A 60948-nucleotide genomic window follows, 5' to 3' on the forward strand; every position below is an offset into this window, starting at 1 on the left:
ATTTTTAATGTAACCCTCCTTCTATCCATTGTTACTGGCAGGGGAGTTTCTTGCTTTCTAATTGTCTGTGTGTGTGTATGTGTGTATATATATAAAATAATAGTTTAGTTCTCTGTCATTTTCTGTGAGTTTTTTAGCATTTGTGCAGAAGAGCTATGAGTATTTTCACATACCAATCTATGGAGATTTAAACTTGGCATAGTAATTGCAGTTATTTATCAATATAAATTATTTCCATGTTTTCATTGTTAGTGGAAAAAAAAGTCATCACTGCTTTTGTTTGTTATTGTCTTATAGGCTATATAAATAGCAACTAAATAAAAAAGAGAAATTTAAGTTTTGTGGGATTTTCATTCTCCTGAACGGTAAGGTAGAAGGTAAAACCAAATAGTCTAGGTTAACTGATACACACTATCAGATGAGTTCTTTGCTAGTTTAAGGGTGAGTTCTTTGACAGTATACTTAAATGGCTGTCAAAGAGAAATTCTGGGGAAAAAAAGTAAACATTTCAGCCACATCTAGACTTAGTAATAGCTTGAAAGGTAGCATTTAATTTCTGAATTACAAACTTCAGTATTTTCTGGTTTAGTTCCCTGATATTTCTGTATGAAACAGCTTTGAAATACATAATAACAGGAAGAAAAGCCTTTTCTCTTTTGGATTCCTAAGTATGACAGATCAGCTTTGTTTTGTGTGGTGCCTGTTGGTGCATTTTATCCTCAAACAATGGGTTATATGTGTTAGCCCATTTGCTGTGATGGGTTAAGTAACAGTTTGTAAAGTCAGATAATCCTGCCACACAGTCTTCTATTTCTTTGAGAAGGAAAGTTGGGAGCACAGTGCTTTCAGATAGTATTTGTTGCAGAGGAAGTTAAAATGGAAAGAAAAAGGTTTTGAGGACTGATTTTTCAAGAAGGCACAGCTGGAAGCACAAGTGACTCAAAGGGCAGTGATTTGTCCCATAGACAAATCAGATACACAGAGCATTGGATAGGAATGATCTCAAGTGACTGTATTTTACTGTATATGTTTATTAATACTTATTCAACTATATGGAGAAATACACTTGTTGGTACTCGAGATTGTCTATAATTAAGAGCTTGGGTATCTTGTTTTGCAGCAAAGGGAAGAGGCAAAAACAGCCAAAAAATGTTCATGATTTTTCTTCAAGTCTTAAAGTAAAAGTAGCTTGACATTTCCCAGTTTACCTTGAGTCATCTGGAGCTTCTCTTCTGAGTCTTGCTTACAAACTGTCCTTTCCCCCCTTCTTTAGGAGTACCAATAAGTATTTGACATCCATTACAAAACCATCTTTCATTAGACTAGACAAAATCAGTATGCTAAATAGAAGCTTCACAGAATAGGAAACATCCCTTCTATGTCCAGCTGCATCTATCACTACAGAGATGGCACTGGCATATTGTAACTTAATGTTTTGACTTTGAAATCATATAGCATAAAAAGGAATAAGGTAACTTCTGTCTAAGGTCAGTTTCTTTATTAGTGATCAAAAACGAAAATCTGAACACGAGAGCTGTAAAGACCGTGAGAGCAAACCAGACACCACAATTACCACATGGTCACTGCTTTCCCAGAACTGAGGAGAAATTTGTAGTAAATTTTCTCTATTAACTCCTGCAAAATGGAAGAGTCCTTTTGCAATAAGACAGATCACATTAGGAAAATCCATTTAGATAGTGTTTGCAAATGCTATTATAATGCAGGAGTGACATGGGGGTATCAGTGGGGAAGAAAACAGAATATAACACTAGTTTGTTGGAAGCCATAATTGTCAACTTGCAGGCAATGTAAATTTGTATAAGCCAAATATAGCTGCAGTTTCATGATGTTTGCTTCCATGACTTTAATTACAAACAAAACTATCCATTTGTGTAGTGGTAGTATTTAGAAACATAAGTGGTAATAGATGCATTAACTTTTTCATCTTCAATCTGACTGTACAGTCAAACTTCTACGCCTTATCATCATCTCTGGATCTCTGAAAGCACTCATCCATTTGTAAGACTGGATTTTGCAATATCAATCATTTAAATTAGCTAAACTGCTTGTGGAGTTTAGGTCATATAAAACCTTGTATTACTGGAGAAGTGTACAAAATAGTACTTTTGTGGCTTTTGCAGTTTGTTGCGAACCAAAGCTGCATTCCTGAGATTTGCTAGCACTTGGATAATTCCATAGCGAAGATAAAGATGTGATTCAGTAGCTCATTGTTTGTGGAGTTGTTAAAATCTGGGTCTGTATTACCATAGAGCTCTCCCTCAGATACTTAGCCACAGAGCTGTTTGGAATGGAAGAATTAATAAAGTACTTGTTGAATGCACACTAATACCACTGTATCTACATCACCATTTAGTAGCCTGTGTTTTTATAGAGATTTGACACTGCTTTTGCTTCAGTATTGAAAGATCTGCAGGGCTTGGGTTGAGTGCTGGTCTCCTGCATTTCAGCCAGTTGTCCCTGGCTTTGTTCCTCATAGGTAATACAGGACTCTTTAACTCACTTTTTTTTTTTGAGTTAGGAAATTGCATGTTTGGGTTTTCTTTATAAGTGTACAACTCATACAGAACTATTTGCCATATGGAGTTTCAGTTACAGTTTGTTTCTATTTTCTTTGTTGAAAAATATTTCTTAATTTTCTTAATTGGATAAAGAAGTTATTCTTAGACTTTCTCTTTTCAGAGCTGGAAAATGCCCAGAAAGGCTTTAGCTCACCCTTCCTGAATACAAATTTACTTCTAAGTTGACACCAAACATGGAAAAATTTAGAAAGTTAGGTGAATAATTTGTGTAGTTCTGTGCATATGGAAACAATGTAAAATGAAAAAGAAATAGTTTTGGCAATCGTAGCTGTTTTGTTCTTACAGTGTTTAACTTGATTTTAAATGGTCCATGAACTATGCAAATAAATTTGTGGGAAGTGACTGAGGAAAGCAAGCCTACGATCAGCTTTAAAATAGCTTGTTTTGTTGGTTTCTTCCACTGGAAAATTTTCAATTATTTTTCAAATCATAAAAAAGTTATTGATAGAAGCTTAATAACATCCTACTTCATTTTGTCATAGTTCTACCAGTTAACAAGTTGAGCTTTATTACATTTACTGTTTTAAAATCTGACAAAGATACATTACGTCAGCGTCTGTGATTCACAGTGATATCACTGGGGGCAGATGATCATTTTGTGTTTTCAGTGGAAGCAAATATATTGTGCTTGGAGCATAGATGTTATCCCAGTGATGACAAACTGTCCTGACAATGTTACATCTAGCTCTCATAATTGCATCTTTAGTAAAACTTTTTAAATGAAGCTATAGAGATGAGATCTGCATGACTTTAAAAAGCTGGAAACACTAAGATTAATGCTCCTCATTGTTCAAAAGTTTCTCTCTTAAAACACTGCTGGTGCAAGTAAACAGTGAATTCCACATCTATGTTGCTACACTCAAAATCTTTTTTTATATGCAAAGATGAAACACCTTATATCTAAAAGGCGAGAAGTTATTGTTATTATAATTGAAGTATTTATGATCTAATCCAGGAATCATTACTTGTTCAGATCTAATAATTACAGGAAAAGAAAGACTGCTTCTCTACAGGGGGAAGTGTCAGTAAATAACAGTACAGTTAAAATCACTAACACTCAAATCATCTATCTTTTTATCTTGCTGTAATGCTCACTTCCCTTACTCCTCTGGGTTCTAAGGTGGTTTCATTCTGGTTGTGGAAGTATTTTAGCATCTAAAGGACAGGTGAAGATGCTGACAGGAGGAATATGATGTTCTTGTTGATAAGTCATCTTCTTTCCTCTAAGGTCTACTTGGAGTAATTTTTATGTTTGCTAACAAGCTTTTAAACTTGGCTCTTTCTTTCTGGGTCTGCAGCTCCATATTATATCCAAATATGCTATGTGTGGTACCTTACACACGTATTCAATGTCCAGCCTCATGTCTGCAGTTCTTTAAGTGACCATGGGTGAGCTGTCTATAGCCACAATTTTTTTCAGATGTCAGGTCTATACCCCATCTCTTTTTATCCCATGCTTGTGCTCCTCTCCATCCTGTCTCCACTTCTCAAGACCTCTGCTGTAATACTGGGCCTGTATTTTTTTACACTATGTGGTGTTAGAGTTGTAAAATGATGATGCAGCCATGCAAGCATAAACAAAAGTAAAACAAATTAGCTACAGACATCTGAGCAGTTGGAAAAAAAATCATGGTGTTGCAGTTACTGGGCTGTTTTGGTCCCACCCTTTTGCCAGAAGGTACTGCCTCTCTAGAAGAGACAGCGGATATAAGACCATGTGCCCACACTGAGATGTGGTTCAGTATCTCAGTTGCTTAAAGTGGCTTTGATGAGATGGTGAACTATAAGCTTGAGTGGCTGAGATGTAGGTACATATTCTCATCTCCGCTAGAAAAGCACAACAGGTAGCTGTGGGAAGAAGCATCATCTCTGATGCCTTGCTTTGGAGTTTTGAGTCCTGAAGTAGGCATCATTGCTTATGAATTTCTGATAATGTGTGGTGGGAGGCACTAGGAATTAGCAGAAGCTGGCAGTACTGTTGCTTACCTTCAGCATTCAAAAACAGAGTCAAATGTATCAGTTGTGAGAGTGTGTTAGTCGTGAGGTTAAAGTCATCTGGGATGCATCGTTCACATTTTCAGGCTTTTCTGTATCCATGCAAAGTTTGCTTTTAAAAATGTAAGATTCATACACACTTGGCCTATAGTAACATCCCAGTTTTATAAGTCAACTGTCAAAAATCTGACACTTAAGTTCTTTTTGAGCACTGGGAGCTCAGCACTATTATATGCCCTTTGACCTTGCACAGCATTTGTATCTTTTTGTGATTGTTGCTACCCTCCCTGCTACAGGGGTTTTGTTTTGGTTTTGGTTTTTTAAATAAACTTTTGAAGTCCGCTAAGCTGTTTCAGAGAATGGCTCAAGTTGAAAGGGGCTTTGAAGATCATCTAGTTCCAACCAGCTGACATGGACAGGGACATCTCCCACTGGACAAGGTTTCTCAAAGCACTTGCTCAAACACTTCCAGGAATGAAGCATCCACAGCTTACCTGGGCAACCCCTTCCAATGTCTCACCACCCTCATAGTTAAGAACTTCTTCCTAATGTCTAATCTAAATCTAGTTTGAAACCTAGTTTAAAACTAATCTACTCTAGTTTAAAACCATTGCCCCTTCTTCTATCACCACAAGCCCTCATAGATGGTCCCTCTTCAGCTATCTTGTAGGCCTCGTTCAGGTACTGGAAGACTGCTATAAGGTCTCCCTGGAGCCTTCTCCAGGGTGAACAGACAGCTCTCTTAGCCTGTCCTTTGTAGGAGAGGTGCTTCAGTTCTAATGATTAGTAAGTAGTAGTTGCTGAAAAAAAATACGTGGATCATGGTTACAATATTTGAAAGTTTTTTTAAAAAGCCCTGGACTCCAGGAAACCATGGACATGATCTTAATTTTTCTCTGAATTTTGGACTGAAAGGTTTATTACATTTAGTCTCAGTAGATGAAAGTGAAACAGAAAGATGGCGTTTTAGCAGAATAAAGTGTTGCAGCTACACAAGTACTTTTTAAAGTTTTGTGGCTTTGTTGGGAGATGAAATACTGAGGGTTTTTTCTGAAAGAGAGGTGTCTGCAGCAGTCCCTTGCCTATAGTAATAAAAGTTGGACAAATTAGTGTATCTCAGATCAGTCACTTAATTTCCCACTTTCCCTTCTCATTTGCCTTGATCAGAATACAGCTGCTGTAACTGCGTTGTGAAGGGCAGGGAGTACCTGTGTGTGCATGTGAGGTATGGGGCATAGGGTAGAACACATGCATCCACCAACCCAGGGTGTGCTTGCTGCCTTGGGCAATGCAAACACAGGATAACACAGTCCCTTTAGTTATCCTTGAGTCTGCTCTTGCTTCTTCCCAGAGCTTCTATTCCTGAATAATTTCTGAATGTATAAATATTATTGAGCATATAAAGGCTGCATCTTGCTCAAGGCCCACTCAGAAATAGGTTTCTTTCTTCTTTCACTGTCTTGAGGTTTAACTAATGGCTGACAGGTGATGGGCAATATCTTTTGCTCTGTTTAGTCTTCAGTCCTAGCACTTCTTGAGAAGCAACTCAGCAATACGTTCTTCCTCAAACCTATCAACCCTACTCCCTTTTGGCTGTCACTGCAGCTCACATCTGCCTTTACATGGTTAGTGGAGAACTCTTGTGTGAAATTCCATAGTTTCTCCCCACAACTTGGGAGTGTGTGGAGTTGGATGCTTGTGTTTCCAAACTGCCAGCATCCCATCTCTTGACTACATAACTCCAGAAAAGAATCCAGAAAAGAGCCTTGCAGTCAGCATCTTGGCCCACAGCAACCACCTCTCCCATTGATTTAGAAATACCAGGGTAAACAAATAATTTTATTGTCCAGGAAGAAGAAATGAAAGCAGCACAAAACAATCAGGTATCTGGAAGCAAGAAAGAATTCTTTAATTTGAAAAGATATCCGGTATCATGGCCTTTAGACATAGTCAAGCCATGCATTTTGTAAGAAAAAGAAAAAAAAAATACATGGACCAGAAGTACATGCAGAAAACACAGTTCAGGAGTACAAAGCAAATGTCGATGGATAAATATGCATCGTCAGATTTGTATTAGTAGCATAAGACTGCAATTTTACTATGCTGCCTAAACCCTGGTGGTAACCTTTGAGAAATATTCCTCCCACACTAACATTTACTTTAAATTTTCTAAATATTTGACACAGTTTCATTTCCTGAGTCAATTTATTGTGTTTTAATGAAAACATGTATGTTAGAGAAAGAATTCTCATGTTTCTGATTTGTCCTCTGATGCTCCTATGTATTTTTAATTTGCATAAACGTTTTAAACAGTAAGTGTAGGAATAGCAGCAAGGCAGAGCAATGCCACGTAAAAATGAAGAGTGCTTGGGAGATTTTTCCTGTGTGCCTATGACATAACAGAGCATTCATTCCATGAGGGAAAACAAAGTGTCGGGAAAGTAAACTGATATTTAGACCACATCCCTGGAGCATGGTCCCATTTCATAGATGAAGCTCAGTGATTTCAGAGCAGAACATGAGATTCCATCAGTCACATAGAGGACAGTGCTAACAATAGCCTGTGATTCCTGGGTTGCTTTGACCAGAATACCCTAGCTTTAATTAGAGCTATGTTAATCTGTGAAGTGGATGGGTATTATATACAGATAAATCCTGGACTTTTTATTGTAATCCAGTATTGGTGAAAACTTCCCATTACAGATCTAGTTTCAGTGCTTTTATTCCTCTCTTTCTTCTGTGGTCCCCCCTTGTTGCCTGTATTTTGGAGGATATTTTTCTGCCATCTGCTTGTAATCAAAAGCAATAAAAAAATCTTTAGCAAGTGTTAAAGTATGTCTGGTTCATCTCCATTTCAGACCTTTAAGTGTTGCGGTTGTTTCCCTACCAAACCCTTTCCTGCAGCATGAGGAGCTCAGAGAGGGGTTTAAGCTCTTTTACCTTTTTCCAGTTAGAGCAAAGACTGCTTTAGAAGAGGCAGGCTTTAGGAGGATGTCCAAAGGACCATCAAATTCAGAAATGTATTTCCAGTCTGAGTTCCTCAATAGACAATATGTTCCCTATTCTCATGGGGCTTTTCCGTCTTTGTATAGGTAGTGTGAGAACCCTGGGTCATGAGGTGAGAAGTCATCCCTTCCACAGAAAACTTCACCACAATATACCCAGCATGTTTCTTGGAAAGAGTGTAAATATTTATTTAAGGTGAAGACCATTTTTAAGCTGTTTCAGCTTCTGTTGGTAAACATTGGAGGAGGCTGAGAGGATTGGACAGGGAGATGATTCAAGACAGCCAGCATGGCTTTACTTGGGGCAAATCCTGTATGACCAGCCTAGTAGCTTTCTATGATAAATTGACTGTGTCAGTGGACTTCTGCAAGGCCTTTGACAGAGTCCCCCACAATGTCCTATTCACCAAGTTGGAGAGATATGGATTTAATGAGTGGACTGTTCAGTGGATAAGGAATTGGCTGGATGGTCACATCCAGAGGGTGGTGCTCAATGGCTCAAAGTCCATATGGAGAGCAGTGACAAGTGATGTCCCTCAGGGGTCTCCACTGGGACCTGTGCTGTTTAATATTTTTATCAATGATATAGACAGTGGGATTGAATGCACCATCAAGTTTGCTGATAACACCAAGCTGAATGGTGCTGTTGATATGCCAGAAGGACAGGATGCCATCCAGAGGGACCTGGACAAGCTGGAGAGGTGTTGAACCTCACAAGGTTCAACAAGACAAAGTGCAGGGTTCTGCAACTGGGCTGGAATAAACCTCACTATCAATACAGAGTAGGGGATAAGGTGATAGAAAGCAGCCCTGAGGAAAAGGACTTGGGGCTGCTGATGGATGAGAAGCTGGACATGAGCAGTCAGTGTGCACTTGCAGTCCAGAAGGCAAATCACATCCTGGGCTGCATCAAAAGGTGTGTGGCCAGCAGATCCAGAGAGGTGATTCTGCCACTTTACTCTGCTCTGGTGACACTTCACCAGTACTGGGTCTGGGTCTGGAGCCCTCAATATATGGAGCGGGTCCAGAGGAGGGACACGAAAATGATCAGGGGGGTGGAGCATCTCTGCTATGAAAACAGGCTGAGGGACCTGGGGTTGTTCATCCTGGAAAAGAGAAGGCTTAAGGGAGACCTAATAATGACCTTCCAGTAGCTGAAAGGGGCCTACAAGAATGATGGAGAGAGACTGTTTACAAAGGCCTGCAGTGTTAGGATGAGGGACAATGGCTTCAAACCACAGAAGAGTAGATTTAGATTGGATGTTAGGAACAGATTCTTTACCATGAGGGAGGTGGAACACTGGAACAGGTTGCCCAGGGTGGTGTTTGGGGCCCCCATCCGTGGAGATATTCAAGGTGAAGCTCAACATGGCTCTGGGCAGCCTGATCTAGTTGAGCCCCTTGCTTACTGCAGAGGGGGTTGGACTAGATGACCATTGGAGGTCCCTTCCAGTCCATACCATTCTATGATTCTGTGACTGGATTTCAAAGTGCTCTGTAGCAAGACCCATGATTTTCTATGGCATTGTGCTGTGCTCAACTTGATAAAAGCTGCACTGCAAAGTGAAACAGAGCTGTGCTTTTTCCTTTTTAGTTAGCAGATATGCTTCCACCTGTAGATGTGCATGTCTTTATGCTCACAGAAAGAGTACTGAAGAAATGGAAGTGTTGTGATGACAAGGAAAATTAAAACAGTATTTCATTAAGAACAATGCTGATTGTATTTTAGTTGTGAATATATGCAAGTAGTCATAATTTATACTAAGAACTAAATGGCCTAAATTGTGGTTTTCTATTAAAAGTACTCACATATATTAAAGACATAAAATTAGGTTTCTAGATTAATTGAATTTGCTGAAGTTCATAGCAGGGAGGAATCAAGAGGAAAGTTTGTGACTTGCAGATTCATTCGTAAGTAAGTGGAGAGAGGGCTGAGAGGAAAGCAAAGTGAAAGCAAGCTTCTTTCTGCTCCTGAAATGGCCTTTTATTGAAGTATCACTGAAAGGTGGCATTTGGGCATTTCTGTGCTACACAAATGCATTCATTGTTTCTTGTGGTTGTTTATTTCATCTTCTTGTAGAAGACTTTTCTCTGTTCTTGCTGAGGTTACCCACTTGCTGAGAATCCTTAGGAGGTCTTCAGAGAATGACAGGAAGGCTCTTTCAGACAAACTTTTTTGTTCTTGGTAATCAAGATTCTGGTCAGTGAGAGAGTGGGACGTTGAACTGACTTGCAAGAGGAACCTAATCCTAAGGAGTAGTCTGAAAAGGGGAAATACAACCGATTCATTAAGTATCCCACAACTAGTTTTCAATCCTTCCTGGAGATGATGGCACACTTTTAGTAGCATTAAAAAGCATTTAAAGCATTAAATCTGTCACACTCTCTCTATTACTGTTACATCTACATGAAGAGAATAAGATTTGGCCTTCCACTGCTGTGGCATTTTCTGCTTTGGCATGCTTCTTTACCTGATCAAATACCATAAGCCCAGAGCACTTTGGGTATGGAAAAGTACAGTCTTAAAGTAGAATTTGGTCTATAATTGGAGTAGCCTCTTCTCCTGATGATTGATATGTGAACTGGAAAGAAATCCATTTTCTTACAGTTGTGTAATGAGTGTCAAAATAAACAAACAAAAACACAAACAAAAAAACCCCAGCCAAACAAACAAACAACCCCCCCAAAAAAAAACAGGTGTTAGGTTGAAAGAAGCCTTATCTCACTTGAAACTTGTTTATTTCAAGGGGTAGTTTGGTAGATTTTTTTTTCCCAAGAAGATAAGGAGAGTATTAGATTGTAGATGCACAAAGTAATCATCAGGGGCTTATTTTGGGACCAAGATGACATCTGTTTTTACTTAAGATCTTGAGGCTGTCAGACCAAATGTCCAGAAGTTTCAAGTCCACAGGATGTGAGGCTGTGCAGCTGAGCAGGGTGGCACTTGCATCCCAAGGCCAACTATCAGGACTGAAGGTACCATGCTGGAAGTGGCACCTAATGAAGATGTTTTCTTCTGATCATGTACTTTTATGCTAATACAGCACCAAATAAATATTCACATAATGAAATGGAGGCTTGTTCAGAAGCCATTTCTGCACAGTGGAAATGACCGCTTAGTGGTATTGTAGGTCAACGTCAGCTTTTCATGCCACTATTGAAGTCATAGTTGAAAACTGGGCTTGTAGCAAAAGTTCATGAAGTACAAAGCCACACATACTGCCAAAGTCTGCTGTGCAGTATTAGTAAAGGCAAAGCCATAGGCTATGCATAGATGCATCACACCATCTTCAGGAAAGGATTTGCCTGGCCATGAATTCCATCAACCTTTGGGATTACGGGTTGCAAGAGTGGTACCAGTGTTTGAGGTCGTCTAAGGAATCTTATCTGCTGCGTTAATGCTACCTTTAATTTGGTAGGAATTCCACCTCTGCTGATTTTTATCAAAAACAAGATTGTGGAGTTGTAAGTATTGAAGTGGTTGTAGTTCAAGAGAGTGATCAGACTACCAGTTGTCTGGGCCTGTCAGGCTGTGCAGGGAAACAGAAGGAAATAATTCCTGCTTGAGCTAGCTCAACTGTGGGAGTGATCGAGTTTGCCCAGATGCAGCATCACACCTAAGATATTCATCTAAGTCCTTTCTATAATTAGAGAGAGAGAGAGGTATCTTCATGGGGTGATTCATCCTACCTACCTCGGAAAATGGTGATTCATTCTCTGGAAGTGCCTGTGTCTCATCATTGTCTATATAGAGAACCTGAGCAGTGAGTTGAGATGAGATACCTGCAGTTTAGCAAGATAAAACCCTTTCCATAAGTGTAAGAGCTGATACCTATGTTCTTAAGCAGTCTTGGGTAATTGCTAGGGCTGGAGATTAAACAACCAAAAAATATCTCAGACTGGACTTCCCTTTCTCTTATATTGACGTATGGTATACGTGGGAGGTCTTTAAATTCATAGCTTTTTAATGTAAATATACTTGAATGAGATGGTACCACTAGTAAATAACAAACCTTTAGTAAACTTAATAGATTTTAAAATAATTCACTTTTCCTGTACCAGCCTTATTGCTGGCTGTGTGTAGAAGCCTGCCTTGTGTAATAATTTCACCCACTGGAGAAAGAGGCCTTCATCCTGATCTTTTGAATTTCTGTGTTTTGACACAAGATCTTTTCTCCTGACAATCATGGTCATAACTCCTCCAACAAGCAAGTGTAGTTACAAATGCTGTCACATGACATTCATACATACATTCCTTTTTAGCACCAAGCCTTTCAGCAAACATATTAACACGTTTCTTACAGCTACTGAACCAACTCACTGAATGCTGACCTGAAGTCAGTCCTTTTCAGCATAAGCTTATTTCTCTGTGCTCCTGCTCTGCTGTTACTATGACTATTTTCTGGATGAGGTCCAGCAGAGGATCATACTCTTTTTCTATTTTCAGTAAATTTTAATGTGAGAGCTAGTAATCAAAAGTTAAAGTTACGGTTAACCTGAGCATGGTGCCTGTTCATTGGTTGTGATTTATGATGAGTAAAAACATTGATTAATAATGCTGAATATTTTGTTATTTTTTTTAGATGTGGACTTAACTGATGTTAAAATATGCAAAATCCCTCCACCCATGAGGAAAAGAGCCCTCTGTAAGTATGATCACTGTAAGTAAATGAAAAATGTATCATTAGGTGAGAAATCATTTTTGCAATCTGAGTGAACAGTTGAGAATTTAAAGAACCTGGGAAGATTATTACATTCCATATTTATATAAAAAGTTTCAAAGCAAAACCTGACTTTATTTTAACTTCTGAAGGATTGATCCCTTTTAAGGATATCTGCAACTACAGAGATTTTGGGCAAAAAACAATTGGACTTTTTAACCTAATAACTGTTTGACCTGTCACTATGTGAACATGCTAGTTATCCTCTAAGTGGTTTGAGGGAAGGGGCCAAGTCATCCTGTCAAAATCTATGCAAGCACATTTTTGTTCATTAGGCAGTTAGATTTAATGGATTTACAAGCTATTAAATGTCACACTGAATAAAGAACAAATCAAGGACAACCTGTTGCTGAAAGAAGGGGAAAAAATTAGGCGAATGGAAAGATTTGGCAAAGAATTTTTATGAAAGTTTTATTTGACTGAATCTTACTGCATTCAGTACTGTCTGAAAAAGGCTCATGGTTCACTAGCCACTTAAACATAAAAAAAACTAATTTTTTTTTTTTACTGTGAATGCTCAAACTTTGGGAAAAACAGGTTGGCCAGAAAGATCCATTCTTATCCATAACCAACCGTATGCAGTCCTGAGCAACTTGCTCTAAGTGACCCTGCTTTTAAACAGAGGATTTGGATGATATGAACTTGTGGTGGTTTGGCCTTGGCTGGGGGCCAGATACCTAGCAAAGCTGCTCTATCACTTTGCTTCTTAGATGGACAGGGGAGAGGGAAAATATAACAAAAGCAGAGGAGTCAAGATAGAAGCAGTTTAATAAAATGCAAAGCCAAAGCAATGTCTGTGTGTGGAAGCAAAAGCAAAGAAAGATGTTATTCTCTACTTCAAATCAAGCTAGGCAATATTAGATCACTCCTGGGAAGCAGGGCTTCAGTATGCATAGCGGTTGCTCCAGAGGACAGACACCATCAAAGAATGTCCCCACACTTCCTTCTTTCACTTAGTTCTTGTATCTGAGCTGATGTCATATGACATGGAATATCCCTTTGGTCAATATGGGTCAGCTGGCCCAGCTGTGTCCTCTCCCGAGATCTCACCCACCCCTCAGCACGCTCTTGGGGTGGAGGAATGTTGGAAAAGTGCAACCTTGATGCTCAGTTCAGTAGTAGCCAAAACCCTGGTGTCTTATCAACACCCGGCTACAGCACTGCAAAACACAGCATTAGAAAGATGCTCTGGGGAGAATTTCCAGCTCAGCCAAACCCAATACAAAACTCCAGGGATCCTTTCCAACTTCAACTATTCTGTGATTCTGCATGAACTGGAAAATTGCCTGTTTTAATTCTTGTCTCTCTTAAATTATATCTATAAGCAGAGTGGTTTGTGGAATTTTTTGTTGTTTTTTTTTTGTTTGGGTTGGGTTTTTAGTTTGTTTGTGGGTTTGGCTTTTTGTTGTTGTTTGGTTTTTTGGTGTGTGTTTTTGGTTTGTTTGTTTTAATACTGTCACTGAGTTTCAAAGCTTTTGGGGATGGGATGTCCAGAGCTCTCAATTTTTGCTTCTTTTACCCAGTAATTCTCCATTTTCCTGTTTGGAATTGGCTTATAACATTGTATTGTATAAACTCAAGTGTAATGACTAAGGCCAAGCATTTGTTCTGAGTGGCAGCAGACTTGGCCCATCTGTTGGATATGGCCCAAACTCCTTTCTCCCTAGAATGAGCTCCCCATTTAAAACCTCATACCTAAGCTCATGTACATGGCCAGGGTTGTATTCAATTCAATTGTCTTAGATACTTAACTTGCATCTGAATTTTAGATGTCCAGTGAACCATTGCTAGTTAAGATGCTAGAGTTCCTTGTGGAGAGAGGGAGATTCTTTTGAAATCCTGCAGAGGGAGATGCTGACTAGTTAAATCCAGAGACTTAAATTAGACAGCCTTCACACAGTTTCAAAATGCCTATTTAAAACAAGTAAAAGCTAAATACTTTACTTAATTAGAATGCATCTTAGGTCCATCAACCTAAAAGGAAAAAAATATGCTCCCAATTATGTAGTATGGTTTAAGTGTTTTGTAAAACGAATGAGAAGTTCCTGTGAAAGCATTACTCATTGCGTTACTGCCTTTCAGGTTTACCAGGCTTTGCTTCTGATCTCACTTCCTAAAAGAATGGAGTTTGTCATAATAGTATGAAATGAATACAAAAGTTCCATAACTACAGTCCTAATGTGCCTGATGGAAGGAACATTCGAATTTATCAGTCAAACCAGAAGCACTACATTTACCTATGTAACCAAGTTTTCTATAGGCCATGTGTTTCTTTGCTCCTGTAACATTTCACTTTATAGGCATTGTGAGGGGAATTGTCATAGGTATCTGTAGACCAATATTATGCAGGGTGAAGGAAAAGCAAAAGACACAGCCATGCGCCACATCAGCAGGCATCCCCTTTGGCTTTTTCTTTCCATTACCACCCCAAAATTTCTGTGTCCCTCTGACTCAGTAGGTTTTATTTATAGTTTTCAATATCCCTTTTTCATGGCAGTAGAGCCTGGAATGACACGGCTGCTGACACTAACATTTCTTGCCCTTTTGTTCTGCCGACCCATTGTCCCTTTGTCCTTATCCCTTGTCCTACCTCTGCAGCCAGAGCCCCCATCTGACAAATTTATTGTGCTCCCCAGGGGTTATGAAAACCAGGAAACTTCATGAAGGATGGTTTAATAACTTAGACAAAGGAAAAGAGCAGCTTGTTCGTTAACGAATCTCAACTCCCATTCTCTGACAGAAGAGCTTTTCTTGCATGTGGTACAGGCTTCAAAAATTTCCACTAAAATGCTACAGATGTAAGATTCATGCAAATTGAGTTATCTGTGCTTTATTTGAATGACCCAAGGCAATTTTCTGGCAGTAGGTTTGCTGCAGTTCAAAAGAACAGGAGCTGATAGAGGCCTAAAATTTTGGTGAATATGTTTTCACTCTCTTGATTGCTTAGTGTGGTGATGTTAGAGGAATAACAATTGGAGACAACCTGCTGCACTCTGCTACTCTGCAAGACAACCATCATTAAAGCCAAGCAGCAAGAAAAGAAGGGTTCTTCATGACAAAATGACAGCAAGAGAACACAGTCCCCGCCATGGTGCAAAATCCCGCACTGTGCAACGGGCCTCCACCATTGATGTCACCTCTGACATGCTAGGCCTTTCTCTAACGGGTATGTACCTTCATGTCAGGTATTGCTCTGTTGCACCATTGTTGGGTTGTTTTTTTCTTTCAATTGATAGAAGATTTAAATGTTCCTGCTTATCTGGAGGGAATGACATTGAGGAATTGCACTAAAAAAATGTAAAAGTCTCAAACTTACAGTATTTTTTTAAATAAACAAAACATAAAAAATGGAGAGAGAAAGAAAGAAATTAATAAAACTAGATTTTGTGCAGTTATGTATCAGTAAAAAATAATAGGGAGAGAAAACAAAAAAAAAAGAATGTCAAGGTCTCGGAATAGTCTTGGTAACCCCCTTGTTTGACATTGTATAAAATTTTCAAGAGAGTTCAGGAATCTGAGAATTATCTGCCTCACCTTTTATGGTGACTAAATTAGGACTGCAACCTCCAGAGGCTTTCTCTGATTAGTGAGGAAGATGGGTAGTTTTAAACTTCTCTCTGTTCACTGATCACCAAGGAGATGTATCTGATTTAATAATTTTGAGTTAATAGTGGCTGACGCACTAAGTGGCTTTAATCTTGGTGTTTGCTACTGAGATTGGTCGTTTTATGTTCCCATATTCCATATAACATTGCATAGTTTTCCATATTTTTAACATGTTTTATGAAATGAGATCATCTCAGGTTTTGCAAATAATTTTTGGGTATCAATATGATTAGCTAATAATATTTTAAATACCATGACTAATTGAGTTAAGAATGTTAATTTTTTTCTGTAAAACTTAAATAATTTTCTGTATGACTGCAACTTCAGGAAAGGATTCACATGACAGCAATGTTTGGCTAATCTTGTGTTAATTTTTCTGATTTACAGGAAACATTCAGGATCCAGATGAGCCGATTTTAGAGTTCAGTTTAGGTAGGCTTACTGATTTTTATGCTGATTTTCATGATATGGGCTGCTGAATATTTATGCAGTTTTTTATTTGTTGAGGTGCCTTTCGTATGGTAAAGATTGAAACCTTGCTTTGATTTTTATGGAGATGCAGGTACAGTTTTTACTGCCTGCTTATCTTTTGATAAGCAGCCAGCAGTTTGATTTTGTGATGTTTTAAAAAGTCTGTAATTAAAACATCTCTTTTTTTTTTATATGAATGCTATTTTCAAATGCTTATTTTGTTTATGTGAACGTACAGTGAAACTGTCTTCAGTCTCAGCGTATCAGCAGGTCAGGTCTTCAAGCAAAATGACGACATGCTGGAAATGTTTCAGGACAGAATATTTTCTAAGACTTACCGACTATTACATATACCTTCTTTCTTGTGGTCTTTCCTGTCAAGTGATAATGTGATTTGTGGCCAAGAAGGCTAATGGCATCCTGGGCTGCATCAAGAATAGTGTGGCCAGCAGGAACAGGGAAGTCATTGTGCTCCTGTGCTCAGCACCGGTTAGGCTGCACCTCGAGAACTGTGTCCAGTTCTGGGCTCCTCAATTTAAGAAGGACATTGAGATACTTGAATGTGTCTGGAGAAGGACAACGAGGCTGGTGAGAGGCCTCGAACACAAACCCTATGAGGAGAGGCTGAAGGAGCTGGGGTTGTTTAGCCTGGAGAAGAGGAGGCTCAGGGGTGACCTCATTGCTGTCTACAGCTACCTGAAGGGAGGTTGTAGCCAGGAGGGGGTTGGTCTCTTCTCCCAGGCAACCAGCAGCAGAACAAGAGGACACAGTCTCAAGCTGCGCCAGGGGAAGTTTAGGCTCGAGGTGAGGAGAAAGTTCTTCATGGAGAGAGTTGTTAGCTGTTGGAATTGGCTGCCCAGGGAGGTGATGGACTCACCATCCCTGGAGGTGTTCAAGAGGGGATTTGACGTGGCACTTGGTGACATGGTTTAGATAGTCATGAGGTCTTGGGTGACAGGTTGGACTTGATGATCCTTGAGGTCTTTTCCAACCTTATTGATTCTGTGATTCTGTGAGATGGTTAAATTTGGACAAGAACCTTATGCTTTAACTGAATTTTCTTCATGGAATTTCAATTGCAGCATTGTTTTCGTGGCTTAATGTTACATTGATGTTTGGAAGGTTATGCTTTTAACTGTATGTCTGAAGTGAAAAATCAGAATGTTTTCTTAGATCTGTTATGAATAATCTGAACAAGAACGTCTTAGAGATGAATAAGGTATTTTGAATATTTTCAGACAAAATATCTAGAATTGCGAAGCTGTTCAGTGTACATTTAAACATTTTACTTAACTATGTAGATTCCAGAATTAACTTTTCCCTGTCTAGCTGAAGCAGAATCAGATTGTACTGTAGATATATGAATCTATCTAGCTAGAATTTGGCTCTGGTGTTTAATGTAATTGTGTAGAGTCATTCATTGAAATTTTTTGATAGTTGCTTCCTACTCACCAAGTCCATTTCCAACAGTTAAACTCACTGATCAGTGTTTGAGCACTTGGTTTTGGTTGTCCATGGCAAAATGATATTTGGGAATGGGCTTAATGGAGCATGACTTCAGATCAAATGCAGCCACACTTATGAGAATCCTAGAGGAAGACTTTTGCATGCGCACTGTTCTAATGACCTGTACCTCAGGGCGCTGGATAGGCAGATATTAGAAGAGAACAGCTGAAATTCCAGCTCTGCAGCTTGGAGCCATACTGATCTGGTTGCATGTTGACTGTTTGGACACTCTAAGATGAGTGATGTCTGCCTTTGTGATGTGATGGTAGAATGAACATTAGGCCCTTCTTGGCTTCATTGTTCTGGGTATATAATATGCTTTTATAAAAATGTAGAGTCTTACAGCAATATGAAAAAGATCCTGAATTTAAATTCATTTATCTGTTGCATACCTACAGCTTGCAGTGAGCTGCTAACTCCATCGCTAGATAGAAAACCAAATAGTTTTGTAGCAGTGAGTGTAACTACACCTCCTCAGGCATTCTGGACAAAGCATGCACAGACAGAAATTATTGAGGTAAGTGGTGAAGTACTTCTAGATTCAATTTAAAATCGAAGCTGTTACAGGAAATATTTCTTCCTAACATATATCACCTTGCATTAATTTTTACCTTTTTCATTTACAATTACAGGGAACAAGTAATCCTATCTTTCTAAGCAGCATTGCCTTTTTCCAAGACTCTCTTATCAATCAAATGACACAAATCAAACTCTCTGTGTATGACGTCAAAGACAGATCTCAGGGAACAGTAAGTTTTTTTTTATTCTCTTATGTAGCCAGTCAGTGTGGAGCAAGGGAATGAGAGGCAAGGAGATAGAACAAGTAACTTTTGTGGAAGAAAGCAAAAGCATTGATCCTAGAGAAGCAAAATGGGTAGTAGAAGGAGAGACAAATGCTGTGAGATGGACTTGGCAGAGTGGGGAGCATTGCCATTTTCCTCAAATAAAGCTTATCTGCCACAAGTCTGGGAACCATTGATTCAAATGAAGAGGTTTTGTCACTTGTTCTGTTAAGTTGTGGTCTGCTTTACTGAACTAGATAATGAACGACATCCAGCGTTCCTAACTGAGACCTCTAACCTGTGCCAAGAATATTTGGCCCGTAATTAAATAGACCTTTTGAACAGAGCTACTAAATTCCAGACATTGCCCTACATTGACACCTTAATGATTTTGTGCAGGGGTGAGATTTGTCCCCTTGCAGAATCAAGTTTAAGTGCCAGCCCTCCTGTGAAACTACTTAGATATATGGGCAACTCAGGCTGTTTATTCTGAGACTGTTGCCCAGAATGCTGTTTCAGACCCCATGTGTCTGCTTTTCTGTGGCTTCCTCAGGGGCAGCAGGGCTGTCTCTCTCTGTACAGTGTTCCATAAGGAGGTTCTGGGAGAAAAAGAAGAACTTCTCAAGGATGTAAGTTCTTCAGGAGGAACCAAGTTTGGGTCTGGAAGGGACTGTGAAGTGTTGACCTAGTCAGTCTGGACCCTGTACAGTCACAGCTTTCAGTGTTCCTGTGTTGCTGTTCCTAAGCTTGTGCATAATGAGGTACTTCCACTCAAGTTCTAGAGAAAAAAATTTAAAAAGCTTATTGTCTTCTAGCAGATTTTATAATTACCAAATGTATTAAATTTTAAAGGGTTTTAATCAGTTACATATGGCCTATGTAATAATTTCTTTTTTTCCTCAGGCTTTGGTTGATTATAATTGTCTTTTGGTATTCAGTGCTGTGGATAAAGCCTTTGTTCATTGTAGAGGTAAATAATTACAGTTCTGGTACTCATCTTCTTTCAGATGTATTTGTTGGGTTCTGGAACGTTCACTGTAAAAGAGCTTCTTCAGGACAGGCATCACAGGTTGCACTTAACACTAAGGTTTGTAATATTCTCTTCAATTTAGGAATTCTTAAATTCTTGAAAGCATGATTATTTAACTGTGCTGACATGTAGAGCCTGTGATGGGGAGAATGATACCCATTGAAACAGAGGATTATCTTAGCTGTTTGGAGTACCTTGATCATAATTTAACAGGGAGGAGCAGATGAGAGAAATGATTCAGAAAAGGCACCAAAAGTATGACATCGATAGTGGGTAAAATTGTCAAATTTATCATAGGTGTGAAGATGAGGGTGCTTTGAGTAAGACGAAAAAGAAGAGGAATGTGATGACAGGAGTTTCACGGTTGTGTGTTAAACATGGTTATTGTGTTAGGTTTATTCTTTCATGACTAAATCGAAAATGGATTTTATTAAACTCTCTTGTTTTGACATCAAGTATATTCTGCTTATCAAAATCTGTTAATACATGCATGTCTTGCCATTGTCACGTCAGCCCTTAGATGTATGTAGTGGATGCTGAGTGACATTGATAAACATGCTGCATGATTTGGAAGCTTAAACCTTTTTTTTGTAGACCCTTTGTGCGTATTTTTACATGTACACATCAATCTTAAAATACAACTCTCTTTAAGTAATAATATGAAGTCTCTGCCAAAATTACTGTTTGTCATGGGTGAGACATAATCAGTTACAGCTATGGTAGATCTGGGTACTGGTGTATATTTAGAAAACAGCAAGATCAGAACTCACTCCCCTCTCAACTGTGTTTATATGGCAGACAGATGGCTGCTGGTCTGGGAAGGCAGGACAGAAAGTTGTGTCAGTTTGTGCTGTGCAGCACCTCAGCTGTTAGTGACCTGTCTCAACTGATAGTGGCCAGGTCCCTTGGGATCTCTCTCATTTGTTTCCATGGAATTCCCTGATCTCCAGGATCTTCCTCTATCTTGGGGAATCTTTCCTCCATTGAGAATCTTCACCACTTTTTTCTTAGACCACTTCTGTTTTTTAGAATCAGCTTTTCTTTCTTGGAATGTCATACCCCCAGTTTTCCCAAGCTAAATAGACTATCTGCACAACATCTGATCAATCTCCTAAATGGTGACCTTAACAGACTTCTCTATTAAGTGGAAAATTTGGGATGTGCTACTTCTGCTTAGTTCACGTTATCAAAATTTACCAGATGCAAGTGGAGCAGTTTCAGCTACCAGTAGCAGGTAGTAGGCTTCTGACTGAAAATTAAAAACTTCGGTTTCATACATTCCCTCAAGCAGGTGCACGCATATACACACACACATCCATCTACCTGTTCCCTGCCAATGTTTGTAATTTAAGCTACTTCTGCCTGCAACAGGCTAATTGTAGAATATGAACTCTTTCTGGTTTTACTGAGGTATTGAAACAGATGCATGATTTTAGGTTAGCTTCAATCAGGAGATCTCTACAATATCTCTGTAGGATAAGGCAAGCAGCTTCCTGTAGGAATACCTCATTTAAAAGATACCTAATTTGAAAAGCTTCCTATTTAAAATGTTCATTAAATGTAAAGATTAGTAGCCTTTTATAAGTGTTCCCTTGTTGGTAAACAGGTCCACCTCCAAAAAAATCTCAACGCAGAGTGTTTGTTGCAGGTCGGCTGAAAGCGATCGTGTAGGTAACATTACAGTTATTGGATGGCAAATGGAGGAGAAAACTGATGAAAGGCCTCCAGTGACAAGGTCACCTGATACAATTAATGGAAGAGTGAGTATGAGCATTGCATCAAATTCAGAAAAATGCAGATTTGTTGTTAGCATTGAAATAAGCCAGCTTGATGACTGCAGTCAACTTTCCATCTCAATATTTAGTAGTGCATTACATTTCAAAATACGGTAAAGAATGGCCTAATTGTGATGAAGAGGTTTTGCATTTTGCAGAGCTCTTGGTGCTCATGTTTGGGGTAAAACGTCTCGAGGAAAATTTTACTTCACAGGGATTAAGCTTTACCTTTCAGTGCTTGTGATTTCAACAGAATAGACTCGCAGTACTGTATGTTGGTGTGCTTGGTGCACTTGAAAGGCAGTTTCACAGAGATATGGTATTCCAGTTCATATTGTGAATGGAGTGGCATTAAGCAAATCTGTAATGGGGATGCTCAGGAAATTTACAGACTTCTCACAGATAACTTAGAAGATTTTTAGTAAAACTAAACATGTTACTTGAATACTGAACTTTTGTTTTCTTTTCTGATCCGCAAATGTTTGATGGGACCACATATTTATAGTGCTTTATCAGCCTAGACATATGCTTAATTCTGTAAACCTTGTGTTCTGAGTATCACAGTGATAATTGCACTTTTATCTATGTATTGCCATCACAATGTGGATTAGGGTCACTTTGTATCTGGCCAGACTTGTACCTGCTATATATTGGTGTGGTACCTTTAGGAAGTTTGGATCTGTGCTACCATAAAGTAGTTGAAGGGCTGGATGAAAAGTTTTACAGCAGTTTCAACTGTGCAATAGAAGTAAATACGAATGCTTAGATTGGAGTTTTGAAATGGGTTTATTATTTTACTCTGCAGTATTTTTGTCCACAGTAAACACATTTGAAATATTTACTTGGGTGTTGTAGTGAATATTCCTTTCAAGACTGTATAGTGGGGTCATTACTGAGGTTTTATTCTGGGTTTTGGTTTTGTTTAGACTGTGTTGCCAGTTGATGAAAGTTTAACGGAATCCTTAGGAATGAGATCGAAATATGCTTCATTACGGAAAGATGCACTACTGAAATCTGGTAAGCTGCTGTGTGCTGTAACAAATAAGCTTAAGGTTTCAGTAAAAGCTAATTTCTTGCTCCCTGCCTGTGGCCCCAAGGTATGTAAGCAAATGTTTCATTTGAATAGGAACTGTTGTGCAGTCCTTTGAGGAAATAATAAATTATTTTATAATCTGCACTATTTTGTATAGTGCAAACAGCAGAAGCAAACTTCTGTCATGAAGTTGACTGTAGTATAAAATTTTCCATGCAGTTTGCTGGTATATTCATAAGCAATCATTGTGAGTGGAGGGGAGGGATAAAGGAAAGCAGTTGCTTTAAGAAGTAAAAAAATTCTTAAAGTTTAGTTTTTCATCAAATGATTTCACAAGAGAAAAATGCACAGTACAATAAAAAAAAAAGGAAAAGGTAAAAAAATAAATGTTTCTAAAGTTGAATATGTATCTCATTTCCTTACCAGAGTTTTACAGCATTTGGAGGCTTTTCCTGCAAGTACTGTAAGAATGGTCATTGAAGAATGACCATACTTGGAAAAGCTAGATTGATGCCTCGTTAAACCAGATCTGTACAGCAGTGTTTTGCAGCATGTTAGTGAATTGAAGCCATTTACTTTAAAAAAGGAGAGTCTTTGTACACTTCTAACTCATACCCTATGCTTAAATAACATGTTTTTAATTCTTTAGTGTTTGGTGGTGCCATTTGCCGAATGTATCGTTTCCCAACCACTGATGGAAACCACCTGAGAATCTTGGAGCAGATGGCTGAGAGCATCCTGTCACTGCACATTCCTAGGCAATTTGTGAAGCTTCTTCTAGAGGAAGATGCAGCAAGGTGAGTTTGGTTTGGTTTACATGTGCAGGAATACAGCAGTGATAGCTGGGGCTGTTACTGAGTTACCAAGGAAATGTATCTGCAGAAGAGGCACTGAAGAAAGAATAATAAAAGCAGCAAGTTGCTGACTGTGCCGTTACAGTGAGTAAGATGCTATACCAGAGTGTAGAGTTTGGCCTTGAGTGTATGGTGGTGTGAACAGAGGTGCTGATGGGAGAGAATTGTTAGCATAACGAACACTTAGGATCATACTGCAGTTAGCTGCACTTAGTGGTTAGCTATTCCTCTCACAAAAGTCTTAAGGGCACAGAATGTTCCCTACCCATGTGACTGTATTAGGACCAGCATTATATATATATATGTATATGGATGTGTGTATGTGTATATGTGTGTGTGTGTGTGTATACGCAAACTTTATATATGTCAATGCACTTTGTTTTTTAAACTCAGTTTGGTTTTATTATCAAGAGAAAAAGGAAGTTGAATTAAAAATAAAACATCTCTCAATGTTTCTTAGGTAGGGGGAAGTCTGGATAGATGAGACAATACAAACGAAAGAGTAATAACTCCAGCTGCTGAGAATTTTGAGAAGGGAACAAAGACAACATAGAAACCAGCTGAGTGGAGTGAGTAGAATAGCAGACAGAGAAGAAAAATCTGAATCGTTTTGAAGGTGAACTTTGAAAAAGTCAATTGCCTTCTGTACTGTGAAAGCAACGCAAAGATAGAAGACAGGAGCACTGAATCCACTCAGTGAGTGGCCTTGAGAGTCAGAAGAGCAGTTTTGAATGAAAAACAAGCTAGAATAAGAACAAATAAAGTGACAGGAGTTGGCAGAGAGAAGGAAACCTGTTAAACATTTCATGGATTTATTCTGCACTTGCTTCAGTTTGAAGCTATTAACTCTCTTCCAAACAACATATTTATGAGTTTTACTTCCCTACATTTGTAGTCCATGTTTTGCAAACAGAATGGTTTGTTTATTCTTTATAAAAGTCAAGACTGGCATGGTAAAAGAATTTTAGCTGTATTTTTGAGAACTGGGTTTTATTTGGGCTGTGTTTGAATCCATTCCTATTGATCTAACTAAGCCTGATCTTAATTAAAAGATTTATCTAGTGCGCTCATTATCCTCTATTAATACATTTCAATTCCTTTGGGATACTATTAATCTATGTGGGCAGACAGAAGTAGTCTGCATCATTTTCAGGTATTTCCATATTTTCAAAAAGGATAGATTCTGAGGGGAAGATGGCAGTGACTTTGTAATGTATGGAGAAACTAATGCATGACGTGATTTTGAATTTCCAAAGTTCACATTGAATTTTTTTAGGGGTTTTTTGTTGTTGTTGTTGGTTGTTTTTTTAGTTTTGGGGTTTTTTTTGCTGCTGTTATTTTTGGATTTTTGTTACATGCACTAAAGAGTAGTCAGATGCTAGAGAGAGTATGGTGTGTCTCATCTAGCTGTCCAGCTACAGCCTTGATGGAGGTGGTTTAAGATACACTATTATGCCTTTTGACATGGGTTATTCATTGTTTATTTTAGATCTTTGTTTCTCTACAGCTTTCTTCACAGTACAAATTAAAGCACCTATTCATTATGAGGTACAGCTATAATAATGTAAAAAGTTGGCAAGCTTACTCAAAAAGTTGCCATTTGTGGTGGATGTAGTTTAAGGACTTGAAGATAGTAGGAGGAGCATTTAGGGTGAGTGTGGGGAATAAAGATACGGCCTGTGGGCAGTGAAGTTTCTTTAAGGAATTAGCCATGAAATGTGATTGTTCAGAGGCTCTTGCTAAAATCATGTAGACATCAATGGATACATATTGTATGCAGTTATGTGTTAATGACAGCCCAAGTGATTGCTAAATCAACTTTCTATGCTCTGAATTGTGTGACTCAAAGGTAAATACAAGTTTTATGTAATTGGCAAAAAAGACTCCCTTCTCCCTGCTCAATGACATGCTCAATCACACTTCGTATTCAAAGGATCCCTCAGATTTGGCCAAGTGCTCTTTTTCTCCATTCTTCATGCTGCAGCCCAGATAAATTCCAGACAGCCACACAAGCACAGCTGCCTCTGTATTAACATCCTGATGACTTTTGAGAATGTCCTTGGATAATCACAACTACTGTCTATTACATAAAGCTCTGAGCCAGAGGTTCAATCTCTTCTTCAATGATATAGACAGTGAGATTAAGTGCACCCTCAATGAGTTTGCTGATGATACCAAGCTGACTGGTGTGGTTGATAAGACTGAGGGATGCGATCAAGTGCAGTCCTGTGGAAAAGGACTTGGGGACAGTGGTGGATGAGAAGCTTGACGTGAGCCATATTTGTGCACTTGCAGCCCAGAAGGCCAACCATATCCATGGCTGCATCAAAAGAAGCACGGTCAGCAGGTTTAGAGAGGTGATTCTGCCACTCTGCTCTGATGAGACCTTACCTGGAGTATGGTGTCCAGCTCTGGAGTCCTCAGCGCAGGCAGGATATATACCTGCTGGAGCAGGTCCAGAGCAGGGTGACAAAGATGAATAGAGGGCTGGAGCACCTCTCCTACAAAGACAGGCTGAGAGAGATGGAGTAGTTCAGCCTGGAGAAGAGAAGGCTCCAGAGGGACCTCAGAGCAGTCTTCCAGTACCTGAAAAGGGCCTACAGAATAGCTGGAGAGGGACTATTTATAAGGGCCTATAGTTATAGGACAAGGGGCAACGGTTTTAAACTAGAGCAGGATAGTTTTAGGTCACACATTAGGAAGAAATTCTTCATTATGAGGGTGATGAGACACTGGAATAGGTTGCCCAGATAAGTCATGGACTCCTCATCCCTGAAAGTGTTTAAGAACAGGCTGGATGAGGCTCTGAGCAACCTGGTCTAGTGGGAGGTGTCCCTGGCCATGGCAGCAGGTTGAAAATAGATAATCTTTAAGGTCTTTTCCATCTCAAGCCATTCTATGATTCTCTTTGAAAGGAAACATCTAACTGGAGGAATATTTTGACTACCTAATTATGGTATGCACATCCCCTGCTGTCTTAGCCTTGTGAGACAAAGAAGTTAAAAAGTGTTAAAATGTGAATTTGCTTTAGGAAGACCTGGGCTGATATGCATGACTAGTTTTGAGCAGTTAGTTTGACACAGTAGTCATAATAGCATCTTTTGCTGAAGCAGTTTATGAGATGAACCTGGAAGTGTCTTCTTCCAAGTCACTGATAAATATGATTTATACTTGCCAACTGGCAAATTGATGTTTTTCTTGGAAATTTTCTTTATTTTGATAATATCCTAAATACTATGGATTTGGGACACTAAGAGAACTGCAAGAAAAAGACTGCTGGATCCTTCTGACAGATGATTGTTCTACATTTTCTGGGGCAATGTGCTGTTGAATTTTGTGTGGTGTTTGCTTGTTTACCTTTTCCTTTCTTCCTCTACTCTGAATACTGTCTTAATCAAGACAGTAATAAAAGTATGACATGAAATACACTGAATAGTTTTAAACAATGGGCGAACCATATGTAGCACCGTGTTGCCATGTGTGACTGAAATCCTAGCAGCCAGAGTGCAATGGGAAAGTCAGGGGGTTTCCTGTTCATCTCTAGGAGTATCCAGTCATCCTTTATTCTACTTACAGTGAAACCTGAGTGCCGAATAATAATCCTGAATCTCAGATTAGAGATTTGTTGGCTCAATTTTTGTTTCTCTAAACCTTTATTAATTACTTATTCTTCTTAGGCCCTCCCTGCCTGATTTTGAAAACTGCTGTGTAGATACCTAGTCAGTACAGATACTCCTTGTACCTAATGTTAGATAGGTGTTAATCCCCCACCCAACTCTGTCACAGTTCTGATTTAATTTGAGAGCCACCAAGGTTCTGTGGAGTAGCCTAAAAAGTTCTTCATTGTTCCAAGTCACCTGAGATGATGACAGTGCACATGATTTATAAATCATCGTGTAGTTTGAGAGCTTCTGCAGACAGGTGAGAAGCTTTGGTTTTGACCAACATTTGAGGCTCCTAGGGAGAACACTGTGTTTTCTGCCTGTGAGAAACCTGCAGATGTTGGAGTAGAGCTCAACAGGTATGCTTTGGGATATATGTTTGGAAGCATTGTAAGTCTGGTACGTAGGTTAGACCAGAGTAAACTGAGAGTGTGTCAGCTGAGGATGGTGCTACATTGATAAAAGGTAATACTCAGTCTTGGACAAAGAGACCAAACACTTTCTTTCCAACACTCTACTCCTCACTCCCCATTTTTTTTTTCCTAGGGTTTGTGAGCTAGAAGAATTGGGAGAATTGTCTCCTTGTTGGGAAAGCCTTCGTCGACAAATAGTTACTCAGTACCAAACAATTATTTTAACTTACCAGGAAAATCTAACTGATCTGCACCAGTATAAAGGTAATTGCTTTATTATGATAGCTTGATGCTTCTCAACAGTGATTGTTAGTGCTTCTCTGGAATTATGAACCCAGAATGTTTTAGTTAAAAAATATTATTATTAGATTACTTTATGCTTACTTTTCTCTGCATTTCTCAGGTCCTTCATTTAAAGCCAGTAGCTTGAAAGCTGATAAAAAATTGGAATTTGTTCCCACAAATTTACATATACAGAGAATGAGAGTCCAGGATGATGGAGGATCAGGTATTTGGTCCTATCTCTCTTTTTTCACCTTATTCTGTTACTTTTCTCTCCATTCTTCTTTTTTTTTAAGTTTCTATCCTCAACCATATAGACAGGTTTCTACAAATTACTGCTCTCTAGTACTAGTGCTACCTGGCATTTTTGAAGCACTTGTCAAGTGGTGTAAGCATAATTATTGCTATTCCGCAGGTGAAAAAATGAGATTCTGGAGTTAACTGTGCTCTAGGTGACATAAGTCAGCCTTTGTACTAGGGAATATATTGGACTAAGCTAGTGTGTCCCTTCCAATTATTTTGAATAGAATAGCAAAGAATAGCAAAGGTTCTGACCGCAGTTTATTGCTAAGCTTACATGCATTTTCTCTGGAACAATCATGTATGGTTGTGCAAAAGTGCACCAGTTTGTTCACATCAGGTTTATTTCTTCACAAATACTCTAGATTTTCCCTTTTCTTAACAGTAATCTCCACTAAGAATGGGCACACACTTGTCTCACATATCCATGTGAAGGACTCTGGTAATGGCAGCTTTATTGTAAAGACCAAAGTTCAAGGCTTCTTTTTCACTGTCTGTCTTCTAAATTAAGAAACAGAGGACCAGCATTCAAACACAGTTCTTTTCACCTCACATGTATTTGATGGGTTTCCAGGGCCTCAAACAGTTCAGTTTTCCATGTCCTTCAAGACACTGACATGAAGTTTTGCAAAAATTACTTTCAAAGTAGTTTTTTTATTTCCACAATTGTTTGTCCATATTTAAGATTACAAGCTTTCATTTGTAAGTCCTTTTTGTCCACCCCAGATCAGAACTACGACATAGTCACCATAGGAGCACCAGCAGCTCATTGTCAAGGCTTTAAATCAGGTGGCTTGCGGAAAAAGCTGCATAAATTTGAAGAGGCAAAGAAACAGTAAGTAGAAATGTTGTCGAGTCTGCTGTTATTGTGCCTTTTCTTCCTAGTCCATGCTCAGTGATTTGGAAAACCACTTCGTTCTATGTTTTTGTTGCACTTGAGTCAGTAGTTCTACTATACAATGTGGAGACTATTCCATGTCTTTTTCCAAAAAAGGAGAGGATAAAAATTTTTCTCTTTATATTGGCATATTTGTTTGTTCATTCAGTTTAGCTGTTTCAGATGTTGGGTTTGTGTTCTGCCTAATTGTGGATTAGAAAATGTGTCTGTAGAATGTAATCGGCTGCACTGCATCATGCTTTCAATTCATGAGTTTCAGGAGACTCACCCCTCTCATAAATTCAAGGTTCTGTTGCTGAATTCTCTTTAGTACAGCTATGCCTGATAAGTAAATTCCTTGCTGACAGCTTGGGCTTAGTTCTGGTATTATTGCTAGAGGCTTTTCTGTGTGCCTCAAGATTTATAAACAGATTAGGCTTCTGAATCTGGCCTCGCTCTACAGGCAGGATACTTCCTGTCAGTCCTGTCTTCCAGAACTTAGTGACCTCTCTGGAATTGTAATCATATGTACTAGGGGAAGGGGCATAATTTGGAATAGTGACATATGCTAAAGGGAAAGACCTTCATGGCACCCACTCCAGCTCCCAGTGAAGAGGTAATGCTGTCTGGGTTCACATTACTTTTACTGCAGCATGGAGAACTGAAGGAACAATTTGAATAACAGTAGGAGTCATTTTTGCCAGGGAAAGCAGGGCCATGATAATGCCTCTACAAAGAAAGGATTTGGAGGTGATGGGAGGAGGGAATGATGTAGGAACCAGGCTCTGCCAACTGCAGAATTGCTTTTGGTAGTGAAATGAATAGCAGCATCCTGTGAACGTCAGTCAGATATATACTAATAAAAAGAGTGGTGCAAAAATATGTCTAGTGTAATTATTAATTTAGAGTGCACTAGCATTGTGTGCTAGGCTCACCCTTGCTCTTTTGATGCCACTACTGCTTTCTAAAATAACCTACTTCTGTCAGCTTAGCTCATGAAGTGGGCCTCAATCCCGCAATATCTAAATTCCGCCCCCCCCCTTTTTTTCCTTCTTACTCTCATCCAATAATCAAGCTGATCCAAGAGCTTATTTTTTTCTTTTCCTCTAAGCTTTATGGAACTGTTCTTTCTGGGTACATGAAAGCTTCAGATTCAGCATGTGAAGACTAACTTTCCTTTTAAGTACTTTTATGTTGCCATAAAAGCAAGTATAGTAGAACTGAGATCTGTCTCCTCAGTTTCACTCTTACATAGATATCATTCAGTTCTTTCTCCCCTCATTGGCAAAACTGTGCTTGGTGCATCCACAACATTTCCCCAGAACAACAAATGGGCATCTGGCAACCTGTGTTTTTTTTGCTTGCAAGTTTAATTGTTATGTACCTGCTTTGTTGAAAACATGACTCAAATTATTTTCCCAAATGTCCTTTGTTTTGTTTTCTGCTTTTGGTATTTGCTAACAATCTGCTAATTTTATTTTGGTTTTGTTTTGTTTTTTTAGCAGTTATGAGGAGTGTTGGTGAGTTTTCTGTTTCTGAGGGTTCTGTAGAGAGGGTGTCAGTTCTTGGGTTTTATTTTTCTTCATTTTCTTTGGCAAAGATCTGGTGTGTTTTAAAGTGTGCAGGGCTTTTTTAATGTGCATCCCTAATTGTGCTCCAGATAATTGTAGCTGCTTTGTAGAATGTGATATGTGAATGAATTTCATCTGCAATGTTTGTTTGTAATGAACAGCTAGCTTCCTGCTCTCTCTGATCATAAGAAGTTAGAAAGCTGAAGATCAGAATGCCAACATTTTATATCTTTTCCTCTGTTATTTCCAGTGAAAAGTGCCTGGAGACAGAAAATCTCTGCCAGAGGTGGAAGATAATTAAGATAACTCCATGTATTTTTAAACCTTTATGGGGATAGATTTGGCATGGTTTATATTTTTATAACACACCTTCATTTAAATATCTCAACTTTTTTTTCTTTTTTCCTCATGTTGTGATGTTTGGTGCTATAAAAAGGAAACATTACTTGTTGGTTCAACGGCGTTGAAGTTCTGCTCTAAATTACTCATATTAAAGGTTGAACCCCTAATTCACTGAGAGTTTAAGGCTGTGGTACAGTTTGCTGATACAGTATGATGAGAGCTGTTCATTTGAAAAAGCAATTGCAGGTTGGAAAGTAAATATGTGTGAATCTTACACCATAAATTTTTCCCCTGATCATGCCAGCAAATGTTTGTGATTAAAAATATAATAATTATAAATCAACTCTCTCTATGCTGCATGGCCTTTCCTGACAAATATGTCTTTATGCATGTTAACCACACTGTCATGGAAATAAATTGCTCAGAGGAATTGTCACTAAGATCAATAGAGAGCACAAACCATTTACAGAAAAAGCACTAAACGCCAAGATCAATTTGCTGTATGACATAGCAGTACTGAGGAGTGTTATCTGAGCCACTTAGGTGGGTGACCAGAGGGACGCAAATAAGGAAACTCTTTCGAGAACCAGCTCAGCATTATATCCTTTGAAAATAAATGCCCCATCTCTTCTTGTAATGGATCTCAGACAGATACTGGATTTAAGCTTCCCCCTTGCCTTAATAGCAGTTAAAGGACAAGAACTGGTATTTGTGGTAATGTTTTTAAAGTGTGCTCCAAGCAACCTTCCTGTCTTACCTCACAGACACACTGCAGAAATTGTCAGCCGATGAAGGTCCTGACCTGAGGCAACTGTGCCTGGAAAAGAAACTCTTCTCTGTGTAGTTTACCAGTGTAGATGTGTATACTGAACAGTGCTGAGATTGGTGTAAACAGTAGGTTTTTCTGCACTGTTACTATGCTGAAGCTATTAATTACTGGAAAAAATAATAAAATTAAGATAATGTATGGTTGATGTCACCTCATGCTTGATGCCATGTCATGAATGGGCATCACAGTTGTCACAGATGGAACTGATGTAAGTTTCAAACCATCACAGTGATCTTTATATAGTTTTCCTACTGTGAGGAAAAAAGCATCATATTGCCTGGCAAAGGGAATAGGTGGATTAATTCCAAATAGTTATTTAAAAGTTATCATCAGAGATAAAAGTCAACTTTTTTGAATTACTCTTCTCAGGTAGAATTAATCACCCTGTAAAATCACTGTTTTCTCTCTGGCAGTTACAGAGGGCATCCAAGCATCTGTCTTAGACTGTGTAAGCAACTTCTGTAGACATGTAACCTTAGAAGACATAAACTGTTTTCCTCCACTGCCAAGTAAGCAGTTGTAGTGGAGGTACAGTATTCCAATATAAAGATATGTTCTATTGGTGTAGTTTATTTCCCTTACTGTTTAGAAAAGGCCAAAATGTGGTATTGCTTTATATTGGTACAGGTGAGCTCATAATAGAGTTGTATCATGTCCCTAATTCATTATAGGAAGTGTGTGCTAACAGAAGCTACACCAAGGACAGAGTCTTCAGATTAGCCTGGAAATATATTTTGGGGTTTATATACCATAAGGTTGGTTTTGGTGGTGTAATTTGAATAAGGCATGCAGTTGAGGAAAGGATATACTATTGGAAGAATTTTTGTTAATACCACAGTGTTTGCATTATGAATCTGCGTGGCATTTCTCTGTTAGGACTGCAGATTTTCTTTTCAAGGCGCTAGTAGCTATATTATCAAACAGGTTTGTAAATCAGGTCTCAATGAAGTGTCTGTGTTGTGAGCAGAGGGAGACTGGCGCAAGCTCTGCTCATAGTGGTTCAGTATCATCTTATGGCAAAATCAATCACCCACGTTCTTCTAAGCAAAACTGTCCCTCTGGTATCAAGCTCTGACCACAGCCCCTTGCCAAGGGGATTAGTAAATCTGCATCTGAATGCTTTCAGTAAAGGCAGAGTAGGCCCTAGGGTCAAGTTCCTGCTGTGCAATTGCCCACTGGCCTTTCATTGTTGATTGCTAGCTTTAGGTAAATTTTTGTTGTCTGCTATTAATTCCCCAGCATGCCACTGTAATGTGTGTACCTCTAGATCAATTTTGCTCCTAAAATCAGTCTTTCTTTTTCAGCACTTCAACAAGTTCCCAGTCTATAATATACATCCCGCAGGACATTGTTAGAGCAAAGGAAATTATTGCACAAATCAACACCCTGAAAACCCAAGTCAGTTACTATGCAGAAAGGCTCTCAAGAGCTGCCAAGGATAGATCAGCTAATGGTCTCGAAAGAACGCTTGCCATCCTGGCAGACAAGGTAGGAGAATAATGCATTTCCTCACTGAAGCACAGTATATTTTTTTTCCCTTCTGTCTCTTATCTTGAGTAGGTTTTCTTGAAAGATCTATTTTACCGTGTTCAGTACTGTGTTCTAATGTGTACACTTCTAAAGAAAAAGGGGTATAAAAATGTCTTCACGTTATTCTAAACTTTCATCAAATGGAGAATGAACTGCAAATAAGGGTGAATTGCACATTTATTAGTGAAATTTTCAACATTTGCAAGGCTAGTGTAATAGTACAGGCTTTTGAAAAGTACTATTTGTGTTTTGGTATCCTATCTTGCTTTTTAAAGCAATTCTATAAAATGTTTTTTTCAGAAGGCACCTTAGAGACTCCTAAACAATGTTTAGTTTCTTCTACAGAACATTAGTTCTTTTTTTTTTTTTCTGCAAAAGAATATAGTATAAATTGTGTATAGAATAATGAAAGTTGTTAAAATGGGGGATTTATTGCTGTTTAGACTCGACAACTAGTCACAGTCTGTGACTGCAAGCTGTTGGCAAATTCAATACACGGACTGAATGCTGCAAGGCCAGACTATATAGCTTCAAAAGCATCTCCAACATCTGGAGAAGGGGAGCAAGTGATGCTGAGGAATGATCAAGATACACTTGTGGCCAGATGGACAGGAAGAAATAGCCGGTCTTCTCTGCAGGTGGACTGGCATGAAGAGGAATGGGTATGGTTGTTTGGTGGAGCCATGAGTATTTTCTTCTTTTTGTTTTCTGCATTCTTTTGTTTGTAAGCTTTGTAACTGCTCACTAGATATACAAAGTATGTCTATTTTGAGGATGTTGGTCACTTAGCAAATACAGTTCCTCCGTTCTGGTGGAGCCATGAGTATTTTCTTCTTTTTGTTTTCTGCATTCTTTTGTTTGTAAGCTTTGTAACTGCTCACTAGATATACAAAGGATGTCTATTTTGAGGATGTTGGTCACTTAGCAAATACAGTTCCTCCGTTCTATCTTTATGGCATAGAGATACAAACAAGCCTTAATAAAGACTTCTGGATCTCCTAAACAGCAGAAATAATTGGAAGTAGGTTCCAATGGAAGGTAAATATTTTTTTAAGTGAAAAGGTGACCACACAACAAAGGGCTCTTACACTTCTCCAAGATAAAGCATATTTTTTTTGTGTGTTAGTGATACAATTCAGCCTTCCTGGCTTTTATTCTTATCTAAATACTTAGAATTTGCAATTTATCTCTGTTTTAGTCATGAAGAGCATTTTAAAACTGTTTGCACAAATAATTTAATTCATGGAAGTGAACTAAATCTCAAAAATAGTCAAAATTAATTACATCCATTGTTAATATAGTCAAATATCAATTTAGAAGTTAGATCAAATTTATTTGGGAAATCAATCCTTACTAGTTTTAATTGTTTTGGAATACTTTGGCTTACAGTTAAACTCACAATGATGACATATGAATAAGGCCAATTTTGTCTGTATTCACTGAGTTATGTAGGAAAAAAGATGTGTAATTGCATGCACATCTGTATGTCAAACATGATTTTCAATAATAAACAATAGTGCCCACTGGAAATCACTTATAATGGCATTTAAAATTGCTTATGAAATTTACTTAGAAAATAGTTTTGCATTTGTCTTGGGTTTGTAGGGAGCATTTTACCACACAAGTCATGTCATTACATATTGTTGGCATACATAATACCCAGAGTTTGTGTGTGCACAAATGTAAATGTAGCCTGGAGAAACTTTGCAGAGAAATTGTGACTAGAATCACAAGAGGAAATATATTGACAAAGGATTTGTTGCCCAGTGTCTCTATTCTTTTTACATTGAGAAAGAAATGTTTTCTTTTAAGGAGAAAGTTTGGCTGAATGTTGACAAAAGTCTGGAGTGTATTATACAGAGAGTGGACAAACTTCTCCAGAAGGAGCGCCTTCAAAGTGACAGCTGTGAAGATGTTTTCCAGTGTGACACCAGCAGTACTAGTAAGAAAGGTAATCGGGACACTCGTGCCTACTGGATAAATCCAGAAGATATAAATGAGACCTCATCATCCTCACCACCACCTTCATCCACACCATCCTGTGCATGCCATTCTCTCAGAAAGACAAGTGCGTATAGCCAGACGCTTCTTCTCCCTGCTGCTCTCCTGCTCTGCGCTGGCATCATTCCTAAGCCTCTGTTACATCCTTCTGTGTATTTATAGTTCAGTGGCGGTGGTAAGCACTGGTGTCAGGCAGAAAGGGCTGATGGTGTACAGGGAACTGCTAAGCCCATTATTTTGAAATCCCCATCCCAATGAAATAATTTCCAAATCCATTGATGACAACACAATTTGGTTTCCACATTGGGTGTTTTAAACAGGAAAAACGGGTGTTTGGATTAACATATGTCAAATACCACCTCTGGTAGCTTTCCCAAACCCTAATGGCTTCAGCTTCTTTGCAGCAATCAAAACTTACTACAGTGAACTTTTATAAAAGATAAATTAAACATGAGAGAGGTGCATCCACTACTGCAACACTAATGGTCCCAGCTGGGCTGCGAAACCATAAGAGAGGAGCCAAACAATCCCACAGACTGAGCTGAGCTTGTATGAACCTACTGGAGCTTAAAGCAAATTTATCCAAATTGTCAAAAGCTGTAGTACTGAGACTCTCAATTAGACTTCTTGTAGCTGGGAGGTAGGAATTGGCAGTGCAAGCTCTCAGTGGAATAATCCTATCAAAATTTGAGTGTGGGTGCTAGATTGAACTCAGCATAATGCCATGAGCATCTGAATGAAAGATATCCTTATCAGTTTAGGGTGATGGTTTTGCAGCGGTGAATTAAATTTCCAAATTACTTCATTTACATATGCATTCATTTTACTTATTCTCACATTCTTTACATGTGGTCACTGTAATTTGGCCACTTAATAGAGCGTGTGTGCCAAGTTAAGCTCTAGAAATACCGATTTGTGTTTTCACGTCCTTTTTCCTGTTCTGTCTTATCATTTGATGGCCCTTTGTCCCTTACTGTGTGTGTCTGTGACTTCATGTCCATCCCATTGTTAATGTTGCAGTGGAAGGCAGAAAAGAAAGCAAGAAGGAAGTTAAAATAAATGTTAATCTATTTTTGTGTAACTTTGTACGTGTTGCATACTGTTTGCTGAGCATCTTAAATTGGCCGTGTTTTTCTAGATCAGACTGACATTTTTGTATATTACAAAGAAATAGGCAACTTGGTTCCTGTTTCAGATTATGTTCTCTGTTATTTTTTGACTAAATTTCTTCTACAAGTTTAATATTTTTTCACATGTTCTTTTATTTCTAGCTGGTTTATATGAAATTTTGCATGTATTTACATTAAAGTTTTATCAGTACGCTTCAATGCACCTTCATATCAATGATTGAAAGTTGTGTATTTTTAATATTAAAAAGAATAGGGAAAATCTGTAGTAGGTGATACCAGAAGATTTTCCCAAGAAAATTCAAGGCTGAAAAGCATCTTACAAAAATAATCTTTTTTCATTTTCAGTCTGTCTTTTAAATCTGCCGTGGATCTTGACACTTTTATGGCAAATAAGTTCTGCATTAGCTGCATTTACCTACCAAAGGGATTTTTTGTGCCATGCTGTTCCTGCAAAATAGGAAAAAAAACCCTTTCCATGTAATCCACAGAACAACAAGTGTTACAAGCTTTAAAGCTAAGGTGGCTTGCTGCCATTTTCCAGTTCTACCTATGTGTGTGGATTAGATCTGAAGTCTGACTGTCAACCAATTTTTAGTGAATTTAACTTTAAAAATCCTGGAGAGAGAATCCTGTTTCATAGGTATCTGGTGCAAACACTGTTCATAGGTCTAATGAGCATTTGAATTGCACTTGGGAAGCCAGATGTAGTTCCTAATTTATGGTATTTTTGATGGAGGAACAGGTTCAGTACTATGGAAAAACCCTGGCCTTACCAGGATCACTAAGAATTTTCCCACTGAGTTATTTTCCTTGACTCCACACCAAACCCATCTGGTAAATAGTTTTAAACTAAAAGAGGGTGGATTCAGACTAGATTTTTTTTTTTTTCACGATATGGGTGATGAAACACTGACAAATGTTGTCCAGAGACGTTGCAGATGCTCCATCCCTGGAAACATTCAAGGTCAGGCTCAAAAGGCTCTGAGCAACCTGATCTAGTTAAAGATGTCGCTGCTCACTCAGGGAGGCTGGCCTTAGATAACTGTTAAAGGTCACTTCCAAACCAAACAATTCTATGCTTTTTTTAAGAATTCTCTTTTACTGTTGCTTTCCACAACTGATACAGGAATAATTGATGGACGAAGAACATCCTAAGTTCAGAATGACAGCTTTTTGAAGTTTTTTTCTGTATGTATTAGAATTACTAGCAGAAAAAGTGCTAGTTATTTAGAGGTTTGAGTAAACAACACTGAGCAGAGAGTGACTACAAATTTTTTTTTAATCAATGTAAAAATCAGCAAATCAAGGTAGTTCCAGAACTGTTAAGAGAGAGACAGTGGAATGCTACTGAAGGGCTTTAGATGATCTGTCAAGAAATGAATGTTTGTGAAAGAAAATACTTCCTGAAATAGTAGAAGCGAGATGTAAAAAATTATTTTAATTTTTTTGTTGTTATTATAGGATTAGACATTCATTAATAAAATTGTATGAGGGCATATAATGTCTTTAATGGATATGGTGATTTTTAATTTACAGAAATGGTTTTATCTTGGATTGTCAAGCTCAGTTGATTGTCCCAATGCATACAAATGAATTTGATATTTTCCACTGTTATTTTATAATTCAGAATTAATTGGCTAGTGAATCCAGATATAGACCACAGATGTTTAAATCCGATTAGCAAAATAAACCACCTTTCTTTAATGCAAAACTTACTATAACAGGATGCATATAATTTTTTTTACTGTTTGCATTGCACTGTAGTTTATTTTCATCTGGCAGCTTGTTTGTCCCACTGAAGTGAGTGTGGACCATTCATGGGCCTTACTGGTGAAATTTCAGCCCTCAGTATACAATCCAGTGCTTATGTTAACTATCTCAGAAGTTGTATACTAGAAATTTGTCTAAAATAGCGAAGTACTGTTGAGGCTGCCTTTAATGTAATTTTCTGTTAAGCGCACTGAACTTAAGGACAGTCTTTTGCTGTTGTTAGGCAGCCTTACTGCCGGCTTCTCCTACAATTGCAGTAAACCAGCGGTTCTCAAATAGTGCCCTGTGGTTTGCTGGAGACTGACAGTGCACTTGCTGGTAATCCACAGAGAGTCCCGGAACTAGCAGGTACTGGCTTTCCTCCAAGACCCCATCCAAGTGTTCAGGAACAGTGGAGTGGGGGAGGCAGCCCATGCCTTTGGTGCCTGCAGGCAAAGGAGTACCTCTGCTCAGCTCCTCTTCCCTCAATTTGAGAACCCTAACATTGAGCATTTGAGTTGCTTGTGTTTAGACTATGTTGCTGCTTCTTAATCATGCATGTTGCCCCTCCATTTCTGTGCAGATTGCAGCCCTCCTCCGGAAGAATCTGCTGCAGGTATGTGCATTCATGGCTTCTGCTTCTGAAAATTGCAGAGGTTTGTTCATTATTAACAGCTGAACAACTGCTTTGCTGTTAAGATTGACCACTGTGAAATGGCAGTGCTCTGCAATATCACGTGAGTTACCTAAGCATATTGAGAAGTTATTATTTCCTAATAGTGCAAGGGGATATCTGGTAACTTCTCATTTTCAGGTATGGGAGAGCACTTGTTCATCATCTCTGGTTTCTCTAGTTGTATTTTAGCAGACTATTGTAGGTGACAATAATTTGAGATCTGTTCCAAATCTCATTAAAAAGCATGATTTGTGTTCCAAACATACCAGCAGCTAGCCTGGACTAGGTCTCTGGTTGTTGTAAATCTGCAACAGCTTGTTACATCTCCATTGTTTCAGGTCATCAGCCAAATTGTGCTACCTAAGGGTCTTCCCAGTGGAGTCTATGGTAGTTTTTAAAAGTTCTGGTCATCTCACAGAACATAAGAGCAGAGCTTAGAGTAGTGGTGTTCGAAGTTGGTTGATTTGATAGAAAATATACTTTCAGTAATAAAGTTCTGTTAACAAAATTATTGAGGGGAAGACAGGAGAACAGGGAAATTCAGGTGACACTTGAAGACTTAAAATCCTTTCACATTTGTTTAAACGCTACCAGTGAAATGTTCCAACCTGGTTTGAGTTTGGGAGGGCAGTGTTTTTTATTACTATTTACTGTTAATAGCAACTACCGTTGACTAAAAGAACACAGGTGAGACACCTTTCTGAAGTAGGGAGCAAAAACCATTAAAGATATTTATGATCTGGTGAAGTTTTGGTTTTTCATGGACAAAATTTTAAACCAAGAGAACACACAGCACAAAGGATTTTTGCTCATTTCCTCATCCAAGCCATTGCTTTACGTGTGAGGGTTGGGGAAAAAAAAAAAAAACAAAAACAAACCAAACGATCAAAACTAACAATTGCTTTATCTTCAGGCAGGCTGGTGTACCACCAGTGTACTTTGTGATTACCACAGATAAACATATTTCAAATGAAATGCTGCCAGACACACCTTAATTTCAGATTTCCACTGAATCAATAGTTGCATGCATGTATGTATATCCAGGCAATGAGATTATGACAATGTGCTGGAGGATGGTTTCATGTCTTTTTGTCATTTGCCTTTGGTTATAGAAAAGCTCCTGAGTGCAGTAAGGGAAACACTGTATCATCTGTGTTTTGCTTTTCAAGTGTTCACAGGATCACATTGTAGCATCTGATTTCTTTTGAGAGAAAAAACTTAATAGAATATAAAAGGCAAGCTGTAGCTCATTGCCTGTTCCTTTGACGTTTCCTGTTTTTGTTTTGGTGGGGGTTTTTTTTGTTTGTTTTTTGTTTGTTTTTTGTGGCATGGAAACAGAGCCAAACGACTTCTTCTTTATGCAATTTATTAGGTTATCTCTCTACCACACAGAACAAAAGCAAAAAGGATAGTTCTGTTAATCTTGTCAGTTAAGTTTCTGTTAGCAAATTTCCAAAATTCCCCTCCTTGGCTGGTTGTCAAAGAAACTTTTGTTATCACTAGCTCTTAGTCCTACCTTTGAGACAAAAATTGAAGGTTCTGATCTCTGTGTTGCCTTGTCCCTGCAGCCAACCAAGCGCGGGGTTATGTGTGTTCTAGTTTGTGAGCAGCAGTGCTTTTTAAATATAAAACACATTGTTCTTCCCTTTTAAAAGATAAATGTTCTGTTTCAACCTTACATTAAGGAGACGAAAATCAAAGTACTATGCTATTTACTTGGTATAATGCAGAGAGAATGGGTTGTGGTATAGAATTAGAATAATTTTTTGTACAGTCATGGAAATGTTGTTTGTTTTTTTTTTTTTAATTGGTGGTTGATTTCAGGCAAAAGATTAAAGAGGGAAAGAAAAGAAACTGATCTTGTGGGCCGTTTTAAGGCAAAGCAATCTCTTGGGAAGAAGGAAGGCACAATGTCTGAGGTCCTGAAATAGAACTTTGGTAAACCAGTTTAATTGCTGTTTCCTGTGTAGGACCTTGAACAGATTCCCTATGGGACATAGCTCGTGTATTTCAGTGGGAGTCAAGCTCGCAACTGCTTCCAAGTATCTGGCTAACTCCCATGTGAATCACTATACTTAGTATTTCTTGCTACCTAGCTCTAAGCCTTCAAAGCTGCTCAACAGACAGTGGACACTTAAAAGAGCACCTACATGAATTTTTCACCTCTCAGCCTTATTATTCCTGTGCTGCAAAATGGGAGAGAAGTATCATCTCACTGAGATGCAATAAGATGGTGAGGCAGTTGAATGACCTATGAGTCCACAAAAGATTCAAAAAGATATTTGGGAGAAATCTCATTGACAGGAATGGCTAAGCAGAAGTTCAACATTTTTGTTATATGATGGACTTCATGCTGCCTGTCCATATATGCACTATGAAAGGGTGTGTTTGAACATGCACATGCAATTATACACACTTGTGTATATAGGTGTTCATGTTTCTGTTACGCTTTCCAAATCAGCTATTGTATAGCCTATTCCATGGGCACAGATCTGGGAGCTATTACATGGTCAGTAAAGTCATACTAGCCTTACAGAGTAAACTTCTCCATGTTTTCCTCATGTGATAACCACTTTGTGAAATTATTTCTTTAATAATAAACATGGAGTAACCAGCCAGCCAAAATAAAACAAGTCCTAAATGTGAATTATCAACAACCTTGGCTTGCAACAGGAAATTTCTTCTTAATGCATGCCTCTTGGTTTCAGAGAATGTACTTAGAGTAGTGATAATTTTTTTCTTTTCATCAGGTGAATGGAGTGAAGCTCTTTATCCCTTGCTGACGACGCTCACAGACTGTGTGGCCATGATGAGTGACAAGGCAAAGAAGGCCATGGTCTTTTTATTAATGCAGGACAGTGCTCCAACAATAGGGCTCTGCCTTAGCCTGCAGTATCGCAGGGATGTTGTCTTCTGCCAAACTGTGAGCAAACAAATATGCATGATTTGGTTGTAATTTGACATGTGTTGGGGTTTATATGAAATATAAAAGATTACTCTTTTCAGAATTTTTTTCAGATCTATTCTACTCTCAGGTTTAACACCATGATCTACTCCCACAGGCTGCGCTATCCTGTCCTTACTAGTCACATGCATTTGCATATCCTCTCAGATATGCAGTCACTACTTTAAAAAAAAAATTAAAAATATCCCAGAACTGGTGAGGATGTACAGCTGTCTGCAGAAACAACCTTTGCCTTTCAATGCCATCAAACTAAAAACAGAAGCAAAATGTGAAAGAGGGGTAAAAGCCCATGAGCCAAAAGTATATTCCCTTGATTTCCTTTTGTTGTTTTCTGCATTGAGAAAGCCAGAAGGACCTGCAGCTTTTAAGGAGAGAACTCCAGCTACAGGGAGAGTGCTGTTTTTCCCTAGAAGTTCTGTTTCTGGGCCTGCTGGGGTCTCTTTTTGTCAGCTGGTGTCTGTACTAAAAATACTTCCACATTTCTTCTGCCCAGTACACTTCTGTGGTGTGTCTACTTCTCTGTGAAATCAGTATCTCATTCATTTATTTCCAACAGCTTATCTCTTGGATATTGTTTGGTTAGGCTGCTGTCTGAAAATGTAAATTAAGGGAATTTTTCTGTACAAACCCCACTTCATATTGCAGATAATTTCTAAACACAATGTTTCAAATATGTTTACTCATCATAAAAATAACTTTATTCTCTTTTGCATGAATCTATAACAGTCATTCACCTGTATACATAGCATATGGTAATCACCTGGGAAATTCCTCTGTTGACAAAGTGAATTCACACTAATACTAATCTTAGATTTCAGTATTGATCTTAGTACTAGGTCTTCAGGACTTTGTTCTGAATATCTCGTAGCAGCAGAATTTGAATCTCTTCATAATGCAAACAAGTATGCTTTTTTATGCTTTCTTAAAATACCATTTAAAAAATATTAATATTTTATTCATGCTTCTAAAATTTATGGCCTAAAACTAGCTCTGTTTCTTTTCCACCTATAACTAAAACAATTCTCCAAGGAGACTCTTTTGTAATTCTTAACTTGCAGACCCTGGTGAAAGTGATTGCATCTCGAAAACAGATGCAAGATCAACAGCAATCCCATTTGGGGAGAGCTTGTGAGATGAAGACAGAATGCCCTAAATTGTCATATCATGTTTGAATGCTTTTTTATTTATGCATGTTTTGTTTTTTTCTTGGTTGGTTGTCACTCTTCCTTGCAGCTGAAGAGAGACATTTAAGGAAAAAGACCATCAGTCTAACAGATTTTATGTCACCTCTTGTATGTGATACTGTTTCTGTTTGGGGCTGAAGAGCATTTCATTATTATCTGTCTTCTCTCTCACAGCTGACAGCTCTCATTTGCGGTTTCATTATCAAGCTGAGGAATTGCCTGCATGATGATGGATTTCTAAGGCAGCTCTACACCATTGGCTTGCTGGCACAGTTTGAGAGCCTGCTGAGCACTTACGGTAAAGGCAAAGGGCAAGTGGGTAGTATCAGCTGCTGAGTCAGCAAATTCTGCATGAAACTGGCTACCAGAGAATATAAGTGTTTGTGACAATCTGCAGCTCAGCTACAAAATAATTTTGAAAAACCCAGATTGTATCTGGAGTACTTAATTAGGTAACAATTGAATATCTTTGCATGTAATTATTAATTCTATAAGATAAATTGTACTTGCCCTGTAATGCCAATGATTTAAAAAAAAAAAAAAAAGAAGAAGAATCATACTGATAATTTCTTCAGGAAAGAAATGGATTAAAATTTTGGAAAGATGGGAGAAACATCGCCCAAAATATGCTTTGTGAATATTCTTGACCTCCTGTAATCCTACAGTACAAAGATTAAAAAGAGAATACAAAAAGGGAAAGTGCTTCACCAGAAAATGTTTCACTGTGGTGTTTTGACAGCCATCTGGGTGCCGGTTAGGGAATGCATTACTGAACAAATGTGGAATACATTGTAACTTTTCCAGTATGCTTTCCCAAAAGAAAGGATATCATGGCTGTGACAATGCTGAAACTACTAGCATCATCTAAATTGGAAAATCAGTGTATGATCTACTTGGAAAATGGTAGGATGGACTGTGTGAGTGTTTTCTGAACTTTGCTAGACCTATACAGTCAATCACGACACTGCAGTCCATAGGTCAAGGCAAAGACCTGGGGTCCAGAGCCCTTTTGTTATGAGACCTACAGTCATCATCAAATTGGTAAAGGGAAGTTGCATGTAATAAGTAATGATTATGATTCCGTTTTATTTCCTTGATTTAGGTGAGGAGCTGGCAATGCTGGAGGACATGAGCTTGGGAATCATGGACTTGAGGAATGTAACCTTTAAAGTAACTCAGGCCACATCAAATACATCTACTGACATGCTGCCGGTCATCACTGGAAATCGGTAAGAAGAAAGAAATGGCAGGAGAAGGAAGAGGAAGTGGGGTGGGACTGTAGATGGGAGAAGCAGTTATACTGCTCTTGAAATTATGTGCTTTTGTACTGTGCTGGTTTTCTCAGAACTTCAAAGAAATGTTTTGAAGTGGACTTGCTCATTTTTACTGATGTTTCATTTTACAAGGAGCTGAGCTGGAAAGAGATATATGGCAAGCCTCAAACCATGGCAGTGCTTTTATGAATAAATATCACCTTGACCTAGTCTTCCACAATCAGAAACCAGAAGTATTCAATCTCTTCTTAAGCACTTAAGCTGTTTTAATATTTCAAACTGACTTTTGAGGATGATCTCAGTTTCACTGCCTTTGGTCAGTACTTTGTGTCTGAAATTCACTGATCAGTTGATCAGTGCTTTACTGTGTGCCACTGAATAATGGCCTGCTGTTAGCACAACAGGATGTGGAACACATTATCAGGTAGTTGGGCTGCTGCTGAGGTGAGGCTTATTTAGGATCAATTTCCAAACTATCCAGGGCAAGCTGTCTTTAGTTTAACAGATGCTTGTGAAACTCCGCTTTTCCGCTTATTTTGGCCTCTTTGCTGAAAAGAGATATTTTCGAGTTTAAGCTTAAAAAGCAATTTTTGTTTTAAAAGCCTGAAGTAACAAATGTTTACATCCTTACATAAAGTGGAATGGGAGCGATCTGTTACAGCTTTATTATGATGGGAAGTGTTCACAACAGTCATGCTTGTTGTAGTGTGGGCTGAAATTCCCTTCCCACATTAACAATGCCAGACTAGCTCAGTTCTGAAGCAAATGGAGCTGTATTTACAAAGCAAAAACTACATTCTACAGTGGAACGCAATATATACAAAATATACAGTGTTTACAGTATTTACAAATATGTACAATTAACAGAAACAAACAAAACCCTCCTGGCCAAAGCCAAGAAAGCTGCCCCCCTGCGTCCCCCTTCTCTGCCTTCCCCAGACCCCCCTGGCAAAAGGAATTAAAAACAAGAAGCAGAGTGGTTGTTAAACTTAGCTTTTCAAGGTCAGTATGCGGGTGTATGTTATCTCTGAAAATCAAAGCCAGAAGAATGCTAGAAGAACTCTATTAGACTGCCCAGCAGAGAAACACCAGACAGGCTAACAGACAGACTGAGACTTTGTTTTTAGTACTGACTCTTAAACGTTTCTATCTCTCCAATGGAATTGTTTAGAATAATCATTATTTTGCTTTCTTACACCCAATCGTGAATTATTTACTTTCTTTTACTTTTCTGCTCCAACTCTATGGAAAGAAATTAAAGCATAGCCTTAAAACCATTACAATGCTTAAGTTTGAATGTCGCATTCTGCTTATCAGCTGGTCTTGCACTGTTTTTTAACATGGGGCTGATGGGCCACTGCAACAGAATTCTTGCCCAGAGGGAGACAGTTCATAGATGAGGATGAAGGTGTGGAAGGACAGAGGCCTCACAAAAGTCATTGGTTTACTGTTTCTGTCTTTAGACTCTTAGTTTTGAATCTGTTTTCTGGAGGAAATAAGACTTATTCAATTACAGCTTCACTGTAGCTTTGCCCAGTTTTGTCCACATCTGAAAAAGCTGGAGTTCTCAAGGACAGAAATATTTAGAAGAATTTTGTTAAGGTTCACATGCAATGAAAAGTGCCCTGACTGAAAGAGCTCTACAGTATAGCCATGTATGTCACAAAAATTCCTGAGACCTGTTGAAGTGGCTGACAACTTGTGGAAAAGTCCTTTCAAATAAAATCTTTGTTTGAAACTTGCCATCTGCAATAGGACACCAATCAGCAGGAAACCAGTCTTCACTAGTTTCAGATGATAGTGTTGCTTATTATTTTGCTGTCTAGATTTTATTCAACAATGAGAAGAAAGAAATCACACATTTATTTTGGTGCAAATTATTGGGAGCTTTACATTTAGAGGTGAAAAAAGTTTTTTTTGCTTTCAGATATAGCATAGGATTTGCATATTCTTCCAATGTAAATGTTGGACAGACCAGTTTCAGTTACCCTCTTATATATATCTCAGAGCTCTTTTGCTGTACTTGAGAGTATATGCTGTACTTGAGAATTCTGCAACTGTAAAGACATGGATGTAGCAGCCAGACAGCTGATAGGTTAACACACAGCACAGATGCCACAGCAACTTGTGTCTTGGCAGTTCCAACTCAGGGTAATATGTTATCTGTGTTGATGTTATGGGTTAAGATAAACTGTGTTACCTCTCATTTGCAATGAGATGAAGTATATACAATGCTCCTTGTTTGTAGCTCAACTGATCCAAGGTAACCTCTTGTGCTGCAGGAGCAGCTTAAGGCCTGACTCCTAAGATCCTGTATCAGTGCTTTTGTTAGCTTCCACTTCAGTATGCTTGGTTTGCTATGATCATTGCCTCTATCCTTCTGCTCAGAAATGTCAGTACTAGTTACAGTATTGAAAAGTGTATCCTTCAATGCATGTGCATCATCACTAGACTTTATCGTTGTAAAATCAAATTTTTTACTTTTGATGAGATGGGATGCGATACAATCTGGGGTTTTCTACCCAAGTTGTACAAGAGCTGCAGTATTCATAATCAGAGATAAGTGACCTTTTGTCAGGAAATTGGCAGATCTGATTGAAATGTCCCCGAGGATGTAAACTCAACATTAAGGATTGCTGCAAGTTTGTGTTTTGAACTAGAATAGCTTTTCTTATTAGGAACAAGCTGTGGCAGTTCCTTAAAGTCATCAGTCTTGACTGATACTTGTTTTTCAATAGTTGTATTATGTTCTGGATGTTATCCCTCTTTACATAAATAACACATTCTTGGAACGTAGCTTTTGTATCTTTATGTCTAATAGCTGTTTATTCTTTGCAGTGATGGATTTAACGTGAGGATCCCTTTGCCAAGCGCCTTGTTTGATTTGTTGCCACGAGAGATTCAAAGTGGCATGTTACTGAGGGTTCAGCCTGTTCTTTTCAATGTGGGAATCAATGAGCAGCAAACACTTGCAGAGAAGTACGTATTCAGTCATGCAAGCTCAACCTTAATGGCAGTTCAGCAATCTCCTGTTCCAATGGAAGCATGTCTCTATGGAGTTGCACTGTTGAATTACTAAGTGGTTCAATTTCTCCAATACATGAACAAGGGAATAGTAAATGAAGCTGTTAAATGCAAAACAAGCCTTGAAGTGGCATGGAGCTGTGGAGCTTCTTACCTTATGGTTTTAAGTCTAGTGCAGGTTCATATGGGTCAGAAGCGAATTTCTAGAATGGGAAATCTGTTATGGGCCACAGAGGTCCTGCTTGTGACCTGAGACCTCTGTAACAGTCCAGTACAGGCTGAAAGATCATTCTGACTATTGCTGTGGATTTGCCCTCTTGATCTTGCATTCTTTCCTAGACTCCCTTTTGCTGGCCACTGTCAAAACCCAGAATTGTGAGCTAGATGGGCCTCTGTTTTAACACATCCTCACAGTACTTATGTAATGCAGCACTCATCTTGTAAAATTGAAAACTATAATGATGTAATTATATCTGCTAGGGAAAATGTTCGGTTTTGGAAGACTCACCAGAGCTTGCCTCTGTTATGACCATATCCTGTAAAGAATATATTGACAGAGCACTGATCTAATGGGGAACTGCAGTGAAGTCAGGCACGTGTGTTTTGCGATAGCAGCCTTGGTACTTGACTGAAGTGTGCAGTGTGATGGGGGACAGCTAGGAAAAGTCTAACAAAAGCATTCTAACAGTTGCTGTTGCCTATAAAGGGAGCCCAAGGTGAGCAGCATAGTTACAGATGTCAGCACTGTGTGTGTATGTAGATGTGGTTAAATGAGATGACTCATGGCATTTTGGACAATGTTTATTTATAGTCATGGATATTTGCTCCTAGATCAGTATTTCTCATTTCCATATCTAAGACCAAAGTTCTTAATCCTATCTACTGATGTAATGGCTATTATTTTATGAACTAAACTAATAAATTTATTATTACAAGTTTTACTTTATTCAAAATTATTTATTAGATACATATTTTATATTGAAAGAGAGACACAAAAGCCAAAGAAATTTAAATACTATCTTCTACAAGATTTTTCTTTCAGCTTCCTTCCCACTTTTCCCTTCATACCCAAATATTTTCTTTTTCTGTAATGAATCGCTACAACACTTCTCTGTTACACTTTACTCTGCACTTAAATGGTTAGGAATTTCATGGGATGAATCTTGGGATGAACAGTTCATGGGATGCACAGTTTTCTGATAGTCATATTGCCAAATGCAGTTATTTTGAGGAAGAGGAGAAATCTTTTGCCTTGATTTTAACTGTAATCTTCTTCACCTTCTAAAGGTTTGGAGACACCTCACTGCAAGAAATAATTAACATGGAAAGCTTAGTGCGGTTGAATTCATATTTTGAGCAGTTCAAGGAAGTTTTGCCTGATGATTGTAAGTACTTGGTAGTTAGTGGCAAATTTGGTTGAACAGCACAATTCAGTCTGTTTTTATCGTTTGTTTGCATCATGTTACTTGTTTAAATATTGATGTTGCTCCAAGATTAGTAACCTGCAAAAAGTGATGTAACTTTATATAAAAAAGTATTGCTATCAGATTCTGAGCCCTTGAAGTTTAAAATAATCTGAATACATATTTCCAGTTGAGTTTAATTAAACTCGAATTTGTTTTGTTCATGGTACTAAGTAATCAAGAATTGCATTAATTACTGTAAGTTTTGACAATTTCAAGGAAACATGACTGAGTTTGCAGCAGGCATCTAGGAACACCTACCTTTGTAAAAGTGATGAATACAGGTAAATAAGTACAGTTTGTTTTGTTTGCTTTATAGGTCTACCTCGATCTCGTAGTCAGACGTGCCTGCCTGAACTGTTAAGATTTCTGGGACAAAATGTACATGCAAGGAAAAATAAGAATGTTGATATCCTTTGGCAAGCTGCTGAGGTATTTATTAAGCTAAGCACCTCTGCATAGTTCAGCTGATTTTCTGTAAGCATATGTATTTTCCACTTTTTTGTTACTGATATGTCCAAATGCCTTTATTTGCTTGCATGTAGCTTTGAAATGCTACTAGATTAAACCTCCTCTAGAATGAGACATGGGAAGATAAAATGTATCTTGCACATCAGTATTTTCTCTACAACTCATGCTACAAAATTTTGGTCTCTCAAAGATGACAATTTTTGACATCAAAGACAAAAGATACACAATATTTTTGCCTCTCTAAGGAGAAACACAGGTGTATTCTCTGAAAGAAGGTTATATCTGAGGAAGGAATTATGAATTGTGTTCCCCATTTCTAGGTGTGCCGCAGACTAAATGGTGTTCGATTTACAAGCTGTAAAAGTGCCAAGGATAGGACTGCCATGTCGGTCACCCTAGAGCAGTGCTTGATCCTGCAGCACGAACATGGAATGGCTCCACAGGTCTTCACCCAGGCTCTGGAGTGTATGAGGAGGTAAGAGTTTGAGTGCTTCACTTAGTCCTGAATGAGGAACCATGCAAACTGCAGAGGAACAGTGGTCTCTGTTTCTATCAAAGGGAGAAAAAAAAAGTAAAATGAAGTCAGAAAACTGCACAACTGGCTGCTAGAATTCATCCCTCCCTTGCATGTATTAGTGAATTGCATATGCTAAAGCTGGTTGTTACCTGATTTGCATCAGATGGGCTTTAGTTTTTAGTAGTGAATCAAGAGTTTTCAGAGATGCAGCATGGAGAAATGTGTTTTCAGTTACTGCTGAACTTACAGAACAAGAAACTGGTGTTTCTTTGAAAGTTGTTTAATGTTGAGGTTACCTGAACTGTCATAGCACTGGTTTTCTTAGTTCTAGATCAGGCAGATTTCTCAGGGATGAGCCATCTTTTGTCCCTGGAAACATAGACATCTGCAGTTTGCACTGGTTGGCTGTGTGTATTCTTTAGCAGTGAAACACTGCTCACTAGGCAAAATGTCACAGTATGAGTGTTTCACAATACAGCAACCAAATTTCATCACAATGTGTCAGTGTGCTGTTGTTGTATCAATATAATGATGTTCTGTATTCTGAAGCAGCAGAGACATTTGCAGAAATAAATACTGTACTAAAAAAAAAAAAAAGAAAAAAGAAAATCTGTTTACTGTTGTTCAATGCCTTGTTTCAAGCACTGCTGGAAAACTCCGTAACTCACATACCAAAAGAAAGGATAAGAAATGTAGCTTTAGTCTTTATCAGTGTAGTTCAACAATGCTGTTCAGTCCTGTTTTTCAACATTCACTCTTACTGAATGTATTGTACTGTGTGTCTTCTCACCAAATTCTCTAGAGTGTTCAATTCTCTTATCCTTTCTGTATGTTTTTGCTGTTTGACCCTTTCTTACTCTTCAGTTACTTAGAAAGAAAAGGTCTCGCAGAACATCTGCAGCCTCCTACACTAATAATTTGTCTCTTTTATCCACATCTAATTGAATGTCACTGGACTTTTTTTATTTTCTCTTTTTTTGCTGTACTTTTTGCTATATTATTAAAGAGGTAGTATAGTAGATGAGAACTACATTTGGAGACTAATTAAACCTTGTTGTTAGAAATACTAAGTTAAAATGGAGTTAGGTGGCTCTGCAATGTCTTTATTTAAATTGTGCAAGAGTAAAAACTGGGTAAGTATAATACCAGCAATCTTGTCACTTTAAATTAGTTGCTGGTTGATGTGGTTTTTCTAATGCAGCTGTGAACACTGTAGAGACAGAGGTTAACAACATTATTGTTCTGGACCTTCAAACTATCAATTTAACATAACACAGGATCAGATAAAATATTGACCCAAGAAACACAGTGCTTTATATTGACCTCCACAGGGATAATGGAAGAGGGCAAATTTCATCAAAAACTTCAGCTCATGTCTTCTAGCAACATCAGGGACTTGCTCTGACAGGTGAAAGATATGGCTTTCTGCCCTTCTATTAAATTTTTGACTTAAGAGAGGTTATGCAGCCCTGGGTAGTTCTAGAGGAATACTAAAATCAGACCATTCTTCAAGCTCATCACTCTTCTTTGCTTCTCATTGCTCTTTGTGGTAGGTGGTTGTATTTTTCGAATTATTTGCCAACTCTGCTTGGGAACAGTGGCACAGAACTAACAAAGCTTAATGAGAGAGAGGATTATGGAACAAATATGTAGGAGTCCTACTCCACCCAAACAAATTTCAGCCTGGACAAGATGACCTGACCTAGATGACAAACATAGGAAGTGAAAGGGCTGCAAATTACTTCCAGAGCGTTTAGAAAACTTGGCTTATTCTTTTAAACTGGTGTAATGATACTGGAAAAGGAAGGTTTGGTTCAGTCTCATTAAGACTTCTGAAGATTCTGAGTCATTTGGAAGGATGGAGAAGTACTATTAAGTTGTGGGACTCAGAGAAAGTAATCTCTTCCCTACTGGTAAATTTCCAGAGAAGAAAAGCATTCTTGCTTACACGGTTCTTGAAAAATTAAAGCACCTTCTTCTTTGTGATATTGGTCTTCAGAGGAGTTAGTCTCACAGATTCACAGATTGCATCAGGTTGAAAGGGACTCTCAAAGGACATCTTTTCCAACCCCTGCTCACTGCAGGGACACCTCCAATTTACTCATCCTCAGGGACTTTCTTTCCTTCTTAGTCTTGTGATAATGATGTACCCATGATAATTATGTTCAGTGAGCATGGAAATCAGGGAGAGAACATTGCGTGCTTGTTGTAGAGTCTCACAGAAACTCACAAATAGGACTTTGTGACTTTCACCTTAGCAATAGGTATCCTATTAGAGTGAACTCATGTTTCTGTAAATGAGTTGCAGCTTTTCCAGTCTCAAATTAAATATTGGTAACTCACAATTTACAAATAGTAAAATCATGATGACATGTCTGGAAGTCCAAACTACAGGGGAAATGACTACCTGGACTACAATGGCAGCTCAAGAACTAATGTCCAACTGAATTACGTAGTCTCTTCCATCTGCAGCAGTGTCAACACTCTTCACTAGACCTGTGACTCCCTGACCTCCCTTCAGGAAATATTCACCTGCTTCACTATGGAGTCCCCCACAGGCAGTTTGGATATCTGCTGCACTATCTTCACAGCTGCAGGGAAAACACTGCTCTAATATCTGGACACCTCCTCCTCTCCTTCCCTGACTTTGGTGCTCACAAGACTGTTCCTTGCATATTTTCCTGTCAGTCATTGCTGCCATGCTGTGCTAGGTTAACACAGTCTGCTCCCACCCCACCCTCCTCTTTCCCCACTCACTGATGGGGTTAAAGGGCCCAGGAGGCAGAGTTGTTAATTGATAAGGACAGTTTACTACTCTGTTGCAGGGATGTCAGATTACATAAAAGAAAACAGGTAAGAAGGAGAAAAATACCTGTCAGACAGAATCCTGGCTGCCCCACATGACCCCTGTGAAATTGAAACCAGAAAACAAAAGGGCTGAACCCCAGCTCAGAAACTAGGGAAGAAACACAAAAAGCCCAGAAAGGAAACTTTACAAACTACAGAATGTATTACAAGTCCCACTGACCCTGGCCAACTCCTTTCCTGTTATGCAGTGAGCATGACACTCAGTATGGTGTAGAATATACAATCCAGCCTGCTCTGTAGCTCCATACCACTGGGTGGGGGGCAGCCCCATTTCCCCATCACTTGTCCCCCCTTAGTGGGGCCAGTCAGCCTAAACCAATACACATGCAGTATTTTGCTTTTTCCTACGCATTCTCTCCCTGAGGCACCATGGGCTTGGCTGAGAAGCTCAGCTGTGCCTGCAGTGGGTCTGTCCATGGAACCAGCTGTGTCTGGCATGGGGCAGCCTCGGCCTCTCCTCACAGCAGATTCTCATGCAACCAGGATTAGCAGGGAATTGTCTTTGTCCTTTACCCTGGCCCTCCCATAGAGGCAGTCTGCTGATGAATGTTTTGATTGAAGACACTGCAAAATTTGGTATATTTGGTATTTCCAAAAGGTGACATTTCATCCCTCAGGTGGAAGCATCTACATGGGTTAACAGTGACAAGGAAAGCACTTTCCAGCTTTTGCCTCCGTTCCCACTGTATATGTCCATGCATAAGTCTTTGTGTAAAATCAAGTAGCTTGATACTAATTTTTAATGGTAGAGGTATGACATGTGATATTAATAATGGCATCAATGTCACTTCGAGCCTTTCTTCCTTCTTTGCCTTCCAGCCTTCCTTCCTTCCTTCCTCTCATTGTTTTACTTCATTATCTATAGCCTAAAAAACTTTTCTTCCTCCAGGCTATTCTGTTGAGCCTTCATCCACCACTTTCCAGTCAACATTAACTTTCCACTTACTGATTCTTCTTATCAGCCACACCTCTCTGACACTACAAAGATTATTGGGATTTGTAGGTATCACAGATTCAATCTGCCCTTATCCAGTGTAGGAGTATAGACACCAGATGTGAAAACATATTTTGATTACCAATTTGAACATGTTCATCTAGATAAGAAATACAATCGATTTAGTTCCCTGCTTGCCTAATTCCACTTGACTTGAAGTGTTGCCTGAAGGCTATTTTTCTCTTTCATGACATCCAGGATATCTTTGATGTCTTCCAATACATTGTCTGTTAGTTACCGAACCGTGATACACAAGCAGCAAAGTTGGGTATTGCCTTTCGTGGCTGAAGTGAGTAGACTTGTTCTAAGTGGATTGGGGTCACAGGTTGCGTTCAGTTGTTGCTTTGTAAACTAGAGTTGAACTGCACAGGGTGTAGGAGTGATCCAGAGTGAAACACCATGCTACAATGGCTCATGTTACCTGCAGAGGTGATCTCCACAGTAGGCCTTTGGTGCTCAAAGCAATGTAGGAAGCAGGGGCATAATAAGATGAGCCGTGCAGCATGTCTTGCCTTCACATGCATATATTGAGGCACTTCAGAAACATGCATTTAAAAAGCATATAGATACACACTTGAATTCATGCTGAAGGAGATAAATAAGTGGGTGGTTTGGGGTTCTTTTTCTTTACATATTGAGCAGATAGCAAGAGGTTAAATTACTTCACTGCAGCCTACATGGAAAGATGTTTGAAAGGGTCAAATACTACAATGGTTATTCATGTTCAGCTTGCTTTTCAGAGCTCCACTTCCTTACAGCATGCGAAAGCATGGCAGAACAGCATGGGATATTATTGCTTGGTAATCTGAAAGAATGAACATGGAAAACCATTTTTGTTCAACCTACATGTGTTTATTTTCAGTAGACTACAGTACTTCTTTCTTATTTTTCTCTTTTATTCTCTTTCCCTCTCCTTATTTCTAACTCTGCTGATACATATTTTTGAGATGTTTTTCCACTCTTTCTTTACTTCATCTTCTGGTTTTTTTGTGCTTTTTTTCCCATGTTTTTTCATTTTCTTGACCATATTGTGTTGCCATCTCTTATTATACATTCATTTGCATGTCCGTCTTCCTTTCTGTTTTATTTTCCCTCCTCCCAACCTTCTTCCTTTTCACAGCATTGGAACACGGGAGATAGTCACCCAGAAGAACTTGAGTGGCTTGGTGCCCATCCGAGATTTCAGACTAGATCCCAGCCTCCTCTACTCTATTCCTTTATTGGCTCTCAGCCCCAATTTACTGATTGTGTGGCTGTTTCTGAGCATAGCATACCTGGTGGCCAGATTACGTTGCAAGTGAAGATAAGATTAAAAAAAACCGCAGAAACAAAAAAGTGCTTGAATGTGTATTGCCACTTGGTACCTGCTGGACAAAGGAATGTGTCATAGCATTGTCTGCCAGGAATTATTATTATGCCTTACAATTTTACGTTTCTATTGTACTAAACTGTAAATATACATCAAATTATTTTATCAGAAAGAATTGTATTGGAACTCTAAATTATTGTTCTGCTTTCAGTGCTTGTAACATAGTCTGACATTGGCCTGTTACCTCGTTAATTTAGCCGGCCTGAAGATCTCTTACCAAGTACAGTTTTGTGTTGTTTCATGTATTCCAGAGAAAGGAACTCTGTCTGAAAAGAATTTGTATCTTTTTGTATATTTAAGCTGTATGCTAATCTTGCCTTTCATTTTTACAAGGTATGAAGAGAAACATATAAACATGGGTGGGGTTTATAAGAAATTGTAAGACATTTATTTAAAGAAACAGATTTCTACCTTCATTTCAAAGCATAATATCCAAATCACATTGCTGAGCAATTTGTAGAACCATAGTCCTGTTCCTTTCTCATGGTTAAGTATGTTCTAATAGACTAGTGTACCCACAGAAGAAACAACTTGTGGTGCACTGCATGAAGAATTATTTGACTCTATTTTTAGATCTGCATTTTGTAATATATAGAAGATAGAGAATGACTTGTGGTTGGGAAGAGGATGTAATTGGCATTAGCCTGCTAATGATCCATATCTGTTTCAGGTGCTCTGTTACAGAACTTATTCTGAAGCAGGGTCATTATCATCCTACAAGTTAAAGATACTGGTCTTTAGTAGTTCAGGCAAGAAGAGGGGAGGTATCAGCTAGCTCCTTCAGTAGATGCGTTTGAGGTTTTCCATTGGGTTTTGCTTTAATCACACTAGAATAATACTACTACTGTTATTTCCATTTTTAGGTGTTGGACAGCTTTAATAAATTATAGTGTTGATAGTGACTTAGAGATAAATGAATGATGGCAAGTTAACATTTAAGTGGCTTACCTTGTTCAGTCATGCAGAATAACTGCAGATGAAATTTGGCCATCATCTAGCTGTAAAAACAAACTGGGAGAGGCCTATTTAAACTGTTGATACAGTGGTCTGGCAGAGCTTGTCAATAGCAATAGCTGATCAAAAAACTTAACCTCGTTTAATGTAGTTTGCTAAATTCATGACGGGACTTGCCTTATTTGGTGCCTGAGATGACAGAAAATTTGGCTTTTGAGGAGAACTGTTGAAGTACTGTGATTTCTATTTTCTACTATTATTAACTCGCTCAACAACATAGGTAGCTATAACTTTTACTATCAACTTGAATGGAGTTTGAAAGCTTGTGAGACAGGTAAGCTTGAAAGAACGCAGAATAAAAATTAGAATAAAATCCTAAATTTGGTGAATATTCTAACTGCAGGGAAAAAAAAAAGAAGTATACAGTTACATTTGTGTCTTCATGAAATCAGACTGTACAGTACACTATCTCCTGGTATTTTTCCTCACTGTTCTTCCAATATTTTTGTTTTTTAAAAACCAAAAACCTAAACAACCAAACTATCAAGATATATATATATTTATCTATCTATCTTTATTTATATATATATATATATATATTTATCTATATATGCTATTTATTTTTAGTTGCAATGAATTTAGGTAAATCCTTACTGCTCTGAAATTTAAAATCATGGTATGATGGTATTGGACATATCCATGTCCCATGCTGATACCTGTTTCTCTGTACATAACTCTTCTTTCTGAATAATGCTGGTTCATTTGCTATGGGTAACAAAATTTACATTTTTACAAAGTGAACAAATGTCAGGTTGGTCTGTGGCCTTGTTCTTGCCATGTGAAGAATGTCTGTGTTCAGTTTAACAAGATGTGAAGGTAACTTTAGTAGGCATATCTGCTATCTACACTGGGCTGCCTGAGATTATTAATCTGTTTAAATAAAGTATGAAGGCTTTGCTCATGATTAGCATTAGGGTTGCAGTACTGCTTATGTGCCTCCAAGAGAAGAAACAAGGAACATGAAATGCTCTGTGAAATACATCTTTGTCATCATCTCTCTGGTTCAATTCTACCATAGTGGGACTTGTGCAACAATCAGATGCAGAAGTCTGTTAAGAGAAGAATGATTCGCTTTGGAGTGAAAACGCTTATCAGACATCTCATATCTACTAGTTAAACTTACTGCTCTTATTAGTACTCTGAACTATTATTTGTGCAATTTCTTTATGAATTTATATGACTGCAACAGCCTTTGGAGAGGTTCTGTAAAACACAAAACATTGACAAAAAATAGTGTCATGACACATTATCCATTCTGTAAAAGGCAGGCACAGAATGTGCTCGAGAGACAAATTTTAAACTTTTTTAAAGCGAAACCCTACAGTGTTTTATGAAGTCAGATTGAGTGGTGTATACAGAACACAGTTACAGTCAGTATAATTGCTCAAAATTAGAAGAACAGTGAGGTCAGTAAGAGCAGAGAGCTTTCCAACTGAACCAGAATCCAGATCCTCCTTTTGAATCAGATGACCACAGTTTATATGGTTATATGCTGCAGCCATCCCCAAGGCAGGAATAACATGACATTTCCACCATAAGATTGTGTACTGTACTCTTTGCCATGAAGGTCTGGAATGCATTGTTTAGGTTTCAGCTATCAGGGAAAGACATTCTACTGCAAGCCTAAATTGATTTATAATATATTTAAAAGATAGTGCTTCCTCTTTGTACATCTGGTTTTGAATATAATAAAAGGAACTCTGAAGTAGATTTACAAGTCTAAAGAAGCCTTTTAACTGGAGTAGGGTTTTTTTATTGTAGCACAGAACCTTTGTAATGTGAGTCAGTTGCACCAAAACATTGGGTAAACATTAAATTCTGCACAGCTTTGTTTCCTTGGGCATGTGACTGTGAGCGCAGCCAATTTTTTTTGCACCCACACAAAGCTGCTATTTCATGATCAAGATTATTTTTTAGACTGTTTTCTTTTTCAAGTCAGTTTATGCATGCTGAGATAACTGGAAATTCATTATTTTTCTATCAGCTCTGATCTTAAAGTAAATACTGATAATACTGATATACAGGGAACAACAAAATTACGTTAAAGCTCTTACTGAGAGAACAACAGTTTTTCTTTTTCAGTGTAATATTCTAATAAATTAGCAGAACTTCTTGTGAGCTATCTCTTGGGAATCCCTTGTGCAATGAAGCGGCATGTGAACTCCACAACAGTGTACCCTGAAATACATGAAACCATTATGAAAGAACTTTTTCAGTCGATGCACTGCTGCTTTTTAGAAATGCAAAACTAGCAATCAGACATAGCATGTGTCCATTATGTGTGCTTCTTACTAGCATTGTATGATAAGTCATCATTATTAATATTTGCAGTGGCAAATTTAACGCTCATTAAATATAACCAACTTTTTGTTAATGCTATAAAATAACCAGTTCATTTCATCTTAGTTTAAGTCTTCTTTTTTTTCTTTTTCTTTTTTTTCCCCTTTTTACTGCTGTCATTTTTTGTGCTTGTTTTTTTTCCCCAGCGAGGGTTGTCGGCGAGAAAATACAATGAAGAATGTTGGATGTCGCAAGTATGCATTTAATTCCCTGCAACTGAAGGCTTTCCCAAAGTATTACAGGCCTCCAGAAGGAACTTACGGAAAAGTTGAAACATAAGCATACTCTGTCCTTTAATTGCTGTTCCATTAAAACATGTGGATACACTCTAGATTAATACATGATTTTGTCATCCAGAAGAGATAAATAACTTTTTTTGTACGTTTCACTAGGTTATACAGAGCATGTTACTTACAGAATTGGAATCTATAGTAACAATTATTCTGACACCTTAGCTTGAGAATAGTGTGATGACTCTCTGCCCGTTTAAATAGCCTTCAGTGTATGTAAGATGAACAGATATTGTGCTACTTAATAATTACCTATATGCAAATAGCTAGGTACCTCCTGGATGGACAAGGAATGGCATTTAGGCAGCTGTTTCACATGACATCTTTTTATACTGAGTTGACTGAGATTGAGCTTTTCTTAAACTTTTTAAAACTGAGAGTAAAACTCCTAGGTTGTAAATAAAAAGGGATTGGATCCTAGACAGTTTTAACAACTGTAAAATGCATAGTTACAATCAAGAAACAGAAGTTTAACTTAAAAATACAAACAACGAAACCCACCAAACAAATTAGCACAATAAAAGCCAGGAGTATAAATCATTTTACTGTATATAGGATGCCATCTTCATGTATGAAATTAACAACACATAAAAGGCCAGGCATATGAGGTCTAATTTCTAGTTCTGTTCAAATAAACTCCTGTTATCTTTGGCAGATAAGGACTTGGGCACACATCTTAAATGGTTTTATAGTGTTTCAGAAACGTAATACATTAATGCCAGCAATGGTTCCCCTTGCCCCTCCCCAGTCTAAGGCAAATGCAAGAAGCAAGCTGCTAACGTTGCACATGACATGCTCATGTTCCATGGTATCCTCTAGTAACACATTTTTTACCCATGGCTTTTTATAGCACTTCTGGGTTGTAAGCATATGGATCTCAGGGTGGGGGTCACATTTTTTTGACTGCTGTTTGATTTTATTTTTTTACATATCAATTTTTTATGTCCTTACAAAGATGCTCAAAGTGCCCAATTCATCCCCATTTACTCCCAAAATGGTTTCTATTTACCTTTGCATTTTACTCAGGCAGATGTTCAAAATCCTGGGAGAGCAAATATGATGCTTTTCAGGGTATTTCCAAGGAATGTAGTGACTCCCCGTGTTAGAAAGGAACTGCTCGTGTGCTACTGCTAATGCCTGTGAACCGCAGGCAGTGTTTGATAGCATTTGAAAACAAAAATCTTCACCAGATTTCATCCCCAAAGAATGCCTTTGAAGTTAAATTTTGACTTCAAGTCATCTCTAGCTTTGTTCAGCACACTGTGCTCATTCCCTCTTGTTTCTAAGGATATAAACTTTAGAATAGAAAATTCTAGTCATTTATTCTTGTGAGACTAGCAACAGCCAGGTAAGTATATGGCTGTTTTCTAATTTCTTGCTCCCTCTCACTGATGTTTGTCTGTGCTGTCACTGCTCTATCAATCAGCCATGTTCATTCTGCTCCCATGTAGGTTTGGGGGTTCCAGGTCTAGCAGTTTTTGCATTTTGCTTTTTGCAGTTTAACACTGAGCAGCACGTCACAAAGCCAGGTCAGAAGAGTTCTGCTGAACTAGGTTGTTACAATTTTGTTATTAGTTGCTCTAGGATAACAAAACACTGAATTCTGTGCAAAATCAGTGTATGGGAGTATCTGTCCATGTCTGAACAGGTCATCTGCAGTACAACAGTCCCTTAGAACCTTTACAAACCCTGTCCTCCAATTAATAAATTAGTATTTATTGTATTTTATTCATAAACAAATGTATGGTGAAAAACTTTTCAATGGGATCTCTGTAGACATGTTATTCCATTAGTTCTGCTCAACCTCCAGCTCCTGGCTGTAGCATTATTAAATGCTACAATTATTTTGCTATAATCTATATTCTTTATATCCTTTAGTTTTTATGAGTTATTTTATTTTGTGTATTTCAAACATACTTAATTATATTTTAAGTCCTGTATTATTACACTAAAAACCTTCCAACATTCAGCTTCTGAAGAAAATAAGAAGAGGTCTACTGTAACAATTATTAGAGCCACTCGCTTAGACCATGGCCAGCAATCATTAGATCAACTCTAGATCTTAGTGATCCTTTATTTATTTTGTATATCAATGTAATCAAAAAAAGTTGATGAATTTTGTATGTGCATGGTTTTTGCTCACCTTTTTAAAATGGTGGAATATCAGTCTCCAGTACTGCATTATTTTGTTTTAAATACTCTGATTTCAGTATGCTTACATGTAAAAAAACATTGTTGTCCAACTTTTTTATATATATATGCCATTGTCAGTACATGCACATCAACAGGCTCGTTTAAAGGGCGCTATGAACAGCAAAATCTTGAGGAGTTCATCAAAAAGAAAAACTGTGAAACTTGAAATCCACATAGGACGCTTCACAAGGGTGGAGTAAGCTTTTCTGTTGCACAGGAGAGGTGAATTTAAAGATTACTGT

The 60948-nt window shown here is 38.3% G+C and overlaps 1 protein-coding gene across 8 annotated transcripts; it reads left to right on the plus strand.

Annotated features, from left to right (window-relative positions):
• Nucleotides 1-15381: 15381 nt before the first annotated feature.
• INPP4A (inositol polyphosphate-4-phosphatase type I A) lies at nucleotides 15382-59297 on the plus strand. 8 transcript variants are annotated; one of them, XM_054386986.1, is made up of 24 exons: nucleotides 15382-15487; nucleotides 16315-16359; nucleotides 18303-18421; nucleotides 18537-18653; nucleotides 19694-19773; nucleotides 21365-21476; nucleotides 22418-22508; nucleotides 23174-23321; nucleotides 27587-27717; nucleotides 27857-27961; nucleotides 28762-28870; nucleotides 30415-30432; nucleotides 32959-33142; nucleotides 33628-33846; nucleotides 34997-35135; nucleotides 38648-38680; nucleotides 41491-41663; nucleotides 43064-43187; nucleotides 43992-44118; nucleotides 47002-47142; nucleotides 48475-48572; nucleotides 48970-49082; nucleotides 49442-49596; nucleotides 58370-59297. In XM_054386986.1, exons 1-24 carry the CDS (start codon nucleotides 15382-15384, stop codon nucleotides 58500-58502), a joined length of 2820 nt encoding a protein of 939 aa, XP_054242961.1. In that variant the 3' UTR covers nucleotides 58503-59297. The 8 variants fall into 8 exon arrangements, with proteins under 8 accessions (XP_054242961.1, XP_054242921.1, XP_054242969.1 ...); XM_054386946.1 differs by having other exon boundaries at nucleotides 30418-30432; nucleotides 34997-35252; XM_054386994.1 differs by having other exon boundaries at nucleotides 30418-30432.
• The last annotated feature ends 1651 nt before the right edge of the window (nucleotides 59298-60948 follow it).

The sequence above is a fragment of the Indicator indicator genome, chromosome 1 (assembly GCF_027791375.1).
Source record: "Indicator indicator isolate 239-I01 chromosome 1, UM_Iind_1.1, whole genome shotgun sequence".
Taxonomy (NCBI): Eukaryota; Metazoa; Chordata; class Aves; order Piciformes; family Indicatoridae; genus Indicator; species Indicator indicator.

What these genes read in the sequence shown, in the direction of transcription:
- INPP4A (XM_054386946.1), top strand. Translation starts at nt 15,382, where the DNA reads ATGACAGCAAGAGAACACAGTCCCCGCCATGGTGCAAAATCCCGCACT. An exon ending in GATTTTAGAGTTCAGTTTAG is followed by an intron (nt 16,360 to 18,302) that starts GTAGGCTTACTG and finishes GCATACCTACAG; the next exon opens with CTTGCAGTGAGCTGCTAACT. An exon ending in ATGTTGTCTTCTGCCAAACT is followed by an intron (nt 41,664 to 43,063) that starts GTGAGCAAACAA and finishes TCTCTCTCACAG; the next exon opens with CTGACAGCTCTCATTTGCGG.